The sequence below is a fragment of the Pteropus medius genome, unplaced genomic scaffold (genome assembly GCF_902729225.1).
Source record: "Pteropus medius unplaced genomic scaffold, Ma_sr-lr_union100, whole genome shotgun sequence".
NCBI classification, from domain to species: Eukaryota; Metazoa; Chordata; class Mammalia; order Chiroptera; family Pteropodidae; genus Pteropus; species Pteropus medius.
Window position 1 is genome coordinate 933,375 of NW_024354550.1, and position 72,089 is coordinate 1,005,463.

The 72,089-nt window shown below is 38.3% G+C and overlaps 1 long non-coding RNA gene and 1 pseudogene across 1 annotated transcript; both read left to right on the forward strand.

The window, feature by feature from the left end:
• Positions 1-6,939: 6,939 nt before the first annotated feature.
• On the forward strand, positions 6,940-39,376 carry LOC120596586 (uncharacterized). The gene is made up of 4 exons (XR_005651199.1): positions 6,940-6,955; positions 13,018-13,279; positions 17,109-17,155; positions 38,468-39,376. It is a non-coding gene; the product is annotated as an uncharacterized LOC120596586 (long non-coding RNA).
• Positions 39,377-58,215: 18,839 nt separating this feature from the next.
• LOC120596585 (60S ribosomal protein L32-like) lies at positions 58,216-58,627 on the forward strand (annotated as a pseudogene).
• Positions 58,628-72,089: the final 13,462 nt, after the last annotated feature.

The following is a 72,089-nucleotide window of genomic DNA, read 5'->3' on the forward strand; positions in this document are numbered from 1 at the left end:
GACCTCAAGATAATCATGCTAAGCGAAATAAGCCAAGCAGAAAAAGTTGAAAATCACATGATATCACTTATATGTGGGATATAAACCTAAAAGCAACAAATGAGCAGGACAAACAGAGATTCTTGGAAATGGACTATAGACTAGTGGTTACCAGAGGCCTATAGATTAGTGGTTACTAGTGGGGTGGGAGGAGGGGGTGATAGACGGGTAGAGGGGGTCAAATATAGGGGGATGGGGGAGGGTAAGAGGGATGGGGAGGGTAAAGGGGATCAAATATATGGTAGCTGAAGGAAACTGGACTTTGGGTGATAAACACACAATAGAATATACAGACGTCAAATGATAATGTACACCTGAAAATTATATAATTGCATTAACCAATGTTACCCCAATAAACTTAATTTAAAAAAAGATACTTTCTTTTTTCTTCTTTTTTTCTTTTTTCTTTTTGAAATGCCATTTAAAAAAATAACTCAGTGTATTAGTTAGAATCAAATAAGAGACTATGGAGGCAAACATCCAGTCTCTGGTTCTTTTGAAAATTGTATTAAATGCAAATTTTTATTTTAAGATAACATCACCTGGCCTCTGGATTATTCCTATAAACTTTAATCTGTTTAATCTGTCTTTCTGACTCTACACTTCCTACCCCACCATTAACCTGAAGGAACATATCGAAACTACGATTTGATGGCCCTGCTCCCAACTTCACATCCACCCTATCTCCTCACCCCCAGCCTCAGTGGACCTATTGTCTATGAAATCAAATTTAAAATCATCTCAAAACCCTCATGGGTGTGGCTTCATCTTACTTATTCATTCGTATTTTCCACAACCCATCAACATTTATCCTGACTTTCAATCTAGAGCAACTCCTCTGTTTTTCAGACAGACAGTACTTATTCCTGAGTCCATACCTTTGATTATACAGTTCCTGCATTGGAGAATGCTCACCCTCAACTTGTGAAGAAGCTTCAAGACTCATTTCTTTCTTGAAGTCAATTATTATGGCCCACTCCTTGTTGTTTTCCCATGACCTTCTTTCTATTCTATGTATAATTATTAACAGTTGAGCTAGCAATTATTCCTTAATTGCTAACAGGTGAAGTTTGAGCTATCAAATATAATGACAGCACACATGGACAGGTCTCACCTTATGTTTTCCCTTTGTGGCCTCTAGAATATTCAGCACAGTGTTGAAGAAACATTAGGTGCTCCATATATAGTCATTGGGGAATGAAATTTGGAATTAATCAAACTTAGATGTAAAAATCTTCGGTTTCAAATTTGTAATGCACTCAATTTTATAATTTTATTTAAATAATGTTCTAAAACAATCTGGATTTCTAAGAGTAAGAGCTGAGTTACATGACGAATGACACATCCATACAATGGAATACTATGCAGCCATTTTAAAAGTGTTCTTGAAGAAACATTATAATGTTGAATGCTTTGCAATATGTTGGTAAATTGTGACAATGTAGATGGACCTAGGGGGTATTATGTTAAGTGAAATAAATCAGACAAAGACAAATACTGTATGGTTTCACTTATATGTGGAATCTAAAAAAACAAATAAAACAAACAAACAAACCAAAATTAAAACAGACTCATAGAAACAGAGACCAACGGGATGATTTCTAGAGAAGAAGGGGCTCGGGGATGGGTGAAAAAAGTAAAGGGGAATATAATCAATAATATTTAATAAGTCTGCATAGTGACAGATGATTATTAGAATAAGTGGGGTGATCACATTGTAAAGTAAAAGAATGTCTAATCATTGATTTGTATACCTGAAACTAATATAACTAATATAATATTTTACACCAACTACACTTAAATTAAAAAAAAACTTTTAAAATGTTATAAAAATTATATGTGAAATAATCTCAATTTGGAAATGAAAACTCCAACATTAACAGGATATTAAAAAATACTGACCATAAAGAAAAAGATTGATAAATTGGACTTTATACATAGCTTCTATTCATCAAAAGATACCTTTAACAGAGTATAAAGACAAACTTGACAAGACCTCAATCTAGAATGTATGAAAGAATTCCCATGGAAAAAGATATGACCTTTTAAAAGATGGGCAAAAGGCTTGAGCCTGCACAAAGATCTCCAAAAGGTCAATATACAAATGAAAAGGTGCCCAACATTATTAATCATCAGAGAGATGCAAATAAAAGCTATAATGCAAATAAACCTTATGCAAATAAAAACCATAATGAGAACAGACGGCTAAAATTAAAAAAAATTTTTGATTAAAAAAAAAAAGAACCGATAATATCAAGTGTTAACAAGGATATGGAGCAACTAGAGCATTAGAACATTACTAAAGGTAATGTAAATTGAATCCATCGGTTTGGAAATCTTTTTTTATTTGTTTTCTAGAGAATTTCTAGAGATCTCAAACTTGTTCCAATCTGGCCACCGATGTAGGCCTGAACTTCCCTTTTCCCTTTTTCTGGAACTTCCCATTGTTCTCTCATAATGGATCTCTGGAATCTTCAATTCAATTATTTTTGTTATTTTTTAGTTCATTTCCTATTTTTGCTGGTATATATATTCTTTGATACTTTCCTAAGAAAGGGTGGATAAAAGTGAAATTTTTGATGCTTCATAATTTTTTAGCATTTCTCTATTGTCTTCTAGTGTCTAACATTGTTATTGATAAAGCTGGAGCCATCTTGATTCTTCTTCCACTGAACATAAATTTGAAAGAAATAATTACCACAAGCTATTTTTTCTCCCTAGTGTTCTAGAATTTTAAAGTGATTTGCCTTAGTTTGGATCCCCTTTATACCTACTCACCCCTGTTCTCACTATAATTGACTTCCTGAGACACATACCTTTTCATCTAAAACTCACATCATTCAGTTCTGGAAAATTTCTGTATAATTTTCTCCTTTTTCCACCACACACCCCTGTTTTTCCTTTCTGAATTACAAGTGGCTGTTGAACATCCTGAATGATTTCTTATCGTTTTCCTTTAATTTTTCATTTGCGTGCTTCTTTTTGTTCTACTTGTAGATTTCCTTGACTTTATCATCCCATCCTTACTGAAATTTTTATTTTGACTATTATATTTTTAACTTTTATGAACTCTTCCTTATTGATTATATCCTTTATTACGTTTGATTTTAAAAAATATTTCTTTATTTTTTAATTACAGTTGACATACAATATTGTATTAATTTTACGTGTACAACATAGTCATGATTAAATATTTATATAACTTATAAAGCAATCACCTCGATAAATTTAGTACCCATCTGACATCATACATAGTTATTACAATATTATTGACTATATTCCTTATGCTATACTTTACATCCCCATGACTATTTTGTAACTACCAATTTGTACGTGTTAATCCCCTCCCCCTTTTCATCTATCCCCCTAACCCCCCTCCCATCTGACAATCATCAAAATGTTCTCTGTATCAATGAATTTTTTTGTTTGTTCATTTATTTTGTTCTTTAGATTCCACATATAAGTGAAGTTATGGCATTTGTCTTTGTCTGACTTACTTTACTCAGCACAATACCCTTTAGGTATATCCATGTTGTTGCAGATGTCAAGATTGCATTCTTTTTTCAGCTAAGTAAGTATTCCACTGCATATATATACCACCTCTTCTTTATCCATTTGACCCTTGATGGACACCCAGGTTGCCTTCATATCTTGGCTATTGTAAATAATGCTGTGATGAAAATATGGATGCACATGTCCTTTCCAAGTAGTGTCTTGAGTTTCTTCAGATAAATACTCAGAAGTGAGATTACTGGTTCCTTCTTTGTCTTTTGTTATAGCCTTTATTTTAAAGTCCTTTGTTTGTTTGTTTCTGTTTTCATGAAATACCTTGTACCATCCTTTTACTTTTAGTTTTCCTTTGTGCTGTGTCTTTCAATATGAAGTGAGTTTTTTTGTAAGTAGAGTATGTAAGTGTTTTTTATCCATTCAGCCATCCTTTGTCTTTTGATGGGAGCATTTAATCCATTTACATGTAATTGTTGACAGTTAAGTATTTATTTCTATTTATCATTCACATTTTTTATACTTTTTTTTTTTTGTCTTCTTAAACAAGTTCCTTCAGCATTTCCTGTAATACTGGGTTGGTGGTGATGAACTCTAACTTTTTCTTGTTTGGGAAGCTCTTCATCTGTCTTTTGATGCTAAATGATAGCTTTGTTGGGTAGAGTAATCTTGGTTGTAGGTCCTTTCTTTTCACCACTTTGAATATTTCATGTCAATCCCTTCTGGCCTGCAAAATTTCTGGTGAGAATCAGCTGACAGTCTTATGAGAACCCCTTTGTATGTATCTAACTGCGTTTCTCCTGCTGCTTTTAAGATTCTCTCTTTGTCTTTAACCGTTGACATTTTACTTATGATGTGTCTTGGTGTGGGCCTCTTTGGGATCATCTTGTTTGGGACTCTGCACTTCTTGAGCTTGCATGTCTATTTTCTTCACCAGGTTTTTGGTCATTATTTCTTCAAATAGGTTTTTAATTCCTTGTTCTCTCTCTTCTTTTGGTACCCCTATGATGCAAATGTTATTCTTGAATCTCATTTTTTTTTTTTGGATTCTTTTTTCTTGTTGCTCTGCTGATAGGGTGTTTTCCGCTACCTTATCTCCTAAATCCTAATTTAATTCTATGCTTCATGTAACCTACTGTTGATTTCCTCTAATGTATTCTATATTTCTGACAGGTTCTTTATGTTTTCTATCTGCATTTTCATGTTTTCTATCTTTGATGAAGTTCTCACTGAGCTTATTGAGCATCCTTATAACAAGTGTTTTGAACTCTGCATCTGGTAGATCGCTCATCCCCATTTTGTTTAGTTCTTTTTCTAGAGCTTTGTTCTGGTCTTTCATTTGGGACATGTTTTGTTGTCTCCCAATTTTGGCTGCCTCCCTGTGTTTGTTTCTCTATATTAAGTAGGGCTGCTATGTCTCCTGGTCTTAGTAAAGTGGCCTTATGTAATAGTTGTCCTGTGAGGCCCAGTGGCACATTCTCCCCAGTCACTGGAGCTGGTGTATCTCTTGTATGGTTTGTGCATGCCCTCTTGTTGTAGTTGAACCTTGATTGCTGTTGGCACACCAGTAGGAGGGATTGACCCTCAGGCCGATTGCTTGTGAGGACTGGCTGTGACTATAGTGGAGGAGCTGTTGTGCAGTGGCTGATCCTACAGAGCAGTAATTGTTTTAGCAGGGCTCTGATGCCTGCCCAGTCTGCCCTTCGGGCGTGTCATTTGTGGAGGTAGTTAGATGGTGCTCTAGTGTGGTCTAACACTGCTAGCAGGTGTGTTGGTTCTGGGGCCTCTTGGGAGGGGCTCTGTTTCCAACCAAGATCAGCTGCTGCCTGTGCCCTGCTCATGCTTACTTGGTATGAGCTACAAAGTGATATGCAGATGATTGCCTCTTGTGCTGAATTTGGAGGTGCCTGGGAGAGGCTAAACTGGGAATTGAGGCCAGCTGCCAATAGTAATGGGCTTGGGGCTGCTTAACAAGGGTTATGAGACACACTGAGGCCAGATGCTGCTTGTTTGGGGTTTGTGAATATTTAAGAAATTTTAGGAAAGTCCACAGCATGAGCCAAGATAGGCTGTTTTTATGGAAAATCCACTGGAATTACCTTTGGTGGGCCCACAAGTTGGGCGGGGCAGGGTCTCAGGGAATCACCAGGGCAGGGCGACCAGTGTTAGCCTGGTCGATGAAGACTCAGATATGGTGGCTGCCTGCATCAGCGTGCTGGTGGGGGGTGATGCAGAGAAAACAATGGTTCTGCCAGCACTTCTATCTAGGAGAGGTGCTCCTCCAGCCCTCACCCTGAAGCCAGACAATTCAGATCCTCCCTGTACATCCCTGGCACCTTTCAAGCTACTGCCCCAGCACTTGAGCTCAGCATGAGTTAGTCCATCAGCAAGTAAGTTTGTGCATGGGCCCTTTAAGAGAAATGCCTGGCACTCCAGCCACCCTTTGTCTCACTTAGCCACAATCTTCTCTCATTTTCACAGCCAGAGATTATGGGGACTTCTCTTCGCCCCTATACTCCTCTGGGGGGACTTCTGCAGCTGAGATATCCCTCCTGATTTTTAACCACCACACGTGGGTGTAGGACCAACCTGTTCTGCATCTCCACTCCTCCTACCAGTCTCAATATGGCCTCTTCTCTGTATCTTTAGTTGTAAGACTTCTTTTCAGCTAGACTTCAGGTGCTTCTCAATAATGGTTGTTCTACAGTTCAGTTGTAATTTTGAGGTGGTCATGAAAGAAGGTGAGCATGTTTACCTACTTTCTCATCTTGACTTGAACTCTCCAAGTTTGATTTTTTTAATGGATACAATAGCTTTTCTCCTGGAAGAGATAAATGTTTCAGTGTTTTCTTCTGCTCTCTTCATGATTTCATTGATCTACATTCCTTTAGTCTATAAAAAGGTATTCTCTACTTTCTGAAAGTTTGCTTTTCACCACTTCATTTTTATGAACTACATTAGTATAGTGACTCACGAACAACGTGGGTTTAACTGTGCGGGTCCATTTATGTGCGAAGTTTTTTCACTAAATAAGGTTGACCCTTTGTATTTGTGGGTTTCACATTGTGGATTCGACGAACAACAGATCAAAAACAGTATTTTTAAATTCCTAACCACAGGTTCCCAAATGGTGATTCCCAGCTGGTGATTAAAAATACTGTTTCAATCTGAGATTGGTTGAATCCACAAATGCAAAGGGTTGACTGTAGAGTCAAAAGTTATATGTGGATTTTTTACTGCATGTTAAGTGCCCCTAACTCTTACGCAGTTCAAGTGTCGCCTGTACCTGTTTTCGCTAACTGAAAGAAATTCTAAGAGGAATTTCATTGCCACATACACACACAAAAGGCAAAAAGCAAAAATAGTGTTGTGTCTGTTTTGCAGCAAGCTGTCACAGAGGAAGATCACTTTGGTAAGTGAAGTTACACTGTACATACATTATTTCTAGTTTATGTAGGCTGTGTACTTATCATTTTATTCCTGCTTTTACTATATGTTAATGTTATTTTCGGTTTTGTGTGTTATTTGGTATGATTTTGTAGGTTATTTTGAGGGTCTTGGAAAGCACAGAATTTTTTCATATCAATTAATGGTAATTGCTTCTTTGCTTTACGCCACTTCGGCTTACAAAAGGTTTCACAGGAATGCTCTACTTTCGGTTAGTGAGGGAAACCTATATTTGTTTAGGGGTCATTTTCAATATTGAAGCATTTTCTCAATATTGGTGATCCTTGGCCTCTGTTCCTATTTTAGAAGGAAGAATTATAATGTGTGAAATCTCTTGGTATATAAGTAGTGTGTGTCACCTAGTGGCTTCTCTGTAGGAGATAAGTGCCAGGTTTTAATAAAACAGTGTCCCAAAATGATTTCCAAGGAAAACAGTAAGCTACTCAATTCCAAAGATGCATGAATAATGAAAATTTTGTTCATAAAAAGAATGATTGGATAGATACAGAAAGCAATTATTATATTCCGGAATCTAGTTTAACTGTACACTACAGAGAAGTAGTTTAAGTAATAGATCCTCAGCAAAGCACCTCCACAGTTTATAACAAAGTACAATAGCTCTCTTGGTTCTGAACAGGTAAACAGAGCTCTTTTAAAAGCAATTGTTAAGAAAATTAATCTGACAGAATGTTAAAAACATATTGGTGCCTGATGGAAAATTTTGAAAAATATACTTTAGGGATAATTCCATTAATATAGTGTACATTTCCTCATGGTTTTCTTTTTTTGTTTTAACCATCTAACAAAAATTTATATTTAAAAGTATCTTAGCTGCTTAAGAGTTTTGTGGTTTGTCAGGTTTTTTCCTTTTTACCTCATGATTTAATGTCACCAGTAATTAAAACTGCAGTAAACCAAAGAGAGGTGAATGAAATATTCCTCAAGGCTGTTTTTCTTATCTCATTAGCAGGAAATCTTCAAAATAGAATGTTCTTAAAAGTTTTCTAGGAGATATTGAATTCATTGAGATACTCAAAGGAATTTAAACTTGTAAATACCATCAAAGCCTCATTAATTTGCTTTCATGTATTTCCCATTAAATCATTTTGTCATAATAGCCTCATTAATTCGTCATCTTTGCTTTTTCCCCTTTTCCTATTCTCTTATCATTGCTTATTGGTAACTCTAATACATAGAAGTACCTTTGGTCTTTGCTGTTTGCTAGCTCCCTGTCTGATTTATGTGGGCAAGAAAGTAGAATGTCATGAATGGTGACTGCTTGGCTTCATGCAGGTGGTTGGAGGACAGCTTATTGATTAACGACAGTCTCGTTTCGAAGGGAATTACTCAGCTGGTTTTTTACAGCTTGACTCTCTGCCCAGTGAGGTAATGGCAGAAAATTTCACTTGCCTAAAGACATTTCCTTGTATGTCATACCAGGAAGGAGCTGAGGATTGCGATTTAACTTGTAAGATATAAGTTGAAATATTAAAATGGAGAAAGGACAGCCAGAAGACAAATTGAAGTAGCTTAGGGAATTAAGATAAAGTCATCATGGTTCATATAGCGCAGAGGCCTTCACTCCTAGTTGCACGTTAGAATTACTGGGGGAGCTTTTAAACAAATACCCAAAGGTGGGCTGCATTCCAGACCAATGGAAACAGAGTCTCTGGGAGTGGGCCTTAAGAATATGCATGTTTTAAAGCTTCCCAGGTGATTCTGATGCACTGTGAGGGATGAGGACCACTGATGTAGTAGGACAAGGTGCACTGCATGGTGAACAGAAATAATTAAGCTCCCTCTGTCTTCCCAACTCTGGGTCAGATACACCATGGGAGAAAGTGTAAAGACATAGAGGGCATGGCTCTCAGGAGATTTTCTAATCTACCTGAGAGACATGATAAGCACAGTGAAGATAATTTAGAGCAGCACAAGGCAAAGTATAATCAGGTGGATGCTGTGCCTACAGGGATTCTGAGAAGGGAAGAGCATTGTGTGTGGGGATAGTAAAGAAGTTCTCAGAAGCATGCTTTGGGTGTGGAAATAGTGAGCAGACTGTCCTGGGATTAAAGTTGAGGGTTGGCCTCTGCCCCCATTACTACTCCCCGCCGGGCATTTGACATCAATCTTTACAGTAACTCCTCAGTGAGGTATCATTACAGATGAAGAAACTGGTCCTCAGAGACTTAAGGAATCTGCTCAGTGTCTAGTCCCCTCTTCTGTCAGAGAATTCAGGTTAGGCATCCAGGTGAGCTAGCCCTGAGGGACCAAGGAGGAAGGTGAGAACACCTGTTATCTGATGTCAAGTGGGGAGGGTTTGAAGGGTCAAGGTGGAGAAGCAGGAGAAAAGTAGCGTTTAATGCAAGAGAACCTGAGGTCTTTGTCAGGAGCCCAGGTGAAGGTGAAGAGGCTCAGAAGTCAGGTCCACCAGAACCAGGGCAGAAGATCAGCAGTTGACTTGACACAAACTTGGAGACAGTACCCTTGCCTACAGCCAGGCATTTTTGTGCTCCTAGAGGCAGGCTTGTGTGTGAAGCAGGAAGTTCTGGCATGGCCCTCTTGATGCCGCAAATATTTTATAACCTATAAAAAATTAACATGCAAAAAATAGTAATTATTATTATGTAAAAATATTATGTAGTATTATTTTTAAGCAACATACACCTCATCCTGCCTCACCCCATACCTGACCCCCAGAACTATAAGGAGGCAAAACAACAGGAAATGTTCTCCAAATCAGTTTTATAATTCATTATATGTCTCACAGATGGGCATTATTAACAGTGCACACCATCTGGCAGCTTCCCACTTTAAACCATTACTCTTGCTAAGTAGATGTTAAGCTTTCAGAATCATTATTTACAATTTTTGTGTCCTCTAAATCTCAGTGCCTTAGGTCTGAGCTCTTTCTCATGCTTGACCCCAGGGCCACCCCCTAATCCAACCAGTAGCGGAATGGCTCAAGCAGGAGGTGAGGGTATTGTGCACATATATTGAAATGAAAATAGGTAAGAGTTTAATGATTTGCTTTTTAGGCTCATGAAAGAATGTAAAAGTAGTCATCTTCATGGCATCCAAGAGGCCATGTCCAAATAACACAAGGCCTTTGTGTGATGTGATGAGTCCCTTTATAAAGACCCAGGAAAGACAGGAATCTCATGGAATCAAAGCAAACAAGTGGCATAGATGTAATTCGAGTTTAGTTTGTGTGACTCCAAAGCTGAAATCTACTTTCTACCGCATTATACCTAGTCTACCCATATACCATGGGCACTGCAAACATCAGTTGTGGTACTTGTTCTCCAGGAGATTTCGCCCTAGCTATATTAGCAGGGCTGGAATATAAGAAGATAAATAATGATTCTTTGTTGGCATCAGATTAAAGCCAGACAAAATGAGGGGACACATTAGATGCTGAAGTGGACCAATTCTCCAGTGATTCACTTTGGAACTTACTGATCTAGATTATTCAAGACTTAACTTTCATTTCTATGATTTGTTTTTTTTTAACGTAGCATTTTTAAACAGGTATTGCAGGTACACAGCAAAATACTTAAATGTTAGGAAAGGATATATAGTGAATAGTAAGTTTCCCACCTTTCTCAGTCAGTATCTTGGTAGAAAATGAAATTCACCTCCAGAAGTTTCAAATTCAGAGATGTTAGTGAAGACACCACTTAGAGAGTGGGAAGAGCCAAGGGGACAAACAAGGGATGTGAAGGCCCCAGAGACTAGCAATAGCTGAGAAAGAAATGGTGTTAGTGGAGCTCACTGAGATGGCTGTAGACAGACGCAGCTGTTCCAGACACTGCACCAAAGCGGGGAGAGAGCATGAAAAAAATCTCTCAGGATTTCTCTCTTCCCACCCTTAGATCTCCAGCTGGTGCCTCCCATTGGACAAACCCAAGAGGAAGTCAACCACCAAAAGATACAGAGTGATGAAGGCTGTGGAGGACTGACTCCTTCTAGGGAGCAGAAAAAGGAAAATGATCTGGGATGGTGCTGAGGTTGGGGAGGGACTCAGAGTACAATCAACATAGCACTCCTGGCCCTTGCCCCCTGAGGCAATAATTGTTGGCATTTTCTTTAGAACCATCCAGAAACAGTCTATGCACATATAAGCTGCAAGTGTATATGTCAATCCATTTTCTATATAAATAGTAGTGAACTCTTCCCTTGCTTCCCTCACCTTTGTTTGCAGTCTCTCAACAGTATATTTTAGTTTTGGGGCCCTTCCAGCATCCATAGAACTACTTATTGTTGGAGACTAGAAATTCTAAAAGTGTGGTCCCCAGATAGGCAACAGCAACATAACCAGAAACTTGTAGGAAATGCAAATAAGTTAGAAACTCTGGGAATAAAGCCCAACAATTTGTGTCTTATCAAGTTCTCGGGCTCATTCTGATGCACACCGAAGTTAGAAAATCAGCATTCTAGACTTTCTGATTGAGGCCGGGGTGCCACCTGATCAAGGCTGCTTGCTGCTCATATGCTGTACCAAGGAATCAGTGGAATGAGAACCATGTTGTCAGGCTCTCATGGCCGTGTCCTTCCAGTGTACCTACTGGTTAGAAAAACAACAAGCAACAAGTATTAATTCAGTATCTGATATCAGCTCTCAGTGCAAACCAGAACCCCAAAACAGTATGGAAAGTAGAGGCTCACTCTCTTCCTCCTTTCACATTCCTCCTTTCTCTCTGTCTTTTTGTATATTTAGTTTTTTGGACGCAGACACTGTGTTTTAATATGCTTGGTTGAACATGTGACGCAATACAAGCTAAATATAATTGTGAAGACGCACAACCACCACATGCTTAGGGTTGGCATCTACTTGGAAACCACAACTATGAGACTTGCTACCCTCCCTACTTCCTCAGGGCACTGACTCCCTCAGGAGGGCCCTGTTGGCATTGCTCAGCAGTTGTTTAATGTGGCTCAGACACTTGTAGCATGTAAGGCAATGGCCTAACAGAAGGTGGGCTCCTTGTCCTTTGAGAACTTGCAAAACATCCTGAGTCTTGAGAGGCACTAATTGGCTTTGTGACCCTAAGACCCGCTATGTACCTTGGTTTCCCCATCTGTAGAATGGAAGTGATAGAAATAGCAAGGCCGCTAGCTTGCACAACTCCTGGGAGCACCAGTGAAGCAGAATATGGTGTGAGAGGCACCCCCTGGAGGGTGAGGGTTGAAGGAATGATTAAATGTGAGTCCCTTCTCCTGATGCCGGATACTGGGTTGAACACTTCTGCTATGTGGCAAAAAATACACTTAGAGTCAGATTGTCTGAGGTTGAGTCCAGGCTCCCTCTCTTAAAGTTTTGTGACTCAGGCAAGCTTATTTACTTAGAGGTATCACTTTGATGTAACATCCAGAGCAGTAGCTGGCACATATTTATGGCATGCAATGAATATTTATTGAAAGAATGAATGTACGTTTATGAGTCTTAGTTTCTTGCTTTGTATAAGGGGGACAATAATAGAATTTATCTCAAAGGGATAAATTAAGATTAATTGAGATTTATATTTTAATAAATGTTTTAAAAGGCCTGGCATAATGGAAGGAACCTTAGGATGTACGGCTACAGTAAACATGTACCACGGGATAACTTGAATACATTAAAACATTTTTGAAGCGGGATAGCATGTTCTAAGTCAGAGTCTAGGCATGGAGTCAGTTTAGGAACAGAACTGTTCTAGATTATTCAAGATTGAATTTTCATCTTTATGAGGAATTGTAAAAGCAAGGAAGAGAGGGAAAAACATGACAGTGGATGCATGACCCTAGCTGTAGTTAGATTCGCATGGGTAGCTTTTAAAAATTGACAATTAGGTCAAATTCCTGGGTCATGGGTCCTGAGCATGGGTATTTTTAAAAGGTGCTCTTGATGATTATAAGGTGTTACCGGGAGTGAGAGCTCTGATTTATGGGTACCTACACACGCTAATTATTGTGTTAGATATTAGACAATATCTTTTCCTTTAATCCTCACAGCAACTCTACATTAGTTATTTTATCTCCATTTCACAGGAGAGGAAATCGAGGGTCAGAGGGCACAAAATCATCTCCAAGGTCACAAACCAGTATGATGATCCTAGCATGAAAACCTAACCTAGGACCATCTGACTTTGAAGTCAGTGTTTTTTTCACTGCTTCACACCACATTCCAAAGGATTCTGGAAGAGCATCAGAAGAGGGCATTACATCAAGGGGAAGGAGACAAGGAAAGACTCCAGTGATCAGCTGAACTCTGGTCACTGGACCAGCACAGCAGCACTACCAGAACAATGAGGTAAAGTTCAGAATGCCCCGCATTATTTCTGACTCATCTCCCATTCAGCTGAGGCTGGACTTGCAATGCGCTCACTGGCCTCCATTATGTAGGCAGGGCCCAGCAGGGTTGGGCAGCATATGCCTCTGTTTCCTCATATGGCAGTGGGTCACTTACAGAAAAGTACGGAAGTTGTTTTCCTTTCACAATAAGTGATATTTCCTGGTAAAATTGCAAGGAAATTCCCCAAAGTGTCAGAAATGGAGTTTCTAAGCCTATTTCTAGCTAAGAAAGATTACTTTTTGTGGTAGTAATTAACAGCTTCCAACATGAACCAAATCCAAAATGCTTAAAAAATGTCAGTTTGTATCCAAGGCAAACTGGATACAAACTCTTGCACGTCTGTAATTATGACATGGACTCAATTCTCTTCAGATCTAGAGACCAAATATTTCACCGGTGAATACCATTCTGTAACAAACTACAAAAATTGAAACCCAAAGGTTGTATGGAAACAAACCAAATGTTTCTGTTGGTCATTGAAAGAACTATATCTTTCCCCCTTAAAACTGCCTTCAGAAGCAATTACAAGGAGTGGCAGGGGGTGGGACAGATAGCACTTACTTTGGTTATAAATTCAGATGTTTGGCTCTCCTGTGCCTACGCCATACATTTGAGTTGGTTGGCCAGAGTATATTTTAACGATGAGATAGGCAAATGTCAAGACCTCTGGGAATAAAATCTCTGCACAATTAACTTAGTAATCGTATAGTTTTTACAAATTACCACTGAATTATTGGGAAGTGATCTAATCTCTCTGAGAATTTACTCATCTATAAATGGAGAGGGATGAAGGTGAGACTTGATGATATCTAGAGACCCTTTCAGTCCAGAAATTCCATGCTTCTCTGAAACTCTATTTATTGAATTGACCCTTTAGGCCAGATTTAAAATAATATTTTTTAAACTAAGGACTGGGCTCCAAAGTTGGGCTTAAAATATAATATTGTGTATTAGAAAGAGCAGAGGCTTCACAGCCAGCCAGACATGTTCAAATCCTAGGATATTCTGCTACTTCTATATGACCTCATCCCTTTGAGTCTCAGGTTTCTCCTTAATAAAATGGGAATAAGTGACCATTATGTCATAGTTATTATGAAGATTAAAGGAGAGACTATATAGATAGTATAGTAGTACATAGTAGGTGTCATCATTGTTATTATGATGAATGAGAAGATCTGACTTCCTCAACCAAGTAGGTTCTCCCTCTACTATGCACTACTTGGATTTCGAAGATAAGCAATTATCTTGAGAAAGTGAGACTGGAATTAGGCTGCACCAGAGGTTTCTTATATTGATGGTGGCATGAGGAAGTGATAGCTAGAAAAATGTTGAGGATGACTGATCATAAAAAATCCATTTAGAATAACTTGTATCTATATTGAATGTATGCTCCTTACTGAGGCTTAGGAGCCTAATAACACCCTTTCCTTCTTCTTCCAAGTTTGGAACCAATTGAGAGGTAGACATAAAATCACACAGATCAGAGTGACACTTTGCTACTGATAAAGCTGACTTGGAGGACATAGCTTAAGCATGTGGCACCCCACCTGATTTAAGACTCTGCACAGCTTCCTTGCAAGGGCAGCATGGCTACAGGGTTCTGCTTTTCTAAGCTCAGTATAGAGCTGAAGAGTTAGCCTCTCCCTGTGACTGGGCGCACTGGGCTGAGTTGCGTATATACAGTTTCTTCTCGCAAATACACCTTTCAGGTAAGTCTGTTGCACCAAGGAGGAGAAAGTAAGGGGACATGAAGAAACTCTGGAAGGAAAATGCTCAGGCTTTTTTTTCCTCTCCTGGGAAATGGAGTGGTTAGTCCATTCCTTCTATGGAAACCTAAGAGGAGGAAGGAAGGAAGAAAGTGTCCTCTTTGCTAACATTCTTATCTTGGATCTGCGTGCTTTATGCTTGTCTGGAACTGCTGGAATACTTTATCAAATGAGAATGAAGGATTTTTTTTCTCTTCTTTTTCTTTCTTTTTATTGATCTTAGATATGAGAATTTTACTGGTAAAGACTACACACACACATTTGGCTACTCTAGTGTATGTATTAGTTATCTATTGTTACATAACAAATTACCCCAAATGCAGTAACTTAAAACTACAATAAATATTTTTTTATCTCACGTAGTTTCTGTAGGTCAGGAGTGGCTTAGCTGGGTGATTCTGGCTCAGGATTTCTCATGAGGTTGCAGTTACAATGCTACCTGTGGCTGCAGGCCTGTAGACATTTGGAGCTTGACCAGGGTTGAGGATCCATTTCAAAGATGAATCACTGCCTTGCTTTAGGTAGGAGGCCAAGTTCCTTGCCATATGGACCCCTCTTTAGGGTTTCTTGAGTGTCCCCACTACATGAGGCTTCCTGAAGAGTGAGTGATCCAAGAGAAAGCAAAGCAGAACCTGCAATATCTGGTATATTCTACCTTCAGAAGTCATACTTTGTCATTTCTGCAGTGTCATTCATTACACAGGTCAGCCCTTTTTAATTGTGAGGGGCCTACACAGGAGCACACTTCCTCCTTGCAACAGCCTGTGAGGTGGGACCTATTTTTATTTCCATTTTACAGATGTAGAAACTTAGGCTCATAGAAGTGAAGAAACTTGTTTTGATATCAGACCAGTTAACTTTAGATCAGTGCTGCTTAAACTGACAAATCAAAATCACCTGGGGGATCCAGTTCAGAGGCAGAATCTGTTTCTAGGCTCTGCCCTGCTGGGAATCTGCATATTGGACAAGCCCCCAGGTGATGATGACACTGCTGACGTGGGACCTCAATTTGAGTAAGGAGGCTGTAAAAGCTCCTCTTAACAGCTATACTAAAGGGTAAGGACTTCCAAGCAGCTCAGTACCTGGCATGACTAGTTGTCAAACCAATGACAAAACTTCTCTTCAGAAGGGAGCTGAAGCCTGGTACCCACAGTTCCTTCTGGAAGCACCTCACTGTTGTGAAGAGGGAAGCACAAAGGAAATCAGCCCGTGGGCTTATCTTGTTCTACTAGTTAAAGGGTGAAATTGGTTTGAGGGGCTCCACTGGGAGGCTAGGAGTCTCAGCCATATCCTATCTGAGACCTCTGCCTTTTTCCTGGGGCCACACTCTCCAATTGGGCCACCACTTACAAGTCCCTGAGGCCATTTGCTTTGGCGGGTGCATGTGGGACCAGGTAGGAAGCTGCATTTCCCAACCTCACCATTTGCGGCTTTCTCAGTGAAGGCTTCCAAGCTGGGAAAGGAAGTATGGGTGATGAGGTCTGTGTGTGGGTGTAGAGGAGCTGAAAAGGCATTCCCAGCTGGGCTGGGAGCTGTGTTCTCCCCTACTACAACTGTGGTAAGAACACAAAGCCTCTGAGTATGTGTAGTACCTCCCAGAGACAAGATAATGAGTATTTTTCTGAGCTCATCCATGAACTTAATATAAATACATTCTTAATTGCATTTAGGAGCATTTATTCAACTGAGTATAACTAGTAATTTCAGAAAATGCCGAATAATACTGATGCTGTATAGCACACTTGGAGTGCTTTGCTCTAAAAGCTCTGGGCGTTTCCTCAGTTTGGCTTTGGAGACAATGCTGGCACTTTGCTCTAAAAGCAAATCTCCTGAATTCCCATGGACTCTGTGTTTAGCCTTCATTGCCCTTTGCTTTTCTAAGGCTTGGAGCCGGTGGTTTCCTTTGTCTTCAGATCACTTCTGTCACTCACATACGTGATTTCTAAAAGCCCTGAGTAAGAACTTGAGAATCATGTGTGAGTCACTCTCCATCTCACAGCAAACTTTTTTTCCCTTCACAGGGATAGAGGGAAGGAGAAGTGGATTTTACTTTCTCCAGGACTTCCCGGTAAGTGCATAAGAGGAATGCCTTCAAGCATCTGCTAATCTCTCTAGATACGGAAATGCTGCATCTCCTCACACTGCAAGGAGCTATGGACTCTCCATCCACATAGCAAGATGCTAGAATCTAAATTTAAATGTTTTGAGAAATAAGTTCAGTGAGGTTAGAGAAGTGAGTCAGAAATGTCCAGCAGCAAATGTGAAGATGCAAGTAACTCGTGGTCCCAGTGAACTGAAAGTCTTTACAGAAGAAGGCTCCAAACCTTTTTGTGTCCCCTTAATACATGTATGTATTCACTCAGTAGCTTCATATGTGCTACTTCACTAATATACATGTCATAAAGCATGCATCTGAAAGGAAAGATAAAGAACGAGAGTTTAAGTCATGCTCAGTGAGAATTCTGCTCTTTTCCCCGCTGCACTCCAACTCCTCATCTCAGGTTACTTCCTGGAGTGCCTGCATCCACTTTGGAGTTCCCTGTTTGGAATTAGGACTGTTCAGACAAATCTGAGCCCTGTCTGGGCTTTGCCACTTTATCAGCCCAATAACCCAGGGGAAATTACGTAACTTTCTACACCTTAGCTTGCTCACCTGTAAAATGCAGGAACAATAGTACCTACTCAAAGGGTTGTTATGAGAATTATACAAGACATTAGGTATGAGGCATTTAGTACAGGCCACGGTACATATTCAATACTTACCAGTAATGATTATTCAGTGACTTGAGGCTACCAATTTCAAAAAATTATCAAACCTTTGGAAATACAGTAAGAGGATGAATGATTGCACACCTTTTGTTGTCATATTGAACTGTCCATTAGACCTGTCTAAGGGTCACGTGACACTGTAGAGAAGGAACTCTTGCCCACAATAGACTATTGTTTCTGGCCCAGTTTCCTAAAAGTTTGATATTACCTAATTAAGATGCATATGATTTTTGTCTAATAGAAATGCAAATCATTTTGTCCCATGGAATAGATATCCATGGAAGCTATAGTTATATTGCTTTGTTTTTTTGCATCTATTTTGGCTTGATTCCAGTACCCTATCTTTTGCTGACCATGCACTTATCAATCTCTTGTATCCTCCTTTGAACCAGCTTTACCATCCTGCTATTTCCCTTATTAATTAGTTAAATAAATCTTTGACACCGTATCATTGGGTAGGAGAGTTATGTTTTAGTTTTTGAAGTTTGACACTAATTAATTTATCTTTCTGCTTTAATTGCTAGAGCGGGATTCTTTTGACTGCATCCAAAATAATATTAACTAAAAGAGCTATATTTGTATTATCATAGTTATACTGGCTCTCTTATTACAACTTTCTATCAAGCTCTTGGCTACCAGGTCCCTCAACCTACTCTAAAATATTCCCAGAGGAAACAATTCAATTTACGTGTATATTAAATTCTTGTCTTCTTTTTCAAGCAGTTAGCATTTTATTTTTACTCTGTTTATTTCAGGAAATAGTTACTAAAAAAAGTATTAAGTGTGATTGCTTTTAAGTGGTGAGACTTTGTATTATATTTTCCCCCATTTCTTACTTTACTATTGTTCATATTTTCTGCATCAGTGATGTGCTATACTCATAATAGAAAGGGGAAAAAAAACTTTTAAAAAAGTACACACCTACTATATTGATGACACTGGATAGAACTCAGCAGGGAACAAAACACAATGTTAAGCAACCCACTGCTCCTGCCTTCAATACAAAGTGCAAAGGTGTAAGCATAGTTATGAAACAGGACAGACTACAAGTGCAGACTGAGAAGGAACATATTGTTCCTATGGGGAAACAGATGAGGAGGGGGTAGTAGGGAAAGAACCATGTTGGAGGATTAGCATTTGATAACCCTACTATTAGCTAATAATTTGTATTTAATGTACACTTTGTACATGCCAAGCACACTCCCAAATCCTTTACATGCATCTCATTTAACTCTTTATTTTTTATTGTGTTATAAAAGAACATGAGATATACCATCTTAAACATGTTTAGGTGTACAGTTCAGTAGTGTTAAGTATATTCATATTGTTGTGAAATAGATCTCCAAGAACTTTCTCACCTTTCAAATCTGAATCTCTATACCCTTTAAGTAACAACTCCTCTTTTCCCATTCCACCCAGTAACCACCGTTTTACTTTGGTTCCATAAATTTGACTACTTTAGATATATAAGTGGAATTATACAATATTTGTATTTTTGTGACTGGCTTATTTCACTTAGCATATGTCTTCAAGATTTATCCATTTTGAAACATGACAGGATTTCCTTCCTTTTCAAGAGAGAATAATATTCTAATGTATTTATATATCACATTTTTTGTGTGTATTTATCTGTCAATGGACCTTTGGGTTGCTTCCAGTTCTTGGCTATTGTGAATAATACTGCTATGAAAATGGATGTGCCAATATTTCTTCAAGACCCTGCTTTCAGTTCTTTTGGATATATACTGAGAAGTAGGATTGCTAGATCATATGGTAGTTCTATTTAATTTTTTGGAAACTTCCTCACTCTTTTTCATAATGGTTGTACCTTTTACAATCCTACAAACAATGCACAAGCGTTCCAATTTCTCTATATCCTCACTAATACATTTTCTTCCTCCCTCCCTCCCTCCTTTCTTTTTATTTTTCTTTCTTACAGCAGCCATCCTAATGGGTGTGAGGTAATAGCTCATTGTGATTTCGATTTGAATTTCTCTGATGATTAGTGATGTTGAGCAACTTTTGATATGCTTGTTGACTATTAGTAGACCATTTGTGGAGAAATGTCTGTTCAAGTTTTTGTACATTTTTAAATCAAGCTATCCAGTTTTTTGCTGTTGTGCTATAAGAGGTCTTTGTATATTCTGGATATTAACTCAACAGATATATGACTTGCAAATATTTTATCCAAGTCTGCAGGTTGCCTTTTTGTTGTGTTGATTGTTTCCTTTAATAATGTTTTTAAATTGGACATAGTCCCATTTGTCTAACTTTGCTTTTGTTGCCTGTGCTTTTGGTGTCATATCCAAGAAATTATTGCCAACACAATGCCATGAAGATTTCTCCCTATGTTTTCTTCTCAGTTTTATACTTTTGGGACTTATATTTTGGTCTTTAATCCATTTTGAGTTAATTTTTGTATATGGTATAAAATAAGGATCCAACTTCATTCTTTTGCATGTGGATATCCAGTTTTCCCACATCATTTTTTGAAAAGACTGTCCTTTCCCCATTGGAAAAACGACACCTCTTGGCACCCTTGTTGAAGTTCACTTGACTACATATGCAAATGTTTATGTTTGAGCTCTCTATTCTATTACATTTGTCTGTCGTTATGCTAGTACCAGACTGTTTTGATTAATGTAGCTTCATAATGTTATGAAATCAGGAAGTGTGAGTCCCTCAAATTTGTTCTTCTTCAAAATTGTTTTGGTTATTTGGGGTTCCTTGAGATTCCATATGAATTTTAGGATGAATTTATTTCTGTGAAATATGCCATTGAGATTTTGATAGGCATCGTGATGAATCTGTAGATTGCTTTGGGTAATATGAACATCTTAGCTATATTAAGTCTTTCATGAACATGGGATGCCTTTCCATTTGTTTGTGTCTTCTTTAATTTTTTTTCAGAAATATTTTGTAGTTTTCAGTATACAAGTCTTTCACTTCCTTGGTGAAGTTTATTCCTAAGTATTTTTTTAAATGCCATGATAAGTGGAATTGTTTCTTTATTTCCTTTTTAGGTTGTTCATTATTAGTGTACAGAAACACAACTGATTTTTTTGAATTGATTTTGTATGCTGCAACTGACTTGTTTATTAGTTCTAACAGTTTGGAGCGGGGAATCTTTAAGGTTTTATATATATAAGATCATGTCACCTGTGAAAAAAATAATTTTATTTCTTCCATCTTAATTTACGTGCCATTTATTTCTTTTACTTACCTTATTGCACTGGTTTTAACACTCTTCATTTTATGGTTTAGGAAACTGAGGAATTAGGAAGTGTCTTACTACTGAAGATATTTAAAACACTAATTTCCGAAGGTTCTTGTTTATTGTGTTTTATGCACATATTTAATCCCAATGGAATCAACAGGAAAGCTATCTTCTCCCCAGTGTAACTCAGGGTCTTCTCCAATACAGTCTTTGATGGAGAACTTAGGCCAATAAAAGAGTAAAGCCCTGGGGAAAACCAAGTTTGTTTATGTTGAAAACCAAAACTTTCTGATATTTTCTGAGGCCTTATCTTATTTTCTTATCTCCTTTTTGGAGGTGCTGCTCTTCTGAAGTCATTATTCTCTAAAATGATGCTCTCCCATATTGCTGCACGCATACCCCTCTCACCAATTTATGATATTAAAATATCAAGTCTTAAATATTTTATAACTATAATAATGCCAGACACAATAATAAGAATTTTTTATGGATTATTTAAAAGTATAGTCATTTCAACCATGTATACATTACACAACATTATACACACTGTATGCTGTCATTACTTTATAGATGAAGAAACTGAGGCTTTGGGAATTGTTGTATCTCAGCCAAAATCATAGGGTTTGAGAATGATGGTGCCAGAGTTTGTAACCGGGCCACCTACGTCTAGAGCTTCCTGCTCACCAGCAAGTCACCATATCGAGTTTCAGCCTTGCTCCTATATTGTAGGTGATCTTAAAAATGAAGTCCCACATGACAATCATCAGAATGGGTATGTAGATGTTTAAGTTGCTGGGATTTCCTTTTCTCTGGTTCTTCAGAGAGGCATATTCAGACTTCTGAAAGTCAGTTGGTTTTGAAACAAGTACAATCTCCTTGATATCCATATGGAGATTTGCTATCCTGCCTACGCTTTAAATTAACCTTATTGATAGATTTCCTGCCAAGCTTAGTTTCATTTATTATGCATGTTCCTTTGGTAGGTAAAAAAATATATTAGAATTATCCTCTAAATACAGTGATATATAAACCAGGCTTATAAATTTTCTAAAGTTTATTTTTATTTGCCAAGCTCTTCTGTACTTTTGGGGGGGTATAAATGTTTATTTAATAATAATAAAAAAGACAATATCTTAAAATAAAGATATTTTAGTAGTAAACAACCAGGAGTGATTTTTTTTCTTTCATTCATCATTGTCAGCTGAAGACATTCCCAGCTAGCAGCTAGGAGTGAAATTTATGGCATCGAGATGGGTGAGCATCTTCACTGTTTCTTCCTGAGCTTAAAGAAGTTTCAACCTGAAACTCCATTCTTTCTGGATTCTAAAATGTCACATCAGGTGAAGTAGTACAATAGTTAGGGCTAAGACTTTACTGCAGGGCCGCAGTCAGGGTTACGATTCCCTGGAAGTGATTTGGGGAATGCACACTCTGGGACAGGGAGTTCTCATCTTGAGATAAAAAAAATATGTATCAAGAAAAGGCAGTTAGGAAAAGTGCCTTCATTTGATCTTTTTTGACATTACCTAAGATAGCCAAATAATGCAGTTTGTTTGGAATACTCTTGGCTTTGATGATCTGGGGGGGAAATATTGAATAAAAAAAATTGGGGTCAGTGGTACTTATAAATGGCTATTTTATAACTGTCCTATCTAAGCCAGGCTTGAATTGGGGAAAGGGGAGTGGTTTCCAAAACAATTCACACTTTGTGGTTGCTCTAAATAGCTTAGAGCTCTAGAACTTCTATCTGACTAGGAAAAACAATGACCCAGCTGATCAGTTACATATGTGAGCTTGTTCAGAGAATCTCTGATAGAATCTGTGATTGCAACTCTTTTAGACTCCATATTCCATTTTATAACAAATATTTGAACACCCTTTTTACTATGCTGAAATGATATTTATATATTACATATTAAAAATAAAGATAACATTCTATTATAAAAGGAGAATGAAAAGAATTTTCAATAAGATATATATCTCAATTTGCAAATACCCAGACAAGACTACTGTTAAAAGATAATTAAAAAAAAACACAAGTAAAATCATGACTCATTCAGATATAAAAATGAACATATTTTAATTGACTAATAACTGTGGACCTATGCAAATATTATAACCTGTTTAAGAGAGAAACCAAAGAATAACACATTTATAGATCAGGAATATTATAATGATACAAGTGTAGGCAAAACTAATTTCTTCAACAGTAGGGAAGAGAGGTTAATTGAACCTCTACTAGACAAGATAGAATTTGGATGTCTACAAACAAAAGTTATTTTGCATTGCTATCAGCTGCATTTTATAGAGTTGTAAAATAGCTCCTATGGAATCAGAATCAGACAACCCAGAGGGATGTGCTGTCAATAGTGCACAGTTTGGGAATTGTTGTACATCCATTGAAGTACACAATTTTCCTCACATTATCCTTGATGAAGTAATCAGACATTTGCCACCATTGGTAACAACACCCTGAATGAGGCACCTGTACAGACAGACTGACTCAGTTGGTTGAATTCAGTCCAAGTATACCGAACAGTGATGCTTTCACATAGTTTCTGAAGTAGAGACCAACTCTTGGTAAATTTCCAAACAAAGAAAGTACACCCCTCCCTAAATTTACACAGTACCTAAACTAAAAAATTCGGTGCCTATTAAAATAATTTGAGAACACTTTGTATGTATAATGGAGTTGGGTTCTGAGCTCAGATTAATTATAATTAAGTTTTTTACCTATATGAATAACTGGCAAGCCATTCAAAAACTGTGGAGGATATAGCAAATCCTTTATTGTGGAGGATTTTCCTGCACATTTCAGAGGATCTTCCACCCTGGCTGGACCCAGTGAACACAAGTGGTACCCTGCAATCATTGTGACAACTGAAACAAAAAGCCTCACAAGTTATTGACACACTGATAGAGAAGCACTGTCTCAGCTGAAATATGCCCTGGGACCCTTGCTTCCTCCTTACCTCCAGCAACACCATTTGCTCAACCAGGTGACTATGGAGAAAGGGAGAGGGAAGGACCTTGTTGAACAGGGTTAGGCCAGAAATATTTTTTAATTTAAAGAACTGGCTCATCTCCTCTGAATCCCTGTCTACCAAGTTTAACTACCCAAAAAGTTGAGACAAAAAAGGTCCCTCATTGAAAGCAAATACTCACCCCCAGTCTATTTCAGCTGGAGTTTGCTTCTGCCTTTCTGAAGAATTCTTGCCACAAGACTTATGGAATAGGGTAGGGAGGGGCATTGGTGCAGACAGAAAATGGTGCAGTCAAATGCCCGAAGTGTTGGTCTCAGAATAAGAGAAGTTGTCCAGGAAGTGTTGGGACTGTGCACAATTTTGCCATTACTCAAGGGGCAGTTGCCACTCAGATGCAGCCCAATGTTGCCAGATCTTCTGATTTTACTTTCAAAAGAAACAGAAAATCTAAAATTTTCGCATGTAATTTTTCAGTTCTTAAACGTTGGTTCATATATACGTATATGATATGTGTGGATGGATACATACATACATACACACACACACACACACATACATACTTTTATGTACATATATACATACATAGCATTATTTATACACATGATTCCTCATCGTTAGACCCATGAATAGCGACTACACTTTAGGTACTGACTAGGTCCCTCTTTTGCATCAGAATGAAAACTATGAGATGGGTATTTTACCCCCATTGCAGAGATGAGGAGAAGGGGACTTAGAGAAGTTAAGCAATTTGCCAAGAATCACACGCTAAGTAGCCAGGCTGGGATGTTAATCAGGGCTGTTCTGCTGCTAACACAGGGTTGCCGCCCAGTTTCTGAAAAGACCACAGGACATTGTTCTCTTCATCTTTAATGACTCAAAGACAAAAACAAACAACAGGAACAATTTCTGCTGGAGTTTGTGTTTATGCATTTATTTAAGTAAACAATTAATAGAGCTTAAAGCTTAACATTTCTTAAAGCTTCTTGTTCTATGTCTCTGTCAGAAGCATAGAGAGCTTTCTGTAGAAGGAAGAGTATCTGAATTTTGAGTGTTTGCAGTGAGCTGAGTAAGTCACTTGCTGTCCTTCAAACCTGCCATCCATCAAAGACAATGATGAGAATGACTGAATCCCTGGGGGTTGCTTGTGAAAAATGTTAAAAGCTTTAATTGAAAGGATCTCTAACACAGGCCGCAAGTAACTTTCTCATTGTGAATTCCTATCTTGCTCTCAGATGCCCTGGGCCCCGCCAAATGCCAAGTCCAAGTAATTTTGATATACTTAAGCCATAAGCCCCTGGCAAGGCCTTTGATGATGTTCAGCTTGAAGTCCCCAGCGGAGAGGGACACACTGGGAGCAATGTCAGGGTCTAACCTCTCTTCTGTGAATGTCTGCTAATTAAACCAGCCTTATGGAAAATGGGACATTTACTATTTAAAATGTCCTGGTTGGAATGCTCATATGATGAAAAAGATGGGCTTGCGACTACCTAAAAGGGTATTTGTTGTAACAAAGCAGCAGAAGCAGCATTCCATCAGAAGCTTTTCAAGAGCTTCATGAAAATCCTTTACCAGTTTCTTTTCCCTTGTTTGCTCATTCATTCATTCATTCATTCATTCATTGCCCTAACTCAGTTCAAGGTGTTACCCAGGCTTACTTTCTATTCAATAGCAAGCATTTCTTTTTCCATATCTTCTGGGAAGATGTCTGTAGGATTCCCCAGACTATCAAAGGGGCTCATAGAACAAAAGCGGGTAAGAATTCCTGAGTGAAATTTTTCATCCATATGCTTTTCAAACAAATACACAAACAAATTTCCGGCCCCAAAAACTTTTCATTGCATCCATAATGCATGCTTACTAAAAACAAAGTAGGAAGAAAAAAGATAAAAACAAAAGTCTTGGTAATCTACTTTAAAAAAACTGTGTGTTATTCAGGATAAATTGCAGGAGAAGGCATCAGTAGTATCAATGAAATGTTCTCTGAATTTAAAGAGGAGTTAGGTGAGAGCTGGCCCCCAAATTTGCTACATTCTCTTATTCTTACAAAGTCTGGCACAAGATGATCATTCAGTTACCTAATCTCCCTGTAGATAAAATTCTTTTGTTGATAGATAACACTGCTAAAACAGTTATTATCTGTATTTAGAATAATACATAAATAGTTTAACAATTACACAGCAATATATACTCTGAACTTAAAGTCCAAAGCAATTTAAGACTATTCTCCATATGTATACTGTAAGTCATGTACCATTGTGGAGCCCTTGGTATGCTTAGGAAGAGAGACAGAGAATACAGATTTGGAAATGAAATGCAGGGAAGCACAATTGTGTAAATGAAATCTAGACTGTTCCTGGGAACATAATTTCATGAATAAAGATGATGTAGCATTTCTGAATGATGTATTTTAAGATTAATATTTCTCAATAGTACTTGTCAAAGTGAGTAGCAGTAGAATCCATAATAAGTACTTTATTGAACTATATTTAGTTTAAATATAAAAGTAAAAAGGCATCATGAATTCTCATGTCAAATTATGTCACCCTAAAGTTAATTAGCTGTACCATGATTCAAAAAAAAATTCTTTTTAATTTGACAAAATACAGGTTTGTATTTCTAACAATTCAATCATTACTTAATTAATAAAATTTATATTTTAGAGGAGTTTTAGATTCACAGCAAAATTGAGCAGATGGTACAGAGAATTCCCATGTACTCCCTGTCCCCACATACGGACAGCCTCCCCCACTATCAACATCTCTCACCACAGTGGTATGTTTGTTACAATCAGTGAATGTACATTGACACATTATTATCACCTAAAGTCTACAGTTTATGTTATGGTTCACTCTTAACCTAAAGTTCTGGAAAACTAAAATACTGTGATCAACAGTTCTGTTGGTTATATTGCTTAGCCTCTTCATCTCATATTGAAATCAGGACAAGCCCACTGTTAGGGGGGCACTTTTTCTTTCTTTTTCTAGCTTCTTTTTAGCATTCATTGAATATTATTTATCAAGCAAGGCAAGAAAATACACTTTTGCCGCTGGTTTCTTGAATTAAGAATCTACTTAGCTATTTTAACAGATCTTTTCAAGAAAAAAAAAACGGAAAGGAATCAGTAGGCTGTGTTTCTACATTTTCATTTATCATTTCCTTTTATATCTATTTTAAATACAAGTCCATTCACTCAGAATATGAAATGACACCAAAAGAACTTCATCAAAGTTATTCTCTGTCCCTACACTCTATGGAAAAAAATAAACTCCCCCTTCTCAGAAGATAAAAATATAATCTGCTGAGAATCAAATGATAGATTTTGTACCAATGAGTGATAGGGGTGGTGCCAGTGAGCGATAAATACATTGATGGTGTCAGTCAATATACTCATCACCCTCATAGTAATTATTTGTTTATTGCCTATCTTTTCTGTAGGACTGTCAGCTTCCCAGGGTCAGAGACAAGGCCCATCTGATTACTTTCTGGCACACAGTCAGTATTTCAATACATATTTGTTTAAGTACCATTGATTTATCAGATATATTAAATGTTAATCAGCCTTATTTATTTAATATTGATTGAGCACCTGCTAGGTACCAGACTACGTGTTGGGTATTTGGGGTATATAAAGGTGCATAAAGTTCATTCCCTGCCCTCAAAGAACATGCACAACTGTTATTGTAGCACGTTGTCCTTGTCAAGTCCATATCTCATCAACCTCCCCCTCCTCCCACTCTGGATAGTTCTCCTAGAGGCTGTTGCTTCCAGCATCTCTCCACATGAAGGCATTCCTTAGCCGCTGAGCAGCTCAGCAGTTAGAGCAGACTAGAAATGTCAGAGGATTAACATCTCCAGAATTCAAATCCAATGGGAGGTTTTTTGCCCTTCAGTAGGAGACTTTTGAGCATGTGCCACCCAGACTCTCAGGGGTTCTCCAATGGGTTTGAGCCCCAGTTGCTCACAGCATTAACCCGTTCATTAAAACATCGTTATTGGCTTTTCTCTTTTCTTGGTCTCACTTTCTACTCCCTCAAAGTGCTTCCTGGTATCTCTTCACAAATAGCTTCTTATACCCAAAACCCTCACTCTGTGTCTAATTTTAGAAAAAGCATTGACACTGGAATGTGACAGTAAGCGAAGCATGAAGAGAGTCATGGGAATGCGGAGATGGGTGGGATTAGCTTCTCTAGCTAGCAGAAGACTTGGCATTGTTTGATTAGGGTCTGGGTGGGGACAGTGAGTGCACCTGTAGGAAGAGATGCTTCAGCAGAGAAAACAAAGGCACAGAGGTGCTGGAGAATACAGAGTGCTCAAGAAGATGTAGGCAATCGTGTCCGGAGGGAATATGGGTAGAAGAGCATCTCAGACGTTCCTGGAGCACCCCAGAGCCTCTCACATTCCAGTGAGGAGGAAGTGTCTCCTGCCCCTTTCATCCTAAACTTCAACTCCAGCTACTTATTCTTTTTATATTGATACTTTAAAATATTTGGTAGGAAGATCCAAATATGGAAACAGACATGTTTACACATAATCTGTAAAAGCAGCCATATCGTAACCATTGACCAACACATAGTCTTTTCTAAGCATGGCTTTTTCTTTCTGTCTGTAGATTTTAATTCATGTTTTTCTGAGTTCTCATGGCATGCTAAGAATTAATATTTTGCTCTTTCTGAGGACATATGTTCCAAACACAGTGTCCATGCCTCAACCCAGACAAGGAACTTTCCTGCCTTCTGTTGGAAGCTAATATAAATTTTAAAAATTAAAAAAAAAAAGTATCTCATGGAGTCAAAGAAAATAAGGCAAGCTAACTCTACTTTGGCAACTGTTCTATTAGTTTCCAAGCAAGTGCAATGAGTATGTATGGTCCTGCTTGTTCTCTCTCCCTGTGTCCAGGAAATGGTTTCCCTCTAATAAAATGTTCTGACAAGTCATTCCATCTTCAGTACCGACTCAGTTATAGCCTCTTGCTGTGATCAACAACTGCTAAATTGGTTACAAACCCAGAATGGGAGCTGAAAACCAAAAAAATAGAGGCGTGGAAGGAGGATGGGAACAGAATAATTTGGTCATTTTCTTAGCATAGGAAAGGTAATTTAGGAAAGACAAAGTGAGTACTTCTGGAACAGGTATACAATATTGGAAAGTAACAGAGAAATTAAAAGTTATTAAAACTCACAAGAGAATTTGGTGAGAGAACACTAGTTTCAACTCAGCATGCGCTAGTGTGCATTATTATGTTTTGCTCTATACTTAGCTTTGAAGAAAGCCACAAATTACAATGGCTAAATAGAGCTTCTGAAAATGGAAAATAGCAACACTACAAGTGCAGAACAGTTCTAGGGTACAGCGCCTGTCATACCATCGCAAAACTGGAATGGCTGGGGAGAACTTTTGAAATTCCTCCCTTCCTCTTCTACCTCCAGGAATTTCAGCCATATCCTTCATGAATCCCCATTACTATAACATTGTTTGTGTAATAAACACAGCTTTGTTTATTTTTAAACTGGGAGGTTCAACCAAAGGCTGGGATAGAAAGAAAGCTGTTGGGGTACTCCAACAAGGTTGAGTATTTCGAGAAGAGATTAATTTAAGACATACCTGGATCCAAAAGATAATAATGATAATCACATGTATTAAGCTCTTTGTATGGCCAAGGCACTACAGCCATTACATATATTAACTAATTTATTCTCATAACCACATTATGAAGTATATACTGCTTCTAACCTATTTTATAGACGAGGAGACTGGGGCACAGAAAGGCTAAGAAATTTGCCCAAGTTCACATGGCTGGTAAGTGGCAGCAGCAGCAGGATTTAGTCTGGTCTCAGAGCCTATGTTCTCGATGACCACACTGAGATGCCTCAGAGATCATGCACTGGACTGAATGTTTGTGTCTTTCCCAAATTCATATGTTGAAGCTCTAACTCCCAATTTGATGGTAATTGAAGGTGGGGCCTTTGGGAGGCAATTAGGTTTAGATGAGTATAGAGAGCCCATGATGGAATTATCACCCTCATGAGAAGAGGAAGAGACACTAGAGCATTCCCTCTCTACCACGTGAGAGGGGCACAATGAGAAGGTGGCTGTCTGTGAGCCAAGAAGAGGGCCCTCACCAGGAACCGAATCTGCTGGCACCTTGGTCTTGGACTTCCAGCCTCCAGAACTGTAAGAGATAAGTGTCTGTTGTTTAAGCCAGCCAGGCTTTGGCGTTTTGTTATAGAAACCCAAGAACACTAAAACAGACCACAAAGCTGTTACAACCAAGCTGTTACCCAGGGAGTCAGGAAATTGTAGGCAGAAGACTTTCTGCTCATATAAGGGATTTGTTTCGAGTGCTTTTCTGGGAGGACCATGCTTCCAGGATGGGATTGAGTCACAGAGCATGCTTGGCTCAAATGTGATATAGGGTAGAGCCTAGGTCAGGAGTCAGAATTCTGTAGGAAGCTGGGTAAACTAAGGTTGGTACCTTTCCGGTTATCAGTGGTCACTTCATTCCTAAGTAAAGCAGCTATTAGGAGCTAAATATGCAGAAATTTCTATCTGGAATGAGAAAGAGGAGCAAGCCAGTGGTAAAACCCCTCCAATTTTCATCCCTTGGGAGATGGTACAAATCAAGATCTATGTTAAACATGAAGAAAGTTATTTGAGGTACCCCAGCACATCCCTCCCAGCCTTTCAGAGTTCCAGTCCCAATTGATTTATCTCTAACTCAGTTATTTTTATTGACTGAATATTTAATGGAATAAACATAGTAACTCTTTCTGAGACATCACAGAGGAGTAAAAGACATTCACTTTGTTATCAAATTTTTGCCACAACGAACAATACTACTGTAATATCCTTATGTATATATTCTCTTATATTTGGGTAATTTTACTTCCATGGAACAGATTCTGAGAAGTAGAGCTTTTGAGGAAGAATGATTTAATTTGAAAGGTATTTTCAGGTTTGCTTTCTAAATAGGCTCTAACAAATTACTTTCCATGGCTACTATAGGACAGGGGTCCCCAATCCCCGGGCCACAGACTGGTACAACAGGAGGTGAGTGGCAGGCAAGGGAGCAAAGCTTCATCTGTATCTGTAGCTGCTCCCCAGCTCTAGCATCACCACCTCAGCTCCACTTCAGATCATCAGGCATTAGATTCTCATAGGAGCACCAGTCCCTGGTGCCAAAAAGGCTGGGGACTGCTGCTGTAGCACATATTTTTTTTTTCTTTCTTCAACATCCTTCCTAAGTTTAGGGTGTTCTTCCCAGGAAGAAGCCAGATATTTTTCTAAAATCCCCTGCAATTTGAATACAGACATGTGATATAGGCCCTGTCAGTCATATACTATAAAGACTTCACATTAATGAGACAAAGATACAGGCCCTGCAAGAATCCAGTCTGGTGAGTTGTCTGCAGATACTTCCAGCTTCTAGACATAGCAGAGGTAGTCGTGCCTCATTCTGGAAACTTTACTGCTCTGACATAGGGATTTATTAAAAACCCCTCAATAACAGGAATTGATTGATCTTCTCTTAAATGCATTAACTTCTGTCTATCCCATTGCCTCTACCCCAGTTGAGGCTGCCTCTTGCTGGAGCAACAGTAAACTTCCATCTGGTCTCCCAGTCCATAGTCATTAGAATCTGTTTTTTCACTCTGCAGCCTGAATGAACTTTCTAAAACTCAAAGCTGACCATGTCATCCTTTTAAAATCTTTCATTTATTCCCCCTTTACTCCAGGCTGAAGTTTCTATTCCTTAGCCTGGCACACAAAACCCTTCAACAGCTGACCTCAGCTTCCTTCCCCAGGCACACCTCTTAGTCCTCACTTTGTATTCTACACTTTAATCATACTGCACGTTTTCCAGTTCCTTGAATGTCCTATTCTCTTTCTCACTTCCGGGGTTTTGCAAACATGTACTCTCTACTTTCTTATCTTCTCCTTTGCCTGCCTAATAACTTGTTCTCCAGGTATCAGCTTAGATAATCTTTCCCTGACTATGCAGGAAAAGATTAGGTGTTCTTTCTCTACAGCAGTGGTCCCCAACCTTTTTTGGTACTGGAGACTGGTGCTCCTATGAGAATCTAATGCCTGATGATCTGAGGTGGAGCTGAGGCACTGATGCTAGCTCCAGGGAGCTACTGCAAATACAGATGAAGCTTCACTCATCTGCTGGCCACTCACCTCCTGCTGTGTGGCCAGGTTCCTAATAGGCCATGGACCAGTACCAGTCCAGCACAGGGCTTAGTGACCCCTCCTGCTCTAGAGCATCTCATAGTTCTATTTATCTTATCTCTGTTTACCACTAAGTAACCTAAAGGCAGGGGCAACGCCTACTTTGTTTCCTGTTACATAATCAGTGTCTAACATATAGTACGTAATAAATAAAAAATTTAATGAATTAGTAAATAAATAGATAAGATGGATACTATTATCACCCATTACTCATAGGGTAATTGAGATTTAGAGCATCTCTTTGTATAACACGAGGAGGCTAGTTAACATTGGACCTGGGACTAGAAAAGATCTTCCAACACTTGATATATTTTCAACTATCCTTCATTGCCCCTTCAGATGCAATCTAGCTATCACTCTATGAGGTTTAATAAGCATCATTATGATGTGCAAATACTCTGTAAGGCAGGTTTCTCAACCTCAGTGCTATTTTGGACCAGATAATTCTTTGTTGTGGGGTTGTCCTGTGTATTAGAAGATGTTTAGCAGTATTTCTGACCTCTACTCACTAGTTTTAGTAGTATCTCTCTCACTCCAGCTATCTCCAGATACTGTCAAACATCCCCTGGCGTACAGGGGGGCAAAATAGCCTTCCAATATGAACCAGTGCTCTCAGAATACCAGGCACCCTTTTTTCAACCTCTATAGTTTTGGGTTGAGAATATAAGTCTCAACACAGACAGCCCTAAGTGGAAAAATGGAAGACAAGAGTAGGCTTTGTCTAAATATCAACTTTGTATCTTTTCAGCCACAGGTCATAACCTCACGGAGCCTCAGTCTTCTTATCCACAAAACAGGGATAATAATACTCAATGAGTTACATTAACTGAACTAAATAACTGCTTTCTTTTGGCTCACTAAAACATGCATAAAGAAAAACATGATAAAAGATTCAGAGTGAAATGGGATGGATTGACAATAGAAGGCTTTTGTATTTGGGGAGACCAAAAAAAATCCCTAAATTTCAAGAACAAGAACAAGTATGACATTTGAACTAACCAGCTTATGAGCATGCCTCTTATTTATTCTCTCATAATTTTATGGTTTTTTGAAGAAAATAAGAAAGGAAAAGTCATACTTAAGGATCGGCTACAATTTTTAAATATGATTACACACCCAACACTGGATTTGGTGGAAGGGAGGGCTGCGAGTTTCAATATCTATCAACGGTGGAATCAGGTGAATTGGCGATTGCTCCCTTATGAATTTTAGTGCATTTTTATTTAGTATTTGACATATTGTATTTGTCTACAAATTGTCTATTCAATGTTGAATAGCAAGTCTAGAAAAAATATTTTCCATCTAAGCAGCTACCATTTTTTGCTAACTTCCTACTTTGACACAATTCTGCTCCAGAAAATGCTTCTTGGGAATTCCAAATGGTGTCATTGCCTAAGGGTTCAAGGATTAAAGGGACAATGGCATTTCTGTTGGGAGTGGTAGAGCTCAGCAGCACTCACAGAGCTTCTGCTCCCTCTCTCCCTGTCCCCCCCACCCCCGCCCCACTTCCCCTTCCCTGGTACTATAGAACTGCTTCCTTCCCTCCATCCCTAGGGAGATGCTCCAAAGTGTAATCTTTTGCCACAGAGCTAGATCCTTTTTACTTAGGTCTAAGAATATCTACCTCCTAAAATCTAAACCTGAAAATATAAGAAAATATTATCAACCAAAAGACATGCATTAAAGTGTCCACAATTAATAACATCCCAAACCTAGAAACATATTAAGTGTCCCTCCCAGTGAGATGGATGGATTGAGGTAAGCTCATAAAGTAGAGTACTACAGAGCAAGTAGAATTAACAAACTATGGCTTCATGCAAAGACACAGATAAATCTACTGTTAGAGGCAAGGCACCAAAAGATATACCCGGTACTCTTAAATAAAGTTAAAAAGCAGCAAAATTAATCTTTACTGTTAGAAGTCAGCCTAGTAGAAGTCAGGGTGGTGGTAACCCTGTGACAGGGAGGGTTTCTGGGTGCTGGTTACAAGTGTGTTCACTTTGTGAAAGGAAATTCACTGGGCTCTTCACTTAGGACTTGTGCATTGTTCATATGTAGATTATACTTTAATCATTCACTTAAAAATAAATAAAAACAAAAATAAAAACATAAAAATACACAAATTTCTAATATTTTAAGTTTTTTGAAAATCCTCTTTCTTTCACTTTAGGCCTCTCTCTCATAAGATACGCCCTTATAAAAAAAGTTCTTTAAGCTTTTGTAACACTTCTCAGAAATTAGAAGAGGAGCTAAAAGACTTGAGTTCTAGATTCCACTTAATTTTCTTATCGATTTCTGTGAACTATGCATTAAGCACGGAACATTATTGCTTTAATTTATTCCTACTCCATAGTAAGGAAAAGTGAAGTGACTTATTCAGGGACTCATGTTCTTTAGTAATAAAAGTGGCATTAAAAAATCTCAAAATGAAAGTAGCAATGGCAGTTTGTAGCCCAAAAGCTCCCATGATTTCCCTTTCTAGTTAATAACAAAGATACTACTAAGAGAGAGAAGCAACTAGATTGATCATTATATAAATAAAGAACTTAAATTAATTTGCTCCATTTAGATAAAGATAATGCTTTCATTTGATTATTGTAACTCTTAAAATATATTCTTTTAATTGGCAGTTATAAGCTATTTCTTCTCAAGTCTTAAAAAAACAAAAGGTGCAATAAGAGAGTGTAGGTTTATGCTCCTATAACAAACAGCCCCCAAATCTTCATATTTTAAAACTGCTAAGGTTTATAATTATGCCACATGTCTATCAAATATCAGTGGGAGCTTTTTTTCACTTCTTTATGGTTCTCTGTCTGGGACCCAGGCCGAAGGAAAACCACTGTCTGAATCATAGCTATTCATGATGGCAGTAAGAAAGAGAAAGTGGTAAAGTACCCACTTGCTCCTAAATCTTTTGTGTAGAAGTGACACACACAACTTCCACATCCATCTCTCCATCAGGGCAAGCCTCATGACCACTCCCTACCTCGGGTGGGCGGAGACATGCAATCCTACTTTGAGGATTGGAACTGGAATACAACAAATCCTCACTAAGTCATCAATACTGTCACTGACATTAAGCAAAATGACATGTAACAAAACCAATTTTACCATAGTCTAATTGATAAAAACAAGAGTTAAGTTCCTATGGCATCTCATCAATGTTATAACGAAATGATGTTATTCGAGGACCTGACATATTGGGCAATACTCTAATGACTCTCTCAAAATGGAACTAAAACTGTCTCTCATGAGAGTCCCATAGTTCCCCATGAGTTTACCACAATCACTGTGACCTACACTATTTAAAGATACTATAGAGTGAAGGTAAACTGCAGAAAGTAAAACATAGACATAAATGGTAGCATCGGCAGGTGTAAATAAAACTCTTTCAACTATAATTGAAAAGATTTTTATGAAAGGCACAAGTGGTTTTCATCTGCCTTTCTGCAAATAGTTTAGTGGGCTGAATAATCAATATTCCTCTGAAGTGCCCAGAAACCATTTCTACCAAAGGCAACTAAATAAATGAATTGCCCTCCAGGGCTATAGCATTGAACCCTTTAAATGAAGGCAGCTTACATGGATGCAAACAAAACACATCCCTTGTGGTTATTATAAGCACTAAACATTAATAGGAAAGAGTGCTTTTAAGTAGGAAGGAAAAAAAATCTGTCTTTGTTGGGGCTATGATCTCTAATGTTGAATTAAAAAGAAAACAAAAGATAATTTCACAGTTAATAATTTGTTTTTCATGACTTTCTCACTTTATTTTCTCTGCACACAGACCTAACCAAAATCATTAGTACTGGTAAATTAAAAGGAGAATGTATCAGGCCTTACTCTTCAGCCCCACTAAGCTGTCACTTTCTGTATGGGGTTTTGAGGGATATTGTCTTTGGTGAGTAGCAAATAAGTATTTTATAAAATAGGATTTAGTTAAGACATACATTTAAATGGATACTGGTCAAAACACAAAACTGAAATAAAAGTACATATGCACACAACACAACTTGGCTAGTTAGCAGGTGCCAATGCATGGGTTTTCTCTGAAATTAAGTATCCTGTTTATGTGCTATCACACTTGAAATGCTGCCAGGCTCCGAGACGTACTTTACAATTTGAAATAACGTTAATATATTTAATACATCCTTCTGGTACCTCTGTAGCAGGAATATTATCGATGCTCTACCATCATATTATTTGTTAGTTTTAATGTCCTAGTGTTTATGTGTATCATGGTATAAGACTACATATGGACTTATGGCTACATCAAGAAATACAATTAATTGATCTAAGTTATGAATTATCTTCCTATTTTTTAAATTCTTAAAGCAAAATTTTTAAGTGAAACTTTTAATATCAGTGTTGAATGTAAAACTGAAAAAGTGACATTCAGATATGATTCTGGAATATTAAATTAAATATCAATGCTAATGGCTTATAATAAAGATACAGATTGTGAGGGCCACACCAAGAATGGTGGCTCCCAGAACAGAAGCACAGGTAGGGCAGCCAGTCAGATATGGACAGCAGTATAGTGAGGCTCGGCAAAGGCTGGACCAGGGGATAGCATGAGGAGTGGTGGTGGTCAGAAGGGCAAAGAGAGGAAACAAAATGTGAGATGGATTCTTGCCTATTAGAGGCAGTCCAGATACATGAAAGTACTCCAGGAGAAAAATTACTCTGACACCTTCTGAAAGATTTTTATCCTTCCAATTTTAGGCTTTCTTATTTGTTATGGTCTCCAATAGAAGATTAATCCTTCTGGAACTGAATGTCAGCCTCATTCTCCTAAGAGCTCTCTAGTTGGAGACAAAGATTTTGCCTTCTTGCCTGACTTGGGCCTCCAAGGGGGATCTCTATATTCACATTTGTTACCTCAATGCCCAAGCTTGACACATGTAGCTACTTGATAAATATTTGTCGAATAAATGAATGTTGGATACAAAATGTGAGCAGAATGGAAAGTGGAGCAGATGGTGGTGGCACATTCTCCTCCATCTGATGGTCCATCTTCAACAAATCATTCATTCCTGGTCCAGCACCAGGACCATCATGAGAACCTCCTTAGCAAAGCAGGCACATTTCAGAGTTGTAGAAGGTTTGTTCAGCCCTTTGCCTGGGTTTCTTCTATGTTGTGGACTTTTATTGGCATTTTATCTTTAGTTTTGTTGAACTAATTTTCTAGGCCCAGGAGGAAGCCGCTCCTGCTGGGGTTGCCAATGCCAGCAAACCAAAACTTAGATAACTTTCACATCTCTCTAAGTAGTCTGCTTGACCAGAAATGCAGTCAGCCAATCCCCAAATTCCAAGCAAACTCCGGGCCTTCTCATCCCAAACAAGGTTGACTATGTGGTCCCAACTAATCAGATGTTTTCTATTATTCTCTTACTTATTCTGTATTCTTTATTCTTTAAAGCTTCCTACCTTCATCCCCATTTTGCAGTTCTATGAAAGGAGACTGTCTGCTTCATGAAGTGTTAAATAAAGTTTGTATCACCTAAATTGTCTTCTTTAATCATTTTTAAACAGCTCATACATGAGAACAGAAAGTGCCTTTATTAATATTCATTTATGCTACAAGGTAGTTGAATCAAATGTCAACACTCTCATGACACAGAGGGAAAACCAAAGGTATAATTTCATGGGAGGAAATGTGGAAGGAGAAGATTAGCAACTTCCTCAATTACATTGATCTTACTATTGACTAGTGAAGAGTGAGAGACCTAATTTTATAAATGCCATAAGCAGCAACAAAGCACCCAATGTATGACCTTTTAAATGACTTTGACAATGATTACATGTTGAAACCGTAATAACTCTGATCTCTCAGTGACTCTGCTCATCTTCAAACACCTAGCTAAAATCTGGAACAGATGAACATTGCAGTTTGAAGCCGAACACTCTTAGATTAATATTTTATATTACCAAGAATATAATTACAAAAGGGACATTGATTTTTTAAAATAGTTTTCAAATACTCCAAGCTTTAATATATACTTTTTTTTTTACCAAAGTATGCATTAGAGACATCCCAATCTAACATTAACATCTTCTTGTACTTATAACTATCCCTAAAAGTTTATTGTGAGAGCACTACTGAAGAAGCAATATTTTCAAAATGTGTTGTATTCACCTCTAATAAAGCTTTCCCCCCGCTTTGCTCTCTGGCCAACAGCGCACCCCTTTATGTTCCTGACTGGATTGATAGTGTATTCAGACAGAAGACAGGACACTTCTGGGATAGAGGCAGCCAAGTAATGGGACCGAACCAAACTTCTGTTGCCTATAAACTTCCAGTTTCAAAAGGATTCTCCAAAGTTCTCAGCAGTGGTTCTCATTTTTGTATATTAGAATAGTCTGTAAAGTTTTTAAAAAATGTGAATACTCAGACCCCATGGGAGACCATTTGTAATCTTTGGAGGATCAGGCCCTCAAATTTCCTTTGTTAAAACTCCTGTGTGATTCTAATCCAGTGCTATGGTCTAACTGTGTGTGTCCCCCCACAATTTATACATTGAAATCCCAATGCCCAATGCAATAGAACTAGGAGGTGGGGGTTTCTGGGAGCTGATTAGGTCATGAACTTAGAACCCTCATGAATGAGATTAATGACCTTATCAGATAGGCCCTAGAGAGCTCCCTTGTCCTTCCTGCCAAGTGAGGATACAACAAGAAGTCTGCAACCTGGAAGAGGGCCCTCACCCAACCATGCTATCACTCTGATCTTAGACTCGCACCCTTTGGAAATGTGGGAGATAAGTTTCTGTTGTTTATAAGCCACCCAGTCTATGATATTTTGTTATAGCAGCCCGACCAGGCTAAGACATGTTGGGTTGAAAACCATAAGGCTTCAGCCACAGGAACTGAACAGCTGTTACCTCTTAGATCTAACCTTCTTTATTTAGAAGGCCCAAATATCTGTTAGCCAGGAAGTAATAGCTTAATGATATTTCTCAAACTTCTCATTTTCTTGTCACCTTCATAATTTTTGCCACATTTATGTATCATGTATTCTATTCTTTACTTTTTTCTATAAATTAAATTACATTTAAAACTGAAATATAAGTAAATAAAAACAAAATTTCTTATTACAATGGTGAATAGAAAATCCTTACCATTTGCCATCAAGAGAAGGCAAGTGGGGGAAAAAAAAAAAGCAAAACAAATAGCCCTCATATTATTCAAATCAAGCCAGATACTGTTATTTGCCTAAAGGCATCCAGCCAGAGACCTGCTTTCTTTTTGTTAACAAAAGAATGGAGAGAGTCTTCCAGCACACAGCCCCCTTGTCAGGGACCCAGGCCTAAGACTTAGAGCCACTCTTATCCATTGGGATTGTTCAGAAAAGGCCATGTGATCCAATTTGTGCTAATGAAACATGAAAGGAATATTTCCTGGAGGCTTTTGGGGAAAAAGGATTTTCTCTCTTTTGGGAGCCCCTGGAAAATAATACATCTCTTCCTCTGAATGTTGACTGCAGCCAATGTTGGGTACAAACACAAGGCCTGGAGCTGTCCTAGCCATCAGAAGAGCTGCTGCCAGCTCAAGACTAAGACCAGCATACTAGAGGCCCCCAAGCCAACTGAGCAGACTAGCCAGAGGTCTTTCCTCTTGCCCTCTAGGCTATTTGAGTTGGGCTTCTGTTGTTAGCAACCAATCACATCTTAATACAGGGCAAGAAGCAAGTATTCAAAGACCTACTAGCACCCAACAGACACTTTCTTCTTGATATTAGGGAGTACCATCTTTATTGATTCGAGGTCATTTAATGCCATAACTATCCATCAAATAAAATCATCTTAGTGGCACACAACCCTCACTTGGGAAATATTTTTCTTAGGTTGGGAGAGAATATGACTTAACAGAAACAAAGCTGCAGAAGGCTATGATTAGTTTATGTTTACTTAATGGTAACTTTTCTCAATAAGAAAATCCAAAGTGCACATTGAACTCTCACAAGAATCTTTGAAAGTGTGGGCTAGGGTTGGCGGAGAATAAGTTATCGAAATAGTGTCTGTGCCTCTGGCATTAAGCGTCGAACTCTCTAAGCATTTTCTAAGTCACCAGGATTCAAAGTGTGGCCCATGGACCAACAGCATCCATGGCATTACCCAGGAGCTTGTTAAAACTGCAAAGTCTCGGGCCTCACTCAAAACTACTGAATCAGAACCTGCATTTTAAGATGCCTTTTGATTTATATGCAAACTAAATTTTGAGAAGCACTGTCCTAGGTGCAGGTCACCAGCTTAGTACTGCTCAGACTGTAAACAGCTGATATGTGCAGAGCCTGGACTCATAGAGATCTGCTTCTACCTGTGGAATGCCAGCTCTAACTCCCAGCCCATGACTGTCTGCTTTGTTTTCCTCCAGTGTCCTCTACAACTGATAGGTCATCTCCACAAAGAAACCAGTTTCTGTCAATTCCACGGGGTTTCATTTAATACTAGCATATCTCAGTCCATCGCCAGCACTCTCGCCTTATAGTTGTAGAAGTCATAGTTACCGAGCCAAATGAACAGCTTTAGGGCTTTTTCCTTTGCTATTAAATTCCCCATATCCTGTAATTCATTCATTCATTAACTCAAGCACAGACTAAACTCCTTCTTTATGTCATTTGTAAACCATATCACCCAGATTTTTTGTCACAGTCATGATGGTGATTAGCAATTCCCCAAGGCCTTTCACAATCAGTGGATTCTAAGCTGTCCTAAAGAAATATTCAGTCAAGAGCTCTCCTGCCTCTATGAAGTTTTGAAATTAATTTTTTCTTAATGGAACAATGAACAGTCATGTAAGTTACATACCAATGGCCACTAAAGGGTAAGTGAATGGATACAAAAGAAAAAAAGAAAAAGAAAAAGAATGAAAAGAAAGAAAAAGAGAAAGAAAAAAATCATAGCCCCTTCCTTCTATCTGGGACCTCTGTACTTCGTTTTGCACTTGCTCTTCAAGAATTATCTATGCAGTACCTTTGTCACTTTGAATCAAACTTGTTGCATTTATAACATAAGAGTAGTGGTCCTGATGATTCCATGAGAGATGACAGGAAAGTCCCCGCACATGCCTAGCACACAGTGGTACTCTGTGAAGTGAGGTCCATGGAGTAACAGAAGCAGGGAGTCTATGCTGTAGAAAGGGAAGATGATGCCAAGTCTATTTTCTCACTCAAGAGAAATGTTATAACCAGTGATAAGAATAAGAGAATTGGATGGAAGTGAATAGGGTTTAGATGCTGATGGTTCCCTGGAAAGGAGAAGGAGCCCAGTGCCAAACATTCTGAAGAGGAGAGGCTTTGTGTCAGTTGGGTCCTTGGGATGGAATTGAATGCATGGGGTTGGGGGGAGCTGGGGAGAGGCAGCACCTGTGAAGAACAAAGGGGAAAGATTGGGCATGGGGACTGGGGTGAGGATGAGAAACTGGGGGACAAAGTCTTTGCCAGCTTAAGGGGTCTCTGGAGCAGTGATTGCCCCTTAGAGAAGTCACATACTAGGCAGAAATGGCTAGGCCTGGGTATCCCTCTGTGCTCTGTTATTGGCTAGGCCCTGCTAGGAAGAATGTGGCCTCAGCTCAAAAGCTGAGGAAGAGCCTGAAGGGGCAAACAGCTGGGCTTGTCAACTAATGGCATTCTGGCACCCGAATGGCAAATTTCTTTCTTAAAGGGAGACCCAAGCTACACACTCTGTGGCTGGACAAGCTGGGATGATGGAAATTCCCCCAGATAAACTTAGAAGGATTCCAGAGCAGAAGATACCATTGACTACCTTCCCAGGAGAGCCTGTGCTTGCCACATAGGTGCTGGAGTAGATGGCTGGGAGATGTCAAGGCAGATGAACCGTGGGTAGCAACGCAACATCCTGCACACCCTGGGTGGTTTAGGAGCAACAACTAATGTTTCTGAGCTTCTAGGAGGAGGACACCGGTGCAGATAAAGAGGGAAGACTGAGAGAGACTTCCTGGTTGTGCTAGGAGAAGGCCAGTGTGTGGACCTATTGTTCGAGGTCATGGACAGTGGATACAGCAGAGACAGAATGACATCCAAGAGTGGTGGCAGCAGTTACACCTCAGGAGAGGCCAGCAAGGCCAGCAGATAACTGTGGACCAAATTTCCACCTTCCTGAGACTTTACCTGGCCTCAGATGCCACTCAGAGAGAGTCATAGGGAGGAACAAGAATCCTACATTGATGGAGTAGTTACTAAGAACAAATAGAATTTTAAACTAGAAAGATTAACTTACCTTGAAATGGTTAATTAAGTTTCCTACTTATGAGGAGAAACAGGGAAGTGGGGGCAGTTAAGTTCAGTTTTAGAAAGTAACTTACAAACTACATTTCCAAGTTACGTAGTCTATTAAATTTCATCTCTGCTACACATGAAAAATTTTTATATTCCTTAATATAATCACCTTACTTTTGGGAATCTAATCTTAAAAGCAGAAACAAACTGTGCAAAATTTTTAAAATGTCCATATTATTTATATGTTTAGCCATAGGAGAAGAGTTAGGTAAATTATAGTACATCGATAGCATATTAGACTACCAATTATGCAATGGTATATAACCATTTTTTCTATTGGTCAGTGGAACATGAAGAAAAAAATATTGTACAGTATTTTTTAAACTTTTGACCACAATGCACAGTAATCAGTTCATTTTGCAGCTTGACCCAGGATGCCCATATGTATTTTTACTGCTGACACAAAAGTTGCATGGAATGGTGCTTTCCTATGCTGAGTACAATGCATTCTGGCATTTCGTAGGCTCTTCCATTTCATATGCTCTTTTTCAAAGCTAGTTAGACCCAGTACATGGGTTATATCCCAATGGCAGAAAAGAACAAATGACTAAAACATTTGTCTAGAGAATGTGCTTGGTGGGAATTGTGCCAAAATATCAAGAGGGCTAGAACTCCAGGAGATTCATTTGTTTTCCAATTTGTCTCTAATATACATATACTACTTTTATAGTAGAAATAATATTGCCATACTAATTTTTAAGTTGTTTCCAAGGCTTCTCTTCTCCAAGATAAGTAATTTCAGGTCCTTGCTATCTGGCGAATTCATTTTACACCTCTCTGTAAACTCCTGAGACTAAAGGCATGGATGCAGCCGGAGCCGCTGGCAGCCTGTGAGCCTGAGCTCACACTGAACAGCTCTGCAGCATCAGCACCTCATGACTCACGGCCCCCACGTGGCTGCTGCTGAACTATGTGCATTTTAATGAGGAGATTGATGTCATAGTTATCTGTATCCTTGACTTCTTTTTTCTTTCCTTCCTTTTTCTCCAACACAATTTTATTGAGTGTCTGTTATGTTCCAAATACTATTCTAAATGTTATATAAAAAGTCTTTTCTTATTTACCAAATTTTCTATGACTAAATGGCATCTTGTCCCGCATAGGCCCAGAGGAGCTTGGCTCTAAGGTGGGTGGGTCCATACCTGGCCATAAACATTTGACAGTGTTGAGAGCTTCCTGTGGTGCTCAGAACACCTTGTTAACAGCACATCTTTCTGAGCTTGAACAGTATAACACAGGACTAGGTGGATGATCGGAGGTTATTTCCCTAGTTTCCGAAGGGCATCATGAACGGCCTGGCCTGTGGCCGCTGGAGGAATGAGATAGCAGGCTCCACATTTGTCTGGCATCGGTGGCTGCAGCCGGGTCTTTCTGATTATTTTCAGGCTTTCTCAGTTAATGAGGAATGTCTGATGGTAGCTTCTACTCAGGACATTAACTTCTGATGCTAATATTTCCCCAAAGAGTTTCAAAAAACAAGTTGGCTGACAGCAAGCTGGATAAGTCCCTAGAGAAAACTGCATAATACTCTTAAATTCATGTTTCGGTGGCTGCTGCTTCTGGAGAACAATTGATTTATCACCATCTTGTTGAAGGAAGTGTCTATTTGTTTTCCAGTCATGGGCAGCCTGTAAAATGTAATATAATGCTAGGGGCAGCTATAGCCAGTCAGGGGTATTTTTAACTCAGCAGTTCCTTGATCTCTTAGACTCTTGTCTCCTGCTGTAATCAGAAAAATTTCCCTTCAGCATATTCTTTTAATAATCCCTTGGACACAATTATGGCAGATTCTGACATGCCTAACCATCCTAGACTTCTCGGTTTGAGTTTTCACTCAGCATGTGTCTGCCTTCCAGGGCCCTTCTTCTGCCTAAATGTGCTCTTCTATTTGTGGGGCTGCGCGGGGTAACAAGATGTGTTCAAGTTTCAAGGTTCTGACAAACGTGGTTAAAACATTTCTCTCCAGCGCCTCTTTTGTTTGCACCTCATGATAAATGTTCCTTTGGCAGTTTTATAAACAGAATGCTAAAATGTCACATTTTTAGAAGTGTCAGCTGCTTGTTGGAGAGGAGTGTTGGGAGTTAAGCAGACCAGGTGCAGTGGCCACCTTGGCCTGAGCTGGGGCAGGTCATTTGTCTCAGAGTTGGCTCGGACTGGAAAATTTCAAGGTGCCATCCCTCATGCAGACAAAAAAAAAAAAGACAGTGCTGGTCCTCTGAAAGTCAAATACCGGGTTTCTGTGTGCATCTCAGTCTTTGTGAATGCCTCTCGGTTCCATTTGTAAATAGCAGGAAATGTGGCTCAGCACAGGAAGCGAAGATAGTCTTAGAACCTGGAACAGGAGGAGCAGGCTCGTCTAGAGTGGGAATAGTCCTCACCCTCCTTCCTCCAGTCACGTCTTCTTAGAAGCAACAAGCTCTAGCTCACAAAATGAAGCAGACTCAGGTAAAATTGGCCAGTCTGTAGAGCAAGAATGAATTAGGTCATTTTGATCATGCATTTGGGATCCCTAGCAGCCTAAGGTATTGTGAAGCGAAGGAGGACATTATTTGTATTCATGCTTTTTTAATTAATACAGAAATTAGTTATTACTGGGTTCAGGCCCATCCACCCTAGAGAGCAGATGGAATTCGTTCTGCTTTGCTCATCATCGCACTATCGATAGAATTCCTTCTGGATTCCAGAAATTCCCAAGGCTCATAAATACATCTTAGTTGCCACATAGCACATGTTGGAAATTAAAAAAAAAAAAAAAATTAAAGTCGTAATTTATAAAGTGAGGAAAAGCACAGGCTGCCTAGGGAAAGGAAAATGCCCAGGACTCAGCTAATGGGAGCTGATCTTTCCTGCAGAAAGCCCATTTCCATTCGATAGCCCCTAAGGCCTATGTCCAGAAGGCCCCGTTTTCCCAGCTAAAAGGAGAAATTATTATTGACAAACCAACCCGCTTTGCATTTGAATGGTTCAGATAAACCATTTTTTGACCTGAAGCTTGTAGTTTATAGTCACAACGCTTTGTTTCCCTTTGGTAATGAAAGACTTAAGAGCTGTGCTGTCCATTGTAATAGCCACTGGCCACATTAAGCACTATGTAGCTAGTCCCAGCTGACATGTGCTAGAAGAACACAATACACACGGCTTCAAAGACTTAGAACACACAAAGAATGTCAAGTATCTCAATGACATTTTATATTGATTACATGTTGAAATTATCATGTTTTGGATATAGTAAATTAAATAAAGTATATTATTAAAATTAGTTTCGCCTGTTTCTTTTTACCGTTTTTAATGTGACTACTAGAAAATTTAAAGTTACATATGTATATTTATGACAGACACCGTGTTTCACTGTGTTAGAGGTTTTATTTCAAGTTTGAAAAGAATCTCCAGCTCCCTTTCCCACACCTCTTCAAAAACCTCTTCGTTTAGTCTAATTCTAAAGTCCTTTTAGTGAAACACCAAGCTTTTTTGTTGTTGTTGTTGTTGCCACAATTAGGGACAATTTTCAAAATCCAATGATTTTTTAAAATGGGCAATAGTTTCCCAGTAGCTTTTCACAAGGGAAGCCAAGCAAGAAACATTGGTCAAATGAACAGTGTCACAAAGATGTTTTCAATTCAAACACTGCATTTTCTTTGCCAACTTTTTTCCATTTCTTCTACCTCCCATCACCCAACAATGCACAAATGGAGGCTCTCTGAGCCCCACTGCACAGGCCTGACACAGGTAAATCATCTAAGAGTTAGGTACCTAATTTTATACACCAGTGGGGCCGCACTCCCATCAGACATAAAATACTGTGGGCAAAAGGAACACAGGAATCAGTGAAGACACTCCACCTGGAGGCAATGGGAAGGACATGAAACCTATCAAGCCAGTGTCCAGCCACTTACAGCCTCCTCTCTCTAAGAAGATAGTGTCAGCTCCTAAGAAAGGCCTATTCCAAAATTTCTGCCCAGATAAATGTATTTCACTGACCTTCACATATTGACATAATTAAGCTTAATATTAGGTTTCTCTGGCACTGACTCTGCAACTTTAGTTTGTTAATATTCTTTAACATCGGCTTCATTCCTCAGCTGCACTAAAGTGTAAATGATTGATACTAGATCCTTTATTGAGATCAGGTTTTTTTCCCTTTTTCACTATTGTTTGACTTATGTATATAATCAAAACATCATAAAAATATTAAATTAACATTTCTAAGTAATAGTACCACCACCACGAACAGCAATCTTGGTGGCCGGAAGAAGGTATAATGTGTACTGGGAGGCAAACCACAAACGTTGGCCATCGATCATTGACAGCGGTCCCAGTAGGTGCTCTGTATGAGACCACCCCTGAAGTCGGAGCCAGGGATTTCTGTTGTCCCCTTCTACCTTAAATTCCCACAGTTGATATTTACATGGTACTTCACTGGTCACCTTAAAGTCAGAAGCCTGGATGTTGTGTCAATAGTAGCTTCTGTCTTTAGACAAAAGCCACATGTCTCAAGCAGTGTTTGGGGCAGGTTGGGCTTATGTTCCCTTAAGCTGCAGGTGGAGGGATACAGCTCTTTTATTTAGAGCAGTGCTTATTAGTAGTGCTATAGCATATACCAGAATCACCTGGAGAGCTTGTGAAAATGCAGACTGCTAGGTCCTACCCCAGAATTTCTGATTCGAAGGGGCTAGAGAATTTATATTCCTAAAAAGTTCCCAGGTGATGGTGATGCTGCTAGTCTGGGACCACACTTTGAGCACCACTGATTTAGAGCACTGTTTCTAAATTCTAGCCACACATTTGGAATCACTTGGGGAAAGTAAAACCCTACATGGGCTGGGGTGAGGCTTAAACATCAGGAATTGTATTGTAATGTGATTGTAATGTACAGTGAGAGTTGAGAGCCTCTACTTTAGGCCCCACTTGAGAAAAGCACATGGGACAATTGATTTTTTCCATTCTTCAAGCAGCAGTGGATATTTACTTAATCTATTTAGACATTCAGTTTCGAAGAGATAGTTCATTATATCTGTTATATGCATTATATCCATGACATATTCCTTATTTGCTTTGTGAACTTTTTCCCCAGCTCATCATAGAATGTGCTTTTCTAGCCCAAAAGGAATTATGGTATTTATTTATTTGAAAAGATCCATTTAGACAAATCTGTAATTTAGAGGGACTTTTGGAAATGTGGTATATTTCATGTCATTAATGGAAATGGCATGGTTCATTAAGCCCCACCGGTAAGTTTCCACTTGAAAAGCTTTATAACTTCCTGGTCAGCCTTGGTGGGAGCGGGTGGGGCTTTGTGTACTTGAAAACACATTTAACTCTGTGAGAGTTTATATTTTGGAACCCCCAGGACTTCTTTCTAAGATGTCTGCATTAAACAGCTAATAGCAACCAAGACTAAAGTACTATGCAGTGCTTTTTGTGTTCAAGAAGACATCGTTTATTTCTTATATCTCAGTTGATTTATACTTTGCTAATTACCACTCTACTGTTGACCAGTTATAGCTCCTTCTTTATAACTTCTTTATAGTTAGAGCTCTTAATTATTCCTATAATCAAATTACATTCAACTAACTGTAAGGGATATCCTCAGATTCCTCAGCACTTTTTTCTTTGCTCTCTCTTTTTTTTTAAAGTCTCCAGTGTAACATAATAAAACCTGTTTGTGGTAGTATTTCAGAGTATGGATTTTGGAGTCTGAATACCAGTGTTAAGTAGCTAGCCAGACATGAGCAACAGGGTAACAAAGGAATAGGGTCCCTCCCTAGAGACTGCCCAAAGAACACCCTATTGGTAGTTAGAGAAACCTCCTCCATCCCCAGAGACAAAGGAAAGGAGGATCATAGTCTTAGCTGACCTAATCTGGCCTAATCTGGCCACAAACGCTTGCACAGAAAGTACTGCCCCTAACTTCAGCCTTGTTATACCATCATTATAATCTCAAGACTGTGGCTGGAAGTTCATGAATCTAATTATAAGAGACTGAATTCTGGGTAAGCACATGAGCACTAGGCAAAGTTATATAGCAGCCAGATGTCAATCAAGATGACCTCACTTGCCAATCGCCTAGGAATGCCTTTGGGACCACCTCATCATGACCCCCCAAATACAATGCAGACCTTTCCCTCCCCTGGGGTTACAGCTCTCCATCTTCCCTGGCTGTAATACATACCCTCTTTTAGGGGTATGTAACCTCATTTCCACGTGGCTAGCCGGTTTTAAGCTTGACCTGTCTTCTACTTCATACTGTGTTTTTAATAAATGAATATTTCTCATATTCACTGAGTTGAAATTCATTTCTTCAGCAGTGAAAAGGACCTAGAGATGTGTTACTGGAACTCCAATCACTCTGGTAACACCAGGGTTCAATTCTTAGCTAAAGCACTTCATTTATAGGGCAAATTATGTAACTTCCCTGCGTTTTTATTTCTCATCTGTAAAATGAGAATATTAAATCACCTGGCTTAACTACTTTACAAGTTGCATCAAAAGACGCAATGTGTATGAATGCTTTCTGTAAATTGTTAAATAAAGTACAAATGTTAATTGATTTCTACCACAGTGTTCATAGAACTTAAAATCCGGAAAGTGGATTTTTATGGAAAATTGAGGCTTCAGTGCAAATATTTTCACTTCAGTTAGAATGGAAACAGACATACTTTTCTCCTGTGTTTAATAATCCTGAGACCAGACCAAATAATTGACCTACTTGCTCCAGGAAATACTTGCTCCTGGATAGTAAGAACCAGTTTAAATGACTTACCAAGAGTAACAGCTAGCTTTACTAGCTTTAACATCCTCTCCTCCCCATGCTCAACAACCCACAGCTATTGTGTTATAAATTCTGCCCAGCCCAAGCCTTGCCTTAAAGTCATCCATTCTAGCCCTTAAAATTCTCTAAATATCCTCTCAACTTTCTCCCTTTGAGACACAACCTGGATGTTGAGGTGATATATTCTCTCTTACGAAGCTAAGAAGCTTTGTTGTCGTTGTTGTTGTCATTGTTTTGTTTTGTTTTGTTTTGTTGATTAACAGGTTTGTCTGGTGCTCTTTTGGGAAGTTGACACAATCCTGTTGAAAATCTTTTCAAATATAATATTCCAACTTTCTTCCATGGCTGGGCTGGCTTAGCATGAAGAACATAAAGGAATCTTTTCTATTTCCAAATATTATTCAATGCCTTAGGTGATCTTTTAGATCTTTAAAAAAATCTTTTACTGAATTTTCATCCAAATGCATAGTCCACTAAACAATTACAGTTGACCCTTGAACAATGCAAGGCTTAAGGACACTGACCCCCGCAAGTTGACAATTCTAGTATAACTTTTGACTCCCCAAAACTTCAGTTGTCCCTAGGTATCTTTGAGGAGATTGCTTCCATGACCAAACCCCATACCAAAATCTGTAGATGTTTGAGTCCTTTATATAAAACAGTGTAGGAAAATACTTACGGTTGGCTCTCCACATCCAAGGATTCCTAACTGAGGATTGAAAATGCCTACTGTTTTTGATCTGTGATTGGTTGAATCTGCAAATGTGAAACCTGTGGATATGGAGGGTTGACTGTATATTTATTGAAAAAATTTACATAGAAGTAGACATGTGCAGTTCAAAACTGTGTTGTTTAAGGGTCAACTGTATTCTGGATGGTTGACACTTGATTAAGTGAGAATAGAATGGAGATGTCTTCAAAGCTGACTGCTTCAAAATCTCTCCAGATGGGGTGCAGGAACAGAGTAATTCAAGCCCCCGCCAGGGGCTTCCGACGCTTAGCCTGGGCTGAGATCCTCTGGTTTAATGTATCATTAATTACGGAGAGTTGAGGTTCTCAAACTCCAGTGTGCATAAAAAAATCTTCTGAGGAGCTTTGAAAAATGCAGACTCTAGGGCCCCATCTCCAGAGACTCTACTTCATAGACATAGGGTGAGAGCCCAGAATCCATACATTAATCAAGCATCTGTAGTCTTCTATACATCACATTTTGAGAAGTGTTGATTAATGTAGGGGAAGAAAGATCCTCATAACTGCAGGAAACCGGTTATGATTAAAATCTTTAGATAATATTAAATAATGAGGTACCATTTCCTGAAATAGTAGTTTTTTTTATTCTGGGCTTTAGTTTCTTCATTTGCAAAACGGAATTACTAATATTAATTAACCATAAGAGATGCTCCATTTTTTTTCTAGGTCAGGACTCTGACTAAAATCTACATAATGAAAGAACAATTGACAATTTTATTAATTCAGATCCTGTTTCAATGCTATTGTTAACGTTGCTAAATATCTTCAAATTTAATGTGTTGCCTTGAATATCCATTCTCTAGGAATAAGTCAAAATATGCATAGGTTTCTCAAATATACTATTTGATTTTTGCTCATCTTGAAATTTAAACTTAACCTATATTTTCATGTTTATAAATATAATCAACACACCAAGTCTTAATTGAAGAAATAAACAATTGAGCTCCTTAAATTGCAAGGTATTATAGGATATGAGTAGAGGAGATGTGAATGGTACATAATAATTACTAAACATGGCCAACTGTAATAAATAAATAAGCAAGTTATGAGTCCAAAGGATAGGGGACAAATCTATGAGAAGTTGGCAGTTTTAAAGGGGGAAATTTGAATTATATCCCAATAAATTGTTATTAAAAATGCACATTTGGACAGCAATCCCACTTCTGGGTATATAATTGGATTCAGGATCTCAAAGAGATATCTGTACTCCTAGGTTCGTTGCAGCACTATTCACAAGATATGAAAATAACCCAAAAGTCTTCAACAAATGAACGGATAAACAATGATATATTTATACAATGGAATATTATTCCACATTTAAAAAAAAAAGAAGGAAATCCTGTCACATGTGATGACATAGATAAACCTGGAGGATATTATGCCATATGATATTAGCTAGTAGGTCAAATACTGAATGATTTTGCTTAAATGAGGTGTCTAAAATAACTAAACTTATAGAAACAGAGAATAGAATGGTAGTTTGGGAGGGGAAAATGGGAGTTGTTCAATTGGTATAAAGTTTCACTTATGCAAGATGAACATTTTGTAGTGATCTACTGTACAACATTGTGCCTACAGTTAACAATACCATATTGTGTACTTAAAATTTCTTGAGGATAATATCATGTTAAGTAATCTTACAACAATGAGTTATAGGAGACTTTTGGAGATGATGGACCTATCTGTTACCTTGATTGCAGTGATGGTTCCGCAAGTGTATGCATACATACAAACTCATAAAATTGTATACATTAAATATGTACAGTTTTTTGTATATCCATTATACCTCAATAAAGCTGTTAAAATGCATATTTGGAAAAGTACAATAAAACAAAACAATGAAAATAGAAGTTTATTTTTTTTTTCCTTTATAAAAGAAGTCTCAAGATAGTCAATTCAGGACTGATGTGCTCCACCAGGTCAGGGAAACAGGCTCTGTCATCTTCAGCATGTGGCTTTCATCTATTGTTCAAGATGGCTACTTGAGTTTCAGCCACCACATCTGCATCCCAGCCAGCAAGAAGGAGGAGGAGAGCAAAAGGCCTGGGTCTTCCCCTAAGATATTTCCCAGAAGTTCTGTCACTTCTTACACCTTATTGGCAGAATTAAGTCACGTGACCACACCTAACTAAAAGGGAGGCTGGAAAATGTCGTCTTTATTCAGAGCAGCATATGTCTGGCTAACATTCAGTAGAGAAAGAGTGTCTCTTATTAAGGAGGAGAGAGAGGACAAATTAGCAGCCTTTGCTACATGGACATTCTGTAGAGGGCCTTGAATATCTTGTTAGAATAGTTCATACTTAATTCATCAAGCAACTTGGAGACAGTAGACTATTTAGGGTCAAAACGTGGTATTATTTTAGGAACATTAACAATCTCTGGCAGTGATATGTAGGATGAATTGAAATGAGGAAAAACTAGAAGCAGGGAAGCCAAATAGAATACTAAAATAGACAAAGCAAGAGGTAATGTAATGTGGATAAAGTTTAGAGCAGGAGCAGGAGTACTGGAGAAGAGATACTCATTTAAAAGAATTTGGCAACTGAATTTGCCATGTGGATGGGCAAGGAGGTAAGAGAGACTGCCAAGATTTGATCATGATTTCCCAAAATGGGGTTCACAAGTTCAAATGTCTACAGGAATCCAAAGGGTCCAGTAAAAAAGTGATTGAGCAAAATGGGTTCCCACCTCCTCAACGAGAAGGCAAAGGGGGTGGTGGTGGGGGTCCTTCTGGGCGCCTAGTATCAGGAAAGCTGTTCAGGCCACTGGAGGCCTGAACAAACTCTGAATACCACTGGGACAGACTGAAGGGAAAATACCACTCTTTTTTTTTTTGAATCTCATATAGCAGGAGATATATAAAGCATTTATCAATATCTCACATTTTAAAAATCCCAAGCTATCCTTTTAAGTAAGTATAAGACCTGGTGATGTTCCCAACCTTCCTAAATCACTTGCACATGTTCTCTTGGTTGATGTGGCAACTCACTCCTCTGTTGTTACTGATTTATGCAGGCCTTTCATGTTGTTTACTGAAATTACTGAGACTTCTGGGTTGGCTCATGGCCCATCTACATTTCCTTAAACTCTTCCTACCTAAAGTCACAACGATATAAACCATGGTTTGAGCCTCCTTAAGATAATCAAAACTTAACTAAACTGGAATAAAATATATCTAGTAAGTAAAGAAAAGATGCAGTATAATGCAGTTATTGATAACATAAGACATTAGGAAAGAGTCTAAATACCTCAGAATAAGACTTTATGTTCCCTATTTATTTATTATCATGAGCAAATAATGATAGAGACCTACTCAATGAAATGTTATTTATTCTTTAAAAAAGGTAGTTTATAAGACTACATAGCCACACCCAACAAAATGCGAGGGAGGCAAGGAGACAGTTAAGAAGTTGAATGTGCCCTGCAGTTTTTAATTGTGAAGGGGGCCCTAATATGCCACCCCAAATATTCCACTTTGGCATAAAACTTGTTTTGAGCTGAAGACAATTAAGAAGCAGCAAACATAGAAAGAGCTCTGTGCCCTCCCCCATCTGTCCAAACGCAGGATGTAAATTTTCCTTTTTGATGGAGTTCCCTCTCCCCTCTCCTGGACCAGGAAGAGAACAGTCTTTATCACTGAAGACAGAAAGCGGCATCGAAATGAGTCTGCACAAATAAATCTTACTGAAATAATTATTATACTTCATCAGTTTCCCCATATGTTTACCCTCCCACAATTTACTGCCCCCAGGAGCCCAAACCCCATTTCCTTTGTTTTGCACTTCTCTACAAATTTATCATTCTTTGTTAAGATGGCATATAAGCCCCCAATTCTAACCACCCCTTTAAGTTACTCATTACTGAGTCCCCCAGTGTTTACGCACATTGCACACATAAGTAAACACTTATATTCTCCTGTTAATCTGTCCTTTGTCAGTCTAAATTGCAAATTCTTCAGCACTGAACATAGAAGGATAGAGAAGAAAGTTTTTCCTCCCCTATACGTGTTAAATAAAAAAGAAATGACAGGAAGGAAATATACCAACATTCTCACAATAGTTATGTAGCATGTAGCAGATTCAAACAGAAAAAAAAATCGTGTCAAAGCAGTATTTTGTAAGGACGGCAGTTTAACTGAACGCCAGCATCTCAACTGTTACCAACAGATTTGTTTCAAGTATTGATCAATAGTAATACTAGGATGGGTACTTTAATTTAGTACTTGACAAAGAGAGCAGAACTAGATGAGGATGACTAAACTCATGCTATAAAGGAAAAATGTTCACAGTTTTACAAGGGAGTTAACAAAAGCGTGATGAAGAGTCAAGTTCTGGAATCAGATTATTTACTATTTGCAAGACTTTGGACAAGTTTCCGTGCCTCAATTTCCTCTTCTTTAAAATGGGGATAACAGTAACTACCTGGTGTTGTTGTTGAGGATTAAATAATACTGCCTGCATACAGTAAGCACTCAAAAGTTCTGAAGACCTCTGATAATGATTCTCTTTTTCTTTTCTTATTAAGAAAATGTTGATAATCATTAGCCACATGTAGTAAAAGAATGGCTACATCAAGTGTTTGGTAACTTTATTGGCCCCTCCATCTGTCCGATTACCTAAAGCTCCTCCCTGGGTGGTATAGCTCTGGTCTGGGATCCCTGTGGTCTCTCCTTTGGGTGGAAAATGAACTCCATAGATGGAGTCCAAAATGAAATTGATTTCCACACAAGAAGGAAGAAAAACGGACTTCATATTTCCTATGAAACTCTGTCATATATCCTCTTTTCCACTCTGCAGCACACCAGGGGTGTTACAGCTTCGACATTAACCTGTATCATAACAAGCATGAATAGTGGGTAGGATGAAAGGGCTATGGGTGAGTCAGCTGCAGGAGGCAGGAAGAGTCATCATGAGGGTGACAGAATAGGACGATGGACTAGCAGTCATGTTCTGCCGCAGGTGAACTTTGTGACGTTGGGCAAATGATTCACTCTGACCCTTAGTTCCTCCTCAGGTAAAATGAGGGGGCACCACTGGGTAGATTCCTTCCAGCACTAACATTCTATGAGCCTATGCACCCCTCTCAGCAACCACTTTCTCTGAAAAAAAAAAAAAAAAAACAGAGGAAACAGTCTGGAGCCTCATACCCTTGACTAATTCACCTGATCCCAGACAGACTACAATGTCCTCTAAATCCTTTCTTTATCAATAAAGTCTGACTAATACTCAAGGCTGAGTTAGGCTGGACTTTGGGGTAGAGGAGCTGAGCTCCCTGCTTGTACAAGCTGGAGGCTCTGCATGTGTTGGTTGTCGCCGTTGCCCAGGGACGCCTCATTTTTGAGAAACTTTTGTGCTGTTTACTCTGCCTTGCTCTTTCTCCCAGCACCCTTCTGAATTGTGCTAGCTGATTTCTCCCTTCCCTTTTCAGAAGTTCAGTTTACTTTTGGCTTTAACTTGGAGCTTTGGTGATGAAAGAAAGGAGATCATATTTCTTCTAGTCAGAGCTATATTTTCAGAGCACAGCTGCCTAGACCTTACTAGAAATAAAACAAAAGGAGATATGAGGTCATGGGCAAATCTTACCTACCTTCCTTTGGTGAGAGAAGAATCCAGTGAGAATTTAGTCTCTGGAAAGCTGAGCCCAAACAGGCTTGTGGGGTTGATGCTACATCTTATTAGCTGATGGGTGCTGGATGGAGCTGCCTCCAATCCTTACACTACTCCCAAGTTTTCATGACTACCTGAGGCCTTAATCTTTGACTCCTGGAATATTGGAATTAGAGGGTCCCTGAGAGTTATTGTGCAATAGTGACTGTGAAACCCTCTTTGATGCTTCCCTGGAAAGCTAGAACACATATGGCTAGTGCAGAGCAAACTGTGGGAGGCCTTCTAGGTCGATTAGGAACTTTGTAATTTTATATTCATATAGTGTGACCAATACACGCACATGTACAGACTTGTGCGCAAAGCAGGTGACTGGGGAATGATTGTCCTGTTTTGCCAAAGCATTTGAAATATTCACTCCAGGACAGAAAATAGCAGTAAGCATGAGTCTTATGATCTGGTAATAATAGCTTTGTGAATACAGTATTTATTGAGCTCTTATGATATGCCAGACACTTAATAAGGATTATATTATTTAATGTTCACTATAATCTCATCAGGATGGGGCCACTTTTATCCACATTTTATAGATGAGAAAATAGAGGCTTAGAAAATTTAAGTAACTTCCCCAAACTCACAAGGCTACTAAGTGGTGAAAACAGAATTTAAATAGATGTAGCTGGTCTATGAAGCCTTTACACCTATCAAGAAAACTGAACTACTTCCCCACATGTGGTCTCTGTCCCAATGACATGGTTAACACGACTATATTCTATAATGAATTTTATTCAGTGTAGGTCAGAACCAGAATTTCGAAGCCTTACTGGCTGGGTTTAAATTCCAGTCCTACTATCTGCTGATTGTTGCAATCCTGGGCAAGGTGCTTAACCTCCAAGCCTCAATTTCCTCATCCATGTAACGGGGATAATAATAGCACCAAACTCATGGATTGTTGTGAGGATTAAGGGAGATAACACATGTAAAGCTCTTAGAACATAATAAGTGCTAGCATTTCTTATCATATGTTAGCTATTATTAATGACAAAGATTTATTTATTGCCTGCTGTATGCCAGCTACTAGGTTCTTAGATGTAGGCAGAGGAAAGGGACAGGATCTTGTGGTTCAAAAGATAAGTTATGAGGAGAGAGAGACAGACATTTAAACTAATTATAAACTATTATAATCCATAGTGGATCATTAAGAAAGGAGAAACAAGCAGGAGATAAAGCTGCAGAGGAAGGTTTGGGGACAGACTCAGTGGGACAAGGAAATTTTATGTAAATCATCCTGTGTAAGCAACCAAGGAGCTGAGGCGTTTTAAAAATAGAGGGTGGTACAATCATTGCAGAGCTTTACTGACCTCTATCTGAGCCCTGTTTAACTAGGGGTAAGAATAAGAAAAGCTCTGACAGGAGAGGAATAGTTCTTATAAAAGTTTTTTGCCCTATTTTTGAAAATTCTCTTTGGAAGCTGATCTGTAGATTTTATGTAATAGAAGATTCATTGTACAAACAAAAAAAAAACTTTAAATAATTTTATATCTTGATCCTATATCATTGTGCAAGTTACTCTCATCTACTTAATACATTTGGCACCTCTTAGCATGTATAAAACATGTTATATAAATAGTAACACCCCATGCTACCAGGGACTCCTCTTGACTCAGGCAAAGATGACAGTTTATTCTCTTACAAATATGAGATAATGCATGAGGCAGTTCCCTCAATATGTATGCCAGAGGATGTTTGAGTTGGGGGCTGCGCGCGCGCACGTGTGTGTGTGTGTGTGTGTGTGTGTGTGTGCGTGCACACGCACGTGCACACATAATCTCCAGGGAAGAGGAATAATTTTAAGAGTCAGAGCTAGGGTTGGCTGGTTTTTATAGCAGTAAAACCAACCTGTTCCACTGGTTCCAATATGCATGGTTGATTAAATGGCTAGCATGACCAGCCATGTGTTCTCTGCTGTGTATGCTCAGCTCTAACACAGAGAGCTAAAGTAAGTGGGAAACCCCAGGTTAATAATGAAATAGCTAAGGACATGTGCAAAGATTTAGCATAAAATGTTCATCGCAGTGTTGATTATGGTAGCAATCAAACTTTGCCAACAATTGGCAAAGTTTTTTAAAAAACACTATAGTACATCTGTAACACTCACTACCACACAGTTACTGAAAACGATGAAGTGGAAGTATACGTAATGACAACCCAAACGGGCTGTACTATATCATGTTAAAGAAAAAAAAATGTTCTAAATTGATGTGAAAAACAAAATCTTACTTTTGTAAAAAAAATAAAAGGCTCAGTTTTTGTAGCTATTATCTTTAGGTGATGAGAATTTAGGAAGTTTTTATTTTACTCTTTTGCTTATGTGTACTATGTAATTTTTCTATAATGAACGTCTATTAATTTTGTATCTATTGTTATTTAAAAAAAATAACAAGTAAATCACCTTCCTGTCCTTATTCCTGGGTGCTGCCTACAGAGGTGGCAGCCATCTCCTATTTGGGGTCATGGTTGCCCTCAGAGCTCTCCTAAGCCCAAGAGCATCGAAAATGGACCAGGAAGTTCATCCAGCACCAGTAAGACCGATATGCCAACATTAAGTGTAACTGGCAGAAACCACAGTCATTAACAACAAGGTGCAGAAAAGATTCAAGGGCCACACGGTGATGCCCAGCATTGGTTATGGGAACAATGAGAAGACAAAGCACATGCTTCCCAGTGGCTTCCAGAAAGTTCTTGGTTCACAACATCATGCAGCTAGAAGTGCTGCTAATGTGCAACAGATCTTACTGTGCTGAAACTGCTCAGAACTGTTTCCTCCAAGAACCACAAAGCCATTGTGGAAAGAGCAGTCAGCTGGCCATCAGAGTCACCAATCCCAATGCCAGGCTGCTCAGGGAAGACAATGAATAGACAGCTCATGTGCATGCTTCATTTGTGGTAACTAAAACCATAAAAACTCTGCCATCTGGCATTGCCTCCCTTAAAGCAGAAACAAAACCCAAGAAAATCTAGCTAAAATGGAATGAAAAAATATCTGCATGTTGCTCGTTCAGTCCTCACAACCCTATGAGGTTCAGTTGCTCGTTCAGTCCTCACAACCCTATGAGGTGGATGTGTTTGAAACAATCGGTGTTCTGACAAATCTGTGTGTTTGCCAGCATTTCCCAGCTTCCTCTGTAGTCAGGTTAGTCATACAACAGACTTCTGGCAGATAGAATGTGGGCAGAAACTATGTGCCCCCTTCCGACCTCCTACAGTCTTTTTTTGCTTTCTCTTCATGTACCCAACTGCAAGCAAAGGACTCCAAGCTGGGCCCAATGAAAGGAGCTCAGATGCTCAGAGAGAGCTATACAGGAAAATTATCCATCTATACCCACCTATAGAATAAGAAGCAAACTTTTACTAACTAAGCCATCAGGATTTAGGGCTGTTTGTTGCAGTAGCATAGCCTGTCCTACCTCAATTAATACAGGTTCATACTATTGTTATCCTGTTTTACAGATGAAGTAAGTAAAGCTCAGAGAGATGAGGTAACTTTTTAAATCTCACAGCTATACAGAGCAGAACTAGGAGTCAAACCAATGCTTGTTACACTTTAAAGCCATAGAAGACTGGACACCCTACAAAGGACAGTTACACTTTCTTCCTGGATAGGAGGGCAACAAGGCTTCTCACAAATGCTGATTTTCAGAGTGATTATCAAGTATACCTATAAACTGATAGAGGTATATATTAAGCTTGAGGTACATAAAAATCACTTGGGATGCTGGTTTATAAATGCCAGTTCCAAGACCTCATTCTCATAGATTCTGATTCAGTAGCAAGAGGAAGAGACAAACAATCTGCATTTTTAATTAGCATTAAAGAAAAAAACCTAATGCTATAGTCAGGGCTTATGAGGTAGTTGATCCTAGTGGTAGACAAGTGCCATCCTCCTGGCTCCCCACCCTATGACCTCCCCTAATGTCTGGAGAAATTCCTCCTCCTTTTTGGGTCAATATGTCAGAGAAATCCCACCACCCACCGCAGAAGCTGAAAATTACATACCTTCCCAGATTTCAGGCGCATAACCTAGACTCACCCTCTCAGTCACACCCACCCCAGACTTGGGGCCAAAATCAGTGAAGGAAAGGAGAACTGAGTTGGGCCATGTGATAGCGCTTGTAAAAAGACCTGTGGTGAGGTTTTAGGATCCTTCTAAATAAATAGTCCCAAACCCACTTTTGCTTTCCTGCAATTTCTGTGAGCTACCCTAAATCCTTTTAATAAATGTCATTTCAGCTTTAAATCTGCCAAAGTGGATGGCTTACTGTTGCTTCCTGTTAAGAACTCTGCCTGCTATATCATTGTGATCCAACAGCGGTACAATTTCAATAATCTCAAAGTAATGTCAAAATAGCTGCAGTTTTTACTATTTAAACATAGTAAAGGCTATAGCAATAATTTGTAAAGCTACTTTTTCCTCTGCATCCACTCGCTCCATACCTTGAACATCTGCAAACACTCTACCAACAACAACAACAATCTCCTTCCCCAGGACTTTAATGGCATTTCCTTCTTCCTTTACTTTTCCCTTTGCCTCTCAGTTCTGCTGTAGAAAACCCTCTGGAGAACCTCTCTGACAAAGGCAGATCCCTCTCAGAGGGCACTAAATGATTAATGAGGAACAGGAAAGGCAGATTCCATTTTAATGAACTTGGGAGAGGAAACCTGAGAATTCTTATATGTTTATACTTTTTTGTTGCCACATATCTCAAAAGTGAGCAATTCTTCTTTCTAGGACACTGTGAAGCCCATTCTTCTGGGCTTCACAGTGTCCTAGAGCTGGAAGCAGTGGTTGGATTTTGACCAGGGAAACCCAGAGTTTCCAGATAATTTTTGTTGAGAGTCTGATAAGCAGAGAATTAGAATACACTAAACCAAAAGCTTGATCTCTAGACAAGCATAAGGTGTACAAACCTCAGGACAAACCACGCTTGTGCAAGAAAAATAATTTACTTTGTTTTTCTGTAACTGTATTCATATTTTAGCTTTCATCCTGTCTGGTGGCTGAAACAATCTCGGTTAATTCAGGGGCCTCCTTTTCTCTGAAGTTGAATCTAAGTTCCAGGAGGCTTAGTCAAGTCACAGCTTGACATCTGCATCCTGATAACCATCTACTAGGCTGGCATCTGCTCCTTGCTCCACACGTGTGCTATTATCTCATCCCTGCTTGTGACCTCTGGGCCTCTCTAAGTGTGGCTCTTCTTGCTTCTCTCAGCCCACTCTTGGGTCCACTTTCTGTTGCATCTTGCTTTTTTTCTTGGGAGCAAGAGGGAATTCTATGACGCCACTGCAGGCCCATCAACCCAGATACTGCAAGTAACCGTTTTCACTCATTGCTCCTATTTCTGGCCCAGTGCAGGATAAATTGGAGAGGTTTATCACCCCTTAGGTTCTGCGCTAAAAGCAAGAATATGTGTCCTCTGCCCTTGGACCCTTAAAACCTCTCTGGGGTTTCTATCAATCCCCCACTTCCACTCCCAGGATACAGCCCAACCAGGCAAGGCACAGGGCACCTCTCTGGGGGCCTAGCTTGTTATACTTCCCTCCACTCCTCTGCTCCCATCAATCCAGGAAATTGTGTAAAGCTAGTTTTGAGGGTGGAAAAGGCTGGCTCTGAGTCATGTATTCTTTGGAATCATTTGTCCTATGCCCTGTGTTCGCTCTGGTCCCTGCTGTGGAGTAGGCTTTTAGAACTACAAAGGCTTCTTTCCCTCTTGCTGCGTTGCTCCTGCCCGGAGGCTGAGTATACTGAGGTTGAGTGGGAGGAAGAGCCCTGGGAAAATCCTGGGGCCGGGTGCAGGCACAGTGGTTAATATCTTAAAATATTATTCTACCACAGAGATCTGATATATAATGTTTGCTGGGGCTTATTTTTTTTGGCTTTTTATAAATCTCTAAGAACATCGCACTCCTACTCAGCCTCCCACATTAGATAGTGATTAGATTATAAGGCATTGTGTTCAGATGGTTGATATAATTGATTCCTTTGATCACGTCCATTTATTTAAAGAACAGAGATTACTTTATCTTTGTGTACTATACAAGTGCAACTTTTGTGTACATTTGAGATTAATTGCTATAAAATGAAGTACACTATTTTCTTGAATTTCATGTAAATGGAATCATACAATGTATACTTTTTGTATATCTGTGTTCTTTTGCTCAGCTAATATTTGTGAGATTCTGTCTTGTTGTTTTAGATATTTTTTAAAAAATTACTATATAGCATTTATTGTATGAATAGGCCTAAATTTATTTACCTATTCTTTTGGTGAAGGATATTTGGGTTGTTCCCAATTTGGAGTTATTACGAAAAATCTTCTATGAACATTTTTCTAGCAGACACAGGCTTCATTCCTCTCGGGTATATACCTAGAGTAGGATTGCTGGGTAATAGGATAGTTATATATTTAGCTTTAATATAAAATGCTAAATAGCTTCCTAGAAGTTGTAGGGATTTATAATCTCACTAGCAGTATATGAGAATTCCAGTTGATTGATCCTACTCAATAATAATTTGTATCATCAGACTATGAATTTAGTCATTCTAATAGATGTATAACCCATTTTGATGGGTTATCTCATTGTGGTTTTAACTTGCTTTTTAGCTACAATTAGTTTTCATTTGCTTATTAGCTATTTGGATATTCTTTTTTCTGAGGTTTCTATTCAAGTCTTTTGCTCATTTTTTTTTTTTTTTTTTTAGATATTTCTCCATTATACTGCTAATTTTTAGGAGTCCTTTATACATATGGGTACAAGTATTTTGTTAGATATGTGCATTGCAGATATATTCTCCTAGGCTATGGCTTACTTTTTTACTCTCTTGTGGGTGTCTGACCTTTGATGAGCAAAAGTTCTTAATTTTAATTATGCCCAATTTATTGATATTTTTGTGTTTTGTTTAGTTAACTTTCCTTAATCCAAGTTCATGGAAATATTCTCCTATGTTTCTTCTAGAAGCTTTATTATTTCACCCTTCACATATAGGTCTACTATCAATCTCATATTAATAATTTGTGTTTGATATGAAGTAAGAGGCGATGTTAATTTTTCCATATGGTTATGTAATAGATATGGATATACACTGTTATTAAAAATATTGTCCTTTTGTAATTGTGTTTTTATTGCACATGAAGTAACTGTATATATGTGGGTATATTTCTGGATTCTCTCGTTTATTGACTTATTTGCTTATCCTCAGGTGAATATCACACACTTTAAATCACTGTAGCTTCATAATAAATCTGGAAATTGAGTAGGGTAAACCTTTCAACTTTTGTGCTTTTTCTTCAAGATTGTCTTGGTTGTACTAGATCATTTGTATTTCAATATAAATATTATACATTTCCACACACACAAAATTAACTGGAATTTTGATTGGGGTTGCATCAAATCTGTAGATTAATCTGCGGAGAATTAACATCTTAACAATATTGAATGGTTTAATCCAATAGCAAGATTGCTGGATACTTCTATATATATAGAATTATACCATCTGTGAATAAAAAGTGTCGCATCTTCCTTTCCAGTCTTTATATCTTTTAATTTTTTTTTTCTGGCTCAATGTACTTGCTAGATCCTCCAAGAAAATGTTTAATAGAAATGGTGGTAGTGGACATCCTTGTCTTATTTCTGGCCTTAGGGGTAAAGGGTTCAGTAATTTAATATTTATTTAATGTTAGCTTTAGTTATTTTATAGGTACTCTTTATAAGGTTAAGGAAGTTTACTTCTAACTCTAGTTTGCTAAGATTTTTTATCATGAATGACCATAGAATTTTGTCAAATAGTCTTTCCAAATGTATTAAGGTATTCTTATGATCCTTCTTCTTTATACTGTTAATTTGGTTAATTATGTTGATTTCTGGGTATTAAATCAATTTTGCAACTTTATAAAACTTCGCTTGGTCATAATGTATAATCTTTCTTATTTATCACTGGATTCAATTTACTAATTTTTTTTGTTTAGGATTTTAGTGTCTAAACTCTTAAGACTTAATGGCCCATAACATTCCTTTCTTATAATAACCCTGGTAGTTTTGGTATCAGGGTTATGCTAGCCTTATAAAATTAATTTAGAATTGGTTCTTCTTTCCTCTCTAAAAGAGTATTAATTCTTCCTTGAATATTCAGGAAAAAATTGCCAATAAAGCCATCTGGGCCTGCAGCGTTTTTTTGTGGAGGAGGGAGAGATGGAGTTGGGGAGAACAGAGATTTTTAATTGTAGATTCAACTTCTTTAATCATTAATCAATATAGGTCTTTTATTTTTCCTATTTCCTATCTGTCACTTTTAAATAATTTATGTTTCTCAAGGAATTTGCCCATTTCAACTATATTGCCTTTTTTTTTTTTTTGGAATAAAGTTGTTACATTACCCTCTTAAAATTTTTTAATATTTAAGATCTGTAGTACTGTCCTCTTTTTTCCATTCCTGGCATTAGTAATTTGTGTTTTTTTTCTTCTTGATCATATGCTTAAGGTTTATCAATTTTATTGATCTTTTCAACAAACTTCTCATTTCTGTTTTATTTTTACCTCTGTTTCTATTTCGTTAATTTCTATCTTGTCTTTATTTCCTGTCTTTTTTTTCTTTTCTTCATTTGCTTTTCTGAGCTTTTTGAGATGAACACTTAGATTATTAATTCTCAAACTTTCTTCTTTTAAAGCTAAAAATTTCCCTTTATGCACTGCTTTGGCTGTGTTCCGCAGATTTTGATGTATTATATTGTTATTTCTTTGACATATTATTTGTATTTTTTGAATAGGTAGTAACACATGTTCAAATGTAAATACAGTGAAAAGTAAGTTTCCACCTGTTTGACATAGAATCTGGCAAAAAAACAAAAAATTTTTCCAATTTAGATGGTATAAATGGGGATATTTTAATAAGAAAATATTACGGAAGTGTCACTAGGACTAGGGGATCAACCAAGGAATGTTAAATCATTGTTGATTCATCCTCAAGAGGACACCGTTATCATCATCTCTAGTCCCAAAAGAGCAAAGTAAGGAAATAATGTTCATAGAAGCCAGTAAAAGCTAGAACCATGGGAATAGGGCCCTCAGCAGGTGCCACTGTTATGGACGGGTAAGGATACTGTCAGAACTATTTCACCAAGCAAGAAGAGAGTGAGATAAGAAATATCCTGGCCACTCTCCTCTGGAGCTTCCATCTTCTGCTGTTGCTTCTTTTTTTAGCTGAATCTGAACCAGTCTTTAGGTAGTAACCCCCAGGGCAAAGAACGGGTCAAAGAAGTGGGGAGAATAAGAGGATAGGGGGAAACACTTGGGGCTGTTCAAGTGGTTAAGAATGGGGGTGAAACTGTGACATAAATCTGCCCTGAATTGCTAGGTTTGTTACATAACAGACGATTGTAAGAAAAAGTACTCTGGTAATTGGGAAGACTTAGAGTCAAACAGCGTTTGACTCCACTCCAAAGAAAAGTAGAATTTGGAGGATCACAGAAGACATTGCCAACACAGTGCATTGTACATACTTAAACTCTACCCCAGTGTGAGATGTGTACCACAGTAATACACAAAATAGTACAAAGACTCGATAGCATAGAACACTGAGAAATTTATTCCATAATCCTGATTAAATCAATAAAAAAGGTTTTTACTTGAAAGTTATAACAACTCTTTAATAAGAACAGGCCCAGGTGCAGAGCTTTTGTGGAGCAAAAGGATTGAGCTAGAAGTTAATAACATTGTTTGGTCTTCCGGGCACTTACTTTTGAAGTTACTTTCACCTATGGAAATAATATTGTTTTTCCCATTTTGGGAATGATATAAGGTGTCTTTTAAAAATATATATATTTAGGTAAAAATCAAATCAGCTTGAAGAAAAATGTTAAGAGCACAGAAGGTAGTCAGCTGTGGAGAGTATAGTGAAAGGATATGTGAAAAGCTAAATCTGGGAAACATGGCTCAATATTATCATGAGGTGTTTATTGCTATCTACCAAAAAGCTTTTGTTTCAGATTATAGTATTCCAGAACTTTCTCTTTCTTCGATACAGAAGCCATTAGCCCCTCAGGGAGACAAACTTTACTTGGTTTTAAGAGAGTATCATTTTCCTTGTGCAGAGCACACAGTTTAAACCAATATCCAGGGCTATTCAAAATTTCTGTAGTTTTTTGGTCTTTTTTTATTTCAAGATTTTTAATAACAGACAAGTCTTTCTTTTCTTTTTCTTCTTTTGTTTATAAAAATACATTTTCCCTCTCTGCAAATGTCAATAATGCATAAAACAAAAACAAAGTCCTTATGTTTCCTTCCTTTGTGTTCTAGTCTAAATATGAAAATCTGCATGGTTTATCTAGAATGGGCAACATAAACCATTAAGACATTACTGGTTTTACCACATATATCTCTTCTGTATCTTTTTTCTTTTCTTTTCTTTGCTTTTTTTTTTTGGAAAAAGATGAATTAAATTGGCATTTGAGGTTCTCAGACATGATAGGCCTAAATGGGACACCAAAAGAAAGCCTTGTTTGGTTTCCTTCTTTGTATGTGTTGCTTATCAGATAAATTATCTTAATAAGTGGCATGCAAGGCAAACCCAGTTTTAAAGATAATCCTGAGTAGACAGAGAGATGTGTGATAAAGCAAATACAGTAAGATGTCAATTATAGAATCCAGGTGCTGAGTATATGTGCATTCACTGTAAATTTCTTTCAACTTTTACATATGATTGAAATTTTTCATTATAAGATGTTGGGGGAAAAAATCCTAAAAAGACTGATTTAGCGTTTACCACAGAAAGCATGTAGGAAATAAGACCTTCCAGGTCTGTGTGCGTTTGTGGTGAAATGGTCTGTTTAGGACCTTCAACAGTGTCCAGCACATACAATGTGGTGCTTAGTTAAGTGCTGCCTGAGCTGTACGATTGCAAAGGCCTGTGTAGGGTTTATAAAGCTTTTCTTTTCGCAACTACAGTGACTCCACTACTGAGGCTGGTGGGGAAGATGTCTCTTTATAAATAAGAAAACTAAGGCTTGGAACTAAGTAACTGATAACCCTGGGAACTCAATCAGACCTTCTGACACCCAAGCCTTGGCTTTTTATTCTCCACCTCTTCATTCCAAATCAGAATCCCCACTCCCTTTTTTTCTAATAGAGCAATAGCTAAGCCAGTGAACTAATGAATCTTTTCTTTGTGTAACACAGTCAAAATTGATGGAGACCACGTTGGGGAAGGGCCTGAAGTAGAGAGTTGGGAGGCACAGCCAGCCAGCTGCAAATCACACATCATCAGTAATAGCTTTTCCATCCACACAAAAGTCAGCTTTGTCTATACAAATCCATCAGCTAGGATTTTTCATATCATGGTAGAGCGATTAAATTGCAGGCACAAATTGTTAATTCTATTTAAATTTTAAAATTTGTACTTGTGACAGAAAATTCATTTTTAAGTTAATCATATTGATATCCATTTAGACTTGACACAGATTCCCAAATCTTATTTAGCAGCATATAATAGCTTGTCAGCTCCTTGAGAACAGATACAGAGGAGTAGGTGCCCATATTTATTGAATGAATGAAAACCACTGTCCTTCTAAAAACTAAGTTTGTGTAATTCTATTGAGGGTTTGGCTTTCTAGATGGTTATGGGCTCTAAGTGAGAATTGAATTGTTCAAAAGCAAAACAGGAAATGCCAATTGACCAGAGCTCCCATAACTTCTTTAACACAAATCTAGCAGGCTTGTTGTCACAACACTACTGACACTACTAACAATGTACTCTGTCACAACATCAGATGGAATGCTCATTTAATTAGACTTGGTCTGGAAATTTTTCTAAGGTTTCACAACCTATGAAAAAATTCAATATGTCAGCACATTCAAAAATCTGGGATGAGATTGCTTTAAATACAGATACATATAAACAAGACTTCAGAGAGCACGCAATGAAGTGTAGGGTTTCCAAAAGGGGAAGAGGAAGCACAAATCTCCTACGGAGGTAGAGTACTACTGCCTAGATGAACAGAAATAAATAGAGGGCTTTCTCAAGATAGGGTCCCTATTTCTCTACTCTTACAAGATTTTTGTTAACTTGATTAAGGTGATCACATACTACAAAAGTTATGCATTTAATGTATGCAATTCAGTGGTATTTAGTGTATACACAGAGTTGTGCAACTATCACCATAATCTAGTTTTAGAACATTTTTATCATCCTAAAAAGAAAACCTGTACCCAATAGCAACCACTCTCCATTTCCCCAGCTCCTGGCAAACATTGATCTATCTTCTGTCTCTATAGATTTGCCTGGTTGGTGTATTTTATATAAATGAAATCATATCATATGTAGCCTTTTCTGACTGGTTTCTTTCAGTAGCAGAATATTTTCAGTGTTCATCTATATTGTGGCATGTCTCAGTTTTTTTTGTTCTTTTTTTTTATAGCCAAGTAATATTCCTACAATTAATTGAATATTTATGTCCCCCCACCCTCGCCCCACCAAGTTCCTATGTTGAAATCCTTACCGTCAATGTGATAATATTAAGAAGTGGAGCCTTTGAGAGGTAATTAGGTCATGAGGGTGAAATCCTCATGAATGAAATTAGTGCGCTTATAAAAAGACCTCAGAGAGCTCTCTTGCCCTTTCTACCATGTGAAGACACAGTGAGAAGACCACCATCTATGAGCCAGAAAGTGAGCCCTCGCCAGACACCAAATTTGCCGGTGCCCTGATCTTAGACTTCCCAACCTTCAAAACTGTGGGAAATAAATGTTGTTGTTTAAGCCACCCAGTCTGTTATTTTGTTATAGAGCAGCTTGAATGGACTAAGACAGTTCCCTTGTTTAAATATTTCACATCTTTTGTCTATTCATCAGTTGGCGGACATTTGTTTGAATTATTCCCACTTTTGACTATTATGAATAGTGCAGCTATGAGCATTTGCACATAGGTTTAATTGTGGATATGTGTTTTCATTTCCTTTGTGTATATATCTAAGTATAGAATTGCTGGGTTATATGGTAACTATGTTTACTTTCTGAGGAGCTGCCAGACTGTTTTCCAAAGTAGCTGCACCATTTTACATTATCATCAACAATGTATGAGGGTTATAATTTCTCCACATTCTTACCAACACGATATTCTTTTTTATTATAACCATCTTAATGAGTATGAGGCAATGTTTCACTGTGGTTTTGATTTGTATTTTCTTAATAACTATTGGCCTTGAACATCTTTTACTTTTATTATTGTGTTGTAAGAGTTCCTTATACAGTCTAGATATAAAGCTCTTCCCTCCTCCATCTCAAGAACAATTACGGAAAAGAACAAGAAGGATATGTGAATGCTAGCACTCTGAAGGGTGACATTGCCTTGTAAGATTTGAAGGTAGCCTCTGAAGTAGGGATTGGGTGGGCCAAGGTTGTTCTCAAGAAGCATTTTGGGTCCCTGTAAATGCTTGGAAAAGATCTGAGTTTAAGCCTCAGATATCTGCACCAGTAAGACTGGAATCAGATAACACTGACCAGGAAGAGTATGAGTCTGGAGATTCTCCAATTGCCACTTGCTGTTATCAAAGTCCTGTACATCTTTGCTATTCAAAGTATAGACCTTGAATTAGCAGTATATATATATCAATGGAGAGCTTGTTAAAAATACAGCATCTCATGCCCCACTCTAGACCTACTGAATCAGATTCATTTAAATAAGAATCCCAATGATCTGTATGCACTTTAGAGTTTGAAAATTACTGCTACAGGACACTTAAAATAGATTTTAAAACTGCATTGCAGTAGATCTGCCCAGATACTTGTGCCAGATGGGGCTGGCTGGTACTTGAGACTGGATTAGGGGAAAAAATAATGTAGACAAATTTATCTCCAGTGTTCCTAAATCAACCCTCTCAATTCCAATTATTTCCTTTTATACTTAGGATCCCACTCTTAAAAAAAAAAAGTAACCAGTGCCTTCTTTTTGTTTTACCCCTCTCCTATAGCACAACATGCTCTGTGTAACACTCCAAATGCCATCAGGCCACAGAGACTAGCAGTGTCAATGATGTCCACAATTTACATTTTTTCCCCAATTAAGAAATGAGAAGATTTAAGCCTTTTGAAGAAAACCGAATAGACTGGGAAAGAGTTTTCCTGATCCTGAAATGACACCAGAGATTATCTTTATTAATTATATCCTATATCCTGCATTGTGCCAAAAAGAATTGAAGAATTGAAATAAGGGTAGAAAAAATATGAAAAAGCCACCAAGGGTAGGGTATATGTACCAAATCTATGCCCACTTTGCTAGAAACAGGCTGCAATTCTAGTTCTAAACTTCCTAGCAGCCAACAAGAAGGAGATACTATGAATTAAACATTCAGTGTCCGAAAGTAAAACTAATCAGCTACCCAGAGTTGCCTGGCCATTCTTGGTGTCAATATGTAAGAGAATTTTCTTCTTCAATCCTCAGATTTCTACATAAGAGTATACAGACTCAAGCTCGCAAACCCTCAGTAAGCTGATGTCTTATTAGGAAAAGGACTCTAGTGTGAGCATCTTGAATCAGCATAGGAGTGAACCAAAGCATAGGAGTGGTCCACTGGGACTGGGGACCACTCTAACATACCTGCAAGCAGTTAACTAAGGCCTGAAATGTTTATGCCATAAAGAAATTGTACCTTGTAGGTGGTCACCTGGTTTGGGTCAGTCTCTTCCCCTTTTCTCTTTTTTACTTTCCTACTGTAGAAATTTTAAGGAGTCTTATCTTGGGTCCAGACAACTAAGTCAAAAGATTTATTCTCTTTTACCTACCAGAGAAAGCCTTTGCTTTCTTAACTCAAATAGTCTGAGAACATTTGGAAGTGGCAGGGAGCTTGGAGATCATCTAGATTATTCTCCAATGTCACCAAGTCAGAAAACACTAGAAATTGGCTGCTTCCATGGGAAAGCCATTGCACGTTTTGCCAAAGGAAAAGTGCTGATGTCACTCATGATATTAGTAGTCAGCTGCCAAGTGGTTATGATAAAAGGGGGGAAGGCTAATTGAAAGCCTGTGGGAAAAGGGAAAGGAGGGCACAATGTGATATACACAAGAGGGGTTTGGCATAATAGAAAGAGTGCTAGACTGGTATTAGCTATGTGACCTTGAGTATGACATTAACCTCCTTGGATTTTTCTTACCTGTAATAAATAATCAAAGCCGTTAACACTTACTAGGTTCTAAGTTCTTTACATGAATGATTCATGTCAAATTTCCACAACAGTCTATAAGAACCTGCTATTTCCTTTATTTTACAGATGAAGAAACTGAAACTGAGGCACAAAGAAGGCCGCTCACCTGAACCTAGGAGTCTGAGCTGTCACTTGAGAGGTTAGATTAGTTGAATGCTAAAGACTCTGTGCACCTGCGCCATTAATTTTCTCTCCTGTTAAACTGAAATAATAGAGTTGTGAAGACTATGAGATGATATAGATTAAATGCTTAGCACAGGGCCTAGACTATAAGTGCTCAATAAATGTCAGCTATTACTATTGTTCAGACTTTTACTATTACCATTGCTGTTTTATGGAACAAATCACTTCTGTCATCTCCTCAACAGCTGCCTGAGTGCACAGCTAGCCCAACTGAACTGATTAATAAATTCAAACAATGGGCCAATTTAGTCATAAAATCAAGCAGACCCAAACTGATGCCAAAGTGAATTGCCTAATTAAATATTCTTAAACAGTGCTATCCGATAGAGCTTTCTGTGATAATGGAAATGCTCTATATCTGTGCTGTCTAATATGGTAGCCACTGGTGGCATGTGCCTATTGAGCATTTGAAATGTGGCTAGTGTAACTGAAGAATTGACTAATTTATCTATTTAATTTTATTTACTTAAAATTTTTGTCTTGATAGCTACACGTGGCTAGTAGCTACCACATTGGACACCTTGGGTGAAAGCCTATTTGGCAGCCAGGAACCCTTGGTGAGAACACTAAAGTGTCAGACACAAGAAAGAAAACTGGGATCCTATCTGGCTGCAATTCTGTTTTGTTAAATAATTATGGATATTAGAATACTCAGGCTTTAGAGGGTTCTCTCCACCTGGTAAGTGGGGATATGCATTTTAGGAGTGGTGGAAAGAAAGAAGACAATTACACTTTCCTCATTGATTTCTTGTAGAATTGAATTCTTTATTTTTGTTAAAAAATATTTTAGGAATGTGGTTAGCTTATACCTACATTATGTGACAGCACTATAACATCCCATCTTTCAATTACTGTGTTTTACTGCATGCAGAAACTAAAAAGTGATTTTAAGACATGGGTTGAGTGTTTAATTAGGAAAAAGATGATCAAAATGGATGATTAATGAATC